The sequence below is a fragment of the Microtus oregoni genome, unplaced genomic scaffold (assembly GCF_018167655.1).
Source record: "Microtus oregoni isolate MIOR12 unplaced genomic scaffold, Mior012 000023F_ref0000262, whole genome shotgun sequence".
In the NCBI taxonomy this organism is placed as follows: Eukaryota; Metazoa; Chordata; class Mammalia; order Rodentia; family Cricetidae; genus Microtus; species Microtus oregoni.
In genome coordinates, this window is record NW_024543082.1 from 18,531,911 (window position 1) to 18,592,082 (window position 60,172).

Consider the following 60,172-nt stretch of genomic DNA (forward strand, 5'->3'; position numbering starts at 1 on the left):
ATTGTACAACCTACTCTAGAAGAATTAGAAGAAATGGACTCAAAAGTGAATTATATGAAAATAATAGAAGACCTTAAACAGGAGGTGAAAAACTGCCACAAACAATTAGAGATCACAAACAAAAAGGTAGAGGAAATAAATAAAGCGCTCAAAGATACACAAGAAAACCAAAAGAAACAAGAAAAAGCAATCAAACAGGTAAGGGAAGTGGTTCAAGACATGAAGAATGAAATGGAAGTAATGAAGAAAACACAAACCGAGGGAAGGATGGAGATGGAAAATCTGGGTAAACGAACAGGAAATACAGAGACAAGTACTACAAACAGATTACAAGAGATAGAAGAAAGAATTTCAGACACTGAAGATACCATGGAGAAAATAAGCACACTGATCAAAGAAAACAGCAAAGCCAACAAATTCTCATCACAAAACATTCAGGAAATCTGGGACACAATAAAAGACCAAACCTAAGAATAATTGGGATAGAAGAAGAAGAATAAGTACAGCTGAATGGTCCAGAAAATATATTTAATAAAATTATAGAAGAAAACTTTCCCAACCGAAAGAAGGAAATTCCTTTGAAGGTTCAAGAAGCATACAGAACACAGAATAGACTGGACCAAAAAAAAAAAATCTCCTCGCCATATAATAATCAAAACACAAAACATACAGAATAAAGAAAGAATATTAAGAGCTGCAAAGGAAAAAGGCCAAGTTACTTATAAAGGTAAACCTATCAGACTTACACCTTATTTCTCTATGGAAACAATGAAAGCCAGAAGGTCCTGAATAGTTGTACTGCAGAAACTAAGAGACCATGGATGCAAGCCCAGACTATTATACCCAGCCAAGCTTTCGTTCACTATAAATGGAGAAAACAAAATTTTCCAGGATAAAAACAAATTTAAACAATACGTAGCCACAAATCCAGCCTTACAGAAAGTAATAGAAGGAAAATCACTAACCAAGGAGTCCAACAATAACCACAATCACTCAAACATCTAGAGACCCTTCACCAGCACATCTCAAAGAAAGGAAACACACAAACTCTACTACTAAAAAAGTGACCGGAATTAACAACCACTGGTCATTAAAATCACTTAATTTCAATGGGCTCAACTCACCTATAAAAAGGCACAGGCTAAGAGATTGGATACGAAAACAGGATCCAGCATTCTGCTGTTTACAAGAAACACACCTCAACCACAAAGACAGGCACCTACTCAGAGTAAAGGGATGGGAAAAGGTTTATCAACCAAATGGACCTAAGAAACAGGCAGGTGTGACCAACTAATTTCTAACAAAGTTGACTTCAAACTCAAATCAATCAGAAGAGATGGAGAGGGACATTTTATACTCATAACAGGAACAATTCATCAGGATGAAGTCTCAATCCTGATTACCTATGCCCCTAATATAAAAGCACCCATGTACATAAAAGAAACATTACTAAAACTCAAGGCAGCCATCAAACCGCACCCACTAATAGTAGGAGACTTCAACACTCCTCTCTCACCAATAGACAGGTCAATCAGACAGAAACCTAACAGAGAAATAAGAGAATTAATGGAGGTAATGAATCAAATGGACTTAATAGACATCTATAGAACATTCCACCCAAATAGGAAAGAATAGACCTTCTTCTCTGCAGCTCATGGAACCTTCTCGAAAACTAACCACATACTGGGTGGGTAACAAAGCAAACTTCCACAGTTACAAAAAAATCTTCGTAACCTTCTGTGTTTTATCAGATCACCATGGATTAAAGTTAGAATTCAACAACAATGCTACCCTCAGAAAGCCTACAAACTCATGGAAACTGAACAGTCAACTACTGAACCATACCTGGATCAAGGAAGAAATAAAGAAAGAAATTAAAGTCTTCCTTGAATTCAATGAAAATAAAGAAACAACATACTCAAACTTATGGGACACTATGAAAGCAGTCCTGAGAGGAAAGTTCATAGCACTAAGTGCCCACTTAAAGAAAACAGAAAAAGCACACATTGGAGACTTAACAGCCCACCTGAAAGCTCTAGAAAAAAAGGAGACTCACCTAGGAGGAGTAGAAGACTGGAAATAATCAAACTGAGGGCTGAAATCAACAAAATAGAAACACAGAAAACAATCCAAAGAATCAATGAAACGAAAAGCTGGTTCCTGGAGAAAATCAACAAGATTGATAAACCCCTATCCAAACTAATCAAACGGCAGAGAGAGAATATGCAGAAATGAAAAGGGGGACATAACCACAGACACAGAGGAAATTCAGAGAATCGTTAGATCTTACTACAAATGCCTGTATGCCACAAAACTGGAAAATGTAAAAGAAATGGACACTTTTTTAGATAAATACCATATACCAAAGTTAAACCAGGACCAGGTGAACAATCTAAACAGACCTGTTAGTCTCAAAGAATTAGAAGCTGTTATCAAAAACCTCAATACCAAAAAGAGCCCAGGACCAGATAGTTTCAATGCGGAATTCTACCAGAACTTCCAAGAAGACCTAATACCAATGTATTTCACAATATAGAAACAGAAGAGTCATTGCCAAATTCCTTTTAGGAAGCAACAGTCACTCTGATACCAAACCCGCACAAAGACTAAACCAGGAAAGAGAATTACAGGCCAATCTCACTCATGAACATCGACGCAAAAATCCTCAACAAAATGCTGGCAAACCGAATCCAAGACCACATCCGAAAAATTATCCATCATGATCAAGTAGGCTTCATTCCTGAGATGCAGGGCTGGTTCAACATACGAAAATCTATCAATGTAATCTCTCATATAAATAAACTGAAAGAAAAAAACCATATGATCATTTCATTAGATGCTGAAAAAGCATTTGACAAAATCCAACATCCCTTTATGATAAAAGTATTGGAGTGATTATGGATACAAGGGTCATACCTAAATATAATAAAAGCAATATACAGCAAGCCGACAGCTAACATCGAATTAAACAGAGAGAAACTCAAAACCATCCCACTAAACTCAGGAACACGGCAAGGCTGTCCACTCTCGCCATACCTCTTCAATATAGTGCTTGAAGTTCTAGCAATAGCAATAAGACAACATAATGGGATCAAGGGGATGAGAATTGGAAAGGAAGAAGTTAAGCTTTCATTATTTGCAGATGATATGATAGTCTACATAAGCGACCCCCAAAACTCCACCAAAGAACTCCTAAAGCTGATAAACACCTTTAGTAATGTGGCAGGATACAAGATCAACTCCAAAAAATCGGTCGCCCTCTTATACACAAAGGATATGGAAGCAGAGAGGGAAATCAGAGAAGCTTCACCTTTCACGATAGCCACAAACAGCATAAAATATTTTGGGGTAACTCTAACCAAGGAAGTGAAAGATCTATTTGACAAGAACTTTAAGGCATTGAAAAAAGAAATTGAAGAGGATACCAGAAAATGGAAGGACCTCCCCTGCTCTTGGATTGGGAGGATCAACATAGTAAAAACGGCAATTTTACCAAAGGCAATTATTGATTCAATGCAATCCCCATCAAGGTCCCATCAAAATTCTTCACAGATCTTGAGAGGACAATAATCAACTTTATATGGAAAAACAGAAAACCCAGGATAGCCAAAACAATCCTATACAATAAAGGATCTTCTGGAGATATTACCATCCCTGACTTCAAACTCTATTACAGAGCTCCAGTAATGAAAACAGCTTGGTATTGGCATAAAAACAGAGAAGTCGACCAATGGAAGCATATAGAAGACCCGAATTTTAACCCACAAACCTATGAACACCTGATTTTCGATAAAGGAGCTAAAAGTATACAATGGAAGAAAGAAAGCATCTTTAACAAATGGTGCTGGCACAACTGGATGTCAACCTGTAGAAGAATGAAAATAGACCCATATCTATCACCATGCACAAAACTCAAGTCCAAATGGATTAAAGACCTCAATATCAGTCCGAACACACTGAACCTGACAGAAGAGAAAGTGGGGAGTACCCTATAACAGATGGGCACAGGAGATCGCTTCCTAGGTACAACCCCAACAGCACAGACATTAAGGGCAACATTGAATAAATGGGACCTACTAAAACTGAGAAGCTTCTGTAAAGCAAAGCACACTGTCACTAAGACAAAAAGGCAACCTACTGACTGGAAGAACATCTTTACCAACCCCGCAACAGACAAAGGTCTGATCTCCAAAATAAACAGAGAACTCAAGAAAATAGACTTTAAAATGCTAATTAACCCAATTAAAAAATGGGGCACTGAACTGAACAGAGAATTCTCAACAGAAGAAGTCCAAATGGCTAAAAGACACTTAAGGTCATGCTCAACCTCCTTAGCAATCAGGGAAATGCAAATCAAAACAACGTTGAGATATCATCTTACACCTGTCAGAATGGCTAAAATCAAAAACACCAATGATAGCCTTTGCTGGAGAGGCTGTGGAGGAAGGGGTACCCTCATCCATTGCTGGTGGGAATGCAAACTTGTGCAACCACTTTGGAAATCATTGTTTCGGTTTCTCAGGAAATTCGAGATCAACCTACCCCTGGACCCAGCAATACCACTCTTGGGAATATACCCAAGAGATGCCCTATCATATGACAAAAGCATTTGTTCAACTATGTTCATAGCAGTATTATTTGTAATAGCCAGATCCTGGAAACAACCTAGATGTCCTTCAATGGAAAAATGGATGAAGAAAGTGTGGAATATATACACAGTAGAGTACTACGCTGTGGTAAAAAACAATGACTTCTCGAATTTTGCATGCAAATGGATGGAAATAGAAAACACTATCCTGAGTGAGGTAACCCAGACCCAAAAAGATGAACATGGGATGTACTCACTCATAATTGGTTTCTAGCCATAAATAAGGGTCACGGAGTCTACAATTGGTGAACCTAAAGAAGCTAAATAAGAAGGTGATCCCAAGGAAAAACATATAGTTACCCTCTTGCCTATGGGAAGTAGACAAAATTGCCGGAGAGGAAAGTGGAATCTTGGGGGTGGGGTGGGGGTAAGGAGAGATGGGGAGAGAAAAGTGAGAAGGGGAGGATGGGGGAACTTGGGGAAACAGGATGATTGGGATAAAGGAAGGTAGGACAGGGGAGCACGGAAGCACAATTTTTAGTTAAGGGAGCCACCTTAGGGCTGGCACGAGACTTGAACCTAGAATGGCTCCCAGGAGCCCAAGGCGATGTCCCCAGTTAGTTCCATGGGCAGATGAGGATAGGGAACCTGAAATGACCCTATCCTATAGCAATACTGACGAATATCTTGCATATCACCATAGAACCTTCATCTGGTGATGGATGGAGATAGAGACAGAGACCCACACTGGAGCACTGGACTGAGCTCCCAAGGTCCCAATGAGGAGTGGAAGGAGGGAGAAGATGAGCAAGGAAGTCAGGACCACGAGGGGTGCACCCACCCACTGAGACAGTGGGGCTGATCTATTGGGAGCTCACCAAGGCCAGCTGGACTATGACTGAAAAAGCATGGGATAAAACCGGACTCTGAACATGGTGAACAATGAGGGATGATGAGAAGCCAAGGACAATGGCACGGGGTTTTGATCCTACTTCATGTTCTGGCTTGGTGGGAGCCTAGCCAGTTTGGATGTTCACCTTCCTAGACATGGACGGAGGGGGGAGGACCTTGGACTTTCTACAGGGCAGGGAACCCTGACTACTCTTTGGACTGGAGGGAGGGGGAGAGGAGTGGGGGAAGGGAGAGAAGAGTGGGAGGAGGGGGAGGGAAATGGGAGGCTGGAAGGAGGGGGAAACTTTTTTTTCCCTTTTCTCAATAAAAAAAAGAATTAATAAACAAACAAAAAAAACCTGTAATCACCAAACTCTGCAGGCTTGGGATTTCAAGGCCATTCTCAACTACCAGTATGCCCAGTGAGCACAGATGCAAAATTCAACACAATAGGAAGCTGAACTCAAATAATATATATTGTAGATTAGATAGATATGCAATTCATCCAAAGAATGCAAAGTTGTTTCAATAATCAAAGTAAAGTACTAAGTTTTTTAAAAGATCATTTCAGTAAACATAAGGGGAAAACTTCAATTTTCACAGTAACTCTCAGTCTGAGGGAATTTATACAAAGCTACAGCTGATGCTACAGAACTGGGAGCCTAATCTTTCTCAAAGAGCACAAAGGTAAGTCTGTTCTCTGTCACTCCTACTTGACAGTTCCTAGACAGTCCAGTATGAGAAAAGGGAAAGATTAGAAAAAAAGTAAAACTACTTGTGTGTGACAGTTTTCTATGAAGGAGGATTTGAAAGGACAAACAAATCACTAGAATATCTTAAAAGGCTTTTAATTTTTAATCATGTGTGTGGGAGGGAATGCAGGTGAGTGCACCTGCTCTGAAGGTCAGAAGAGGACAATGGATCCTTTGGAGCTGGAGTTACAGGCAGTTGTGAGCCACCTAGTGGTCGTACTAGGAACCAAACTCGGGTTCTCTGCAAAAGCAACAGTCTTAACTGCAGAGCCATGTCTCTGCCCATCTAAAAATCACTGTAATTTAGTACAGCTCCAACAAGAATACACAATCGGAAGTGTATCACAGTAAATTATATTCCACATATAAAGAATAAAATATTGGAATTAGAAATGACAAAAAGATATAATTATATCCAAATATATATAAACAAAAATGAAATCTCCCTTACTTGATCTTTGACTCAATGCACTTTCTATCAAAACCCCAGCAAGTCCATTGTATATACAGGTTCATACTAAATTGACACGTGAAGGAGAGGATCTAGAATTGCCAAAAACAACTGATTAAAATAAAAAGTTAGAAGTCTCACACTACTCAATTCCAAGATTTATTACAGAAAGTCAGACAGTATGGTAGAGGCCAGAATAAAAAATGAGCATAAACCCCTACAGTAATACCTGTTTCAAGGAAGAGCCATGGAAGAATGCTGAATTAATGGACAAATCTGTAACTAGAAACTGAGCATTTGTGGTAACTCAAAGTATCTTCCCTCAAAGCCTACTAGATGTGATGCACTTTTAACAAAGAACACATTATTTGAAACTCCTTTCTCCAGGTGCAATGGGAAGACCATAGCCTCTCCCCCAGTGAGCCCATAACCTCTGATATATATGTTATAGAAGTTCAGACTCACTTCTAGGGATGCAGAATAGAAAGAGTAAAACAAAAAGCACCTGGCAGACACCAAGAACTACCTGGTATAATGCAAAGGGCAGGCATGCTACTATTGTATTCTCCAAAATCCCTAATGGCAGACTAGTCACCAGAAAACAGTCTGAAACTGAGGATACTGAAAAAATTTCTACCATTAAGCTCTGAAGGTATCAAGATCGTGAAAACCAAAAAGATCTAAAACTTAAACACACACACTGCCACCTACTGGTTTCTGAGATAAACATGACTAGCTACTTACCCAGAACAGAAAAGAGAAGGAATTGAAGATATTTAATCTACTTTCTCATGAGAAGACTTAACCGGGAGAACACATGCCAATAACATCTAATAATACACAATTTACAATAAAGGTATATAAATGGATTAAAACTATAATACTCCAGTAAAATCCGTTCGAAAAATTAAGACTTAATTTGCAGAGGCTAGAGCAATATGAATGAAAAATGTCGCAATGAAACCTGGTTTTTATAGAAACTTTAAAAAGTTAAAAAGGAGAGTGGCTTACAGACTGTATGAGAAGATGGCATTCACCACCTTTAAATCTTGGCTCTATATCCTAACAAGCACCATATTACAACTATCAAGTCATTATCTTCATTATGAACTTTTCCTTTTAATAAGATATGGATGACTAGGGCTGGAGAGATGGCTCAGTGGTTAAGAGCATTGCCTGCTCTTCCAAAGGTCCTGAGTTCAATTCCCAGCCACCACATGGTGGCTCACAACCATCTGTAACGAGGTCTGGTGCCCTCCTCTTCTGGCCTGCAGGCATACACGCAGACAGAATATTGTATACATAATAAATAAATAAATATTTTAAAAAGATATGGATGACTATTTAAAAGGCATTGAGGTTTCATTTTTCTTTACAGTTGAGTAACATCCATTGTGTATATGTACACTTCTCATCCATTCATCAACTGGACTAGACTGATTCTACTTCCTAGCTATCATCAGAGAGCAACAGTGAACCTAGATGTGCAAGTATTTCTGCTACAGGATGTAAAATCCGCTGGTTTCCTTACCCAGGAGTGGTAAAGGTGGGTCACATGGCAGTTCTATTTTACGTTTTGTTGAGAAACCGACAAGCTGATTTCCACGGTGTCTGCCAGGTTCTTTTTGTTCTACTCTTTCTATTCTGCATCCTTAGAAGTGAGTCTGAACTTCTATAACATATATATCAGAGGTTATGGGCTCATTGGGGAGAGGCTATGGTCTTCCCGTTGCGCCTGGAGAAAGGAGTTTTATGCTTCCAACAATGTGTAGCCACTTTCCCCACACCAATGCTAATACTTGCTGTCATTTGCATTCCTGATCAAGCCATTCAGACTACGGTGAGCTGGAATTGTAGAGTGATTTTAATTTCCCTGACAGCCTAGATGTTGAACATTTTAAGTGTTTTCAAGCCATTTGTATTTGAGAACCTACTTTTAGGGGGGAAAAAAGGGCTTTATGTGCATGTATGTATATGTGTACACATTTACATGTGTGCTCGTAGAGAGCAGAAAACGGTGTCAGATCCTCTGGAGCTGAAGTTACACAAGGCTGTAAGCATCCAAATATGAGTGCTGGGAACCGAACTTGGGTCCTTCATGAGCTATCCAGCCTCACAAAGCCCACTTTTTAATTTGGTTGTTTCATCATGTTTATTTTAGTTCTTTGCACATTCTACAGACACTAACTGTTGGATGTATAGAAACTTTTCTTCCATTCCGTGTGCTGTGTCTTCACTCCAGGATGGTTTCCTTTGTTGTGCAGAAACCTTCTAAGTACATGAGATCCCTTGTCAGTTGTTGACCTTACATCCCACATCAGGCGAGTCCTATTAAGTACACACCTCTGCCTACAAGTTGAAGTGTTGAACTTGTTTGATCCTCTTAACAGTCTCAGAGTAAACAAAATCATCAAACTGGAAAAAAAAAACACACGGAAGCCAACCAGATCAGAAAGGCAGAAGTTGCAGTTCTATGTGAATGCCACCTTTGCGTCATCTTCATGTTTACCTTGGAGTACATGTGAAGGCCAAGTCATTACCAACAGACCATTGGAAGTGGAGACTGAGCAAAGGAACAATGCAGGTAACACGGAAGCAGAATGAGAATGCTGAGGGTGGAAAGGTCCAAACATGGAGGGGTGGGGAAGGCTTAGCCAAAATGAGCTATGAAAAAGCTATTTGGAAACCTATGATCTTAAATAACAAGTTCAAAAAGTAGAGGGGATAGAACACTGGTAGCATAAGAGAATGGGAGTAGGGATACTGAGTTAAAGGTTTAAGTGAGCATGGGAGCAGGGGCTAAGAGAAATCAGATGGTAGAAGATGAGTTTATCAAAATTAAGGAAGTATAAAAAAGCCTAATAGAAACACACTAGTTAGTAAGCTCAAAAATACAAAAATAGAGGGGAGTTTGGGCAGAGGTACCCTGCAAGGGTGGACAATACTGCTTTCAGAAGACATGAGTTGCTTAATGAAATTGAAGTGCCAGGCATAGGATACCTCCCTTACGAGTTTTTGGTGACAGAGGACTTGAGGCACCCAAAACAACTTGTTACTGCCATTGTTCCTGGTTGCCCACCATAACTCAATACTAAAACCCTATTTCTGAAGACACTGCCCACTTTGATGTCCATACATTGAGTAATTAATGCCAGACTGACCAGGAAACCTTCTCCCTGCTAGGTAGCTTTCATATTGTTGGCAGGAGCTCATATAGGTTACAGGAGTAGGAAAGGCAGCAGCAGACCTGCTACAGCACTAACCCGCTAGGAGGGTTACACCCACTGATGCTACAGTTCTACAGTGGCACTGGAGGGATAAACACCTGTTCTGATTGGATTTGAGGTCTGACATAATGACCTCATTAAAAAAAAAAAAGCCTGTAACTGAGAGAGATCATAGGTCTTAGGGAAGTACAATTTCTGGTGGTGTTTCACAAAATGGTCAAGTGGTTAAGCGTTCTTCTTAGTATTTATGCCTATACCCATAGAATTATTCTGCTCTCAACCTTGGTCAGAGAAACTTTTTACATTGGGCAGCAGTAAATGTAGCAAATAAGAGACTGTGAGTGGGTCAGTTGTAGATGAGTCATCTATACCAACCTCCCCCATTCAAGGCTCAGGAAACATCATGGAGGAGTAAGCAAAAGAATGTAAGAGCTCGGGGTGGGAGAGATGGCTTAGAGGGTACGGGCACTGGCTGCTCTCCAGAGGTCCTGAGTTCAATTCCCAGCACACGCATGGTGGCTCACAAGCATCTATAATGAGATCTGGCGCCCTCTTCTGAGATGTACATCCCTGAAGAATATTGTATGCATAATAAGTAAATCTTAAAAAGAAGAAACGAAAGAATGTAAGAGTTGGAAGATGCTAAGTAGAGTTGTGAAATGCTGTCATATAGACTTGACATGGCTGATGTCTTGACAACAGCTATCACTGCCCGCACAAGACCAGCACAAGATGAGGCCAGTCAAAACTCCAGCCAGAATAGGAAGGGGTGCCTAAGGTTACTGGCTGGTGAAGAAGGGTCACTTTTCTCTGGGGATATGGCCAATGACAGGTTGTCTGTGCCTCAGAGGGTAGCCCTATATCATTCAAATATGGTCAGTACTAATTGATTTGGGGGTTATAAATAAAAAAGATAATAATGAAGACATGAATTTGGGATGAAGACAAATTGATGGGTCATGAGAGAAGGGCAGGGAGTTGAAGGGTGGTATTGGAGGGTGGTCAGATCAAAATACACTGTATATGTGTACAAAATTTCACAAAAGCTTTTAAAGTTAAGGAGGATATTCTTGAATAATGAAACAAGATGAAAGTCAAGGTAAGTCACTCCACTTCACACAAACTGAGACAAAACAGAGATTGAGAGACATTGCAGAGGTTTAAGTAGAATGTTAAAACACAAAACAAAACAAAGAAGCCAAAGGTCTGGGTTCTTTTCTACAACTTAAAGTATGCTGTTCCAGAAAGATCTGCTTTTTAAACTCCTATGACCAGATCTATAAACTGACACAATACAACTAAAGATTCCTTCAGATCCCACTATGCTACTTGCATTTGTGTTAAGAAAAAATTTCTAAATCCTTAATAAAAAGTGATCTGGGGCCAGGCGGTGGTGGTGCATGCCTTTAATCCCAGCACTTAGGAGGCAGAGTGAGTTCAAGGCCAGCCTGGTCTGCAAGAGCTAATTCCAGGAGAAGCTCCAAAAGTCATAGAGAAACCCTGTCTTGAAAAACAAAAACAAAAAAAAAAAAGTGATCCGGATGAAGTCAGTTAATCAGGAAACAAGTAAAAGTTCTGAGCATGCTTCTTGGCATACAATTAGGACTTCATAAACATGAAATACAGAGCAGACGTGGGGAAATAGCAAGACAGGGAAAGGAGTACGAATGGAAAGGGAAGAACACACAGCCTGGTATGAATTACTTTCTAGAACCATTAGATGTTCAATATCATTCTGACTCTGCAATCGTCCTGATGGGAAATCCTATTACAACCTTTTGATAGAAAATAAAAACAACACTTCTTCACACTCATTTTTATTAAACAAATAAGGCTGGTAGTGAAACAGTTTTTATTTAATGCATAAACATATAAGTCCCTTTATTAGAGAAATTATACCTATTGGTAAATATGGTCAATGGTCACATCTATGTATTAATTCTTTAAAAATCAGAAGCAATAGTTAGGACACACCCTATGTCCTCTTCACTACATCGTGAAGTGTCTTGTGTAGTCATACTCTATTGTTGGAATGACAGCTTGTACAAATTTCAAAAAAATTAGAAGATACCTGAAGGTCTTTAGCTAAGGAAAATAAAATTTGTGGATAGTGCTGTTCTAAGTCCATAGTAATTATTTTATTAATTTATGTGAAAAATATAAAATCTTCTATTACACCTATTAAGGATACCTAGTCATGAAAATGTCTATCTACTTAACACAGGGGTTCTACAACTGACTGCTAAGTCATCTACTCCAACATCTGAATTTGAAATTTCTTAATAAGAAGTTCAGACATGTCAACTTGCTTCAGTATTTATAAAGACAATGTCTGTGTTTAAAACTCGTGTTTATAAAACTCATTCACTTACCTTGCACTTTTATTGCTGGTAAATTTTCTAGAATTTATGCGAACTTAAAATGAAACAAGTGTACAAACACTGTAGCAAATGAAAAATAAAGTAGAGGCAAACACTTCATAAGGGACTCTGAAGCTACCACATAATGAGCGATATTGTACTATTTTCGTTTCATAAAATGCTGACTTTTTTCTTCTATTGAGCCTAGAAACATCGAGCTTACTTAATTTTCAATAGGAAACAAAATTACTCTATTATGAATCACCTAGAGTACTCCTACCTACCTAGCCTTCCACATAGAGATGAATGTGAAAGGTAATGTACAGCAAGAACCCAGAAGTCTTGTTGAACTAAAAGCTCCTGGTGTTTCTTGCAGTATCATATCAACCCAAAGTTCCTCTATGCACATGTTTTATTAATAATACAGAGGTCATCATAGCTTTAATACACGAGTAACCCTGTTTCTCACTGAATGGTATAAATCATACAATTCAATGCACACCTATGTCCAAATCAATTCAGGCCATTTGGCATGTTAATCACTGACTGTGAGTGCTCTGATGAGTCCGATATGGACACAAACATCTCAGGATATGACAAGGTGCTCAGACATTAATACTAATTTACTCCTCCTACCTACCCTGGAGAACTAAGTAGGAAAGCCAGAATAAGATGCTTTTCCACAAGAGAAAATGTATAGGTTGTACTTTTAATTAACCTGTCTAACTTGAATTCTTTGCTTTAGGGAGGCCTCAGGTTGACATAACCTTAACCTTACCGTCACCTGATGGGAACACACATTTGTGTGTTAACCTTAGCCACCTGATGGGAGTACACGTTTGTGTTAAACATTACATCTTTAAAAAGGCAGATTGAACTGGCCTGCAAGTGTAGGGTCTAGTCACTGAGTGTGAACTACTTTTCATACTATGACATAACCCAGATAGATTAGATTTTCACTAGGACTTCCTTACACAAGGAGCTAAAACAAATTATAGATTCTATCATGAAAGTTACACTAAATTTCCAAAATGAACAAACAAAAATCCTTAGGAACCACCGGATGGTGGTAGTGCACACCTTTAATCCTAGCACTCAGGAGGCAGAGGTAGGCAGATCTCTGTAAGTTTGAGGCCACTCTCATCTACAGAGCAAGTTCTAGGACAGGCTCCAAAGCTACAGATACCCTATCTCAAAAAAAAAAAAAAAAAATCTGTAAAAGCTATTTGCCACCAATCCTATATACAGGTAAGGATACATATGAACGCCAAGCTCTCCCCCACCTTCTGCAACTGTCTCAATAATTTTCTTCATCACTTCAGCATGCCTGAAATCAAACAACAAATCTTATTAGCATGGGTCAACTCTATCAAAATAGATTTTATTTATAAACAACCCCCCAAAAATCCTATGGTAATTTCTCATGGTTTAATTTTTAATATAAAATAATTATATTATAAAATTACATTGCTCAGCCATAAAGACTCTCTCACTGGAGTGGATAGCCATTACTAAAAGTTATAATCACAATAAACACAACAGCATCAGTCAGCTTTCTGATAATGGAGGCAGAAAAACCACAGGGCAAACCCTGCCAGATGGTAAATGTGAAGATACAGTTGTTTATTCTGGAAACATAAATATCAGGGTATGCAAATCAACAAAAGAAAAAGCCAAGAGGGTCTTGTGACTGTAAATGTTTGTTATTACTGCTGTGTAAGCTTGTGTGAGGTTGAATATGAGTATGTGCATGCCAGTGTGCATGAGAGGTCATAGGAAGATTTCCAGGAAGATCTCCTTCCCTAACAGGATTCAGGCTTGTGTAGCAAGAGCTTTTACCCACACTAGGCCTCTTAAATCTCACCAGCCTCTTAAATGTTTAAATATTTATTTAGCTTAGGCAAAAAAATTGTAACTGAAAGGTTCAATAAAAGCTAAGAATCAGAGCCAAGTTTATATCTTTCCTTTGTATTAATGGGCATTATCTGATTCTACTTAATGAGAAAATTTTGAATTTATATGAAGATTTTGTCCTGTTAATTTGATATATAAACTAAAAAAATCAATATACAAAGCAAACAGCTTTTCAAACTTTCCTAATTTATACAATACTATTTAAGCTCTTACAAACAACCCTTCACCCACAGAAAAAGTTTCTTAGAAAACAAGAATATATGGACTAGCACAGTCCAAGGCAGCCCCTGGAAAAGCCTAAAAATGTCCCCATTTCTTGTTAGGATCTCAGATTTTTAATGTTTATTTCATCCTCCCTTATCATAATTATGTTTTACTAGAATGTTTAATGCAGTTATCAAGTACTTATCTCTTCTCAACAGAGTAAAACTTATGCCACAGATGGACATTCAATTAGCACCTATTAAAACAACAAACTGGGGCTGGAGAGATGGCTCAGTGGTTAAGAGCATTGACTGCTCTTCCAAAGGTCCTGAGTTCAATTCCCAGCAACCACATGGTGGCCCACAACCATCTGCAAAGAGGTCTGGCGCCCTCTTCTGGCCTTCAGGCATACACACAGACAGAATATTGTATACATAATAAATAAATATTTAAAAAAATCAAACTGTGAAAAGAACAAACAGATTGACTCTTAGAAATGAAAACCTTTAGATAATTTAAAGTTAAAAGTAGGCCACCTGGTGCTTATGATAGGCTGTGTTCTCACTACACAGAAAAAAAGGCAGAGTCTATCTACCTAATACAATTAACCCAAGTCCTGTGCATGGGGATATAAATGGAGAAACACAAGAAAAACAAACATAGAATAGCAACAATGAAATCCCACAATCAATGGATCCTAATGAATTACTTTTTACAGAAATATTATAATTCTTTATATAAATAAGCTGGAAAAGTAAAGCAGGCCTTCCATGAGGTAAAAAGGTCAACAAAAAGTTTGTGTTAAATAAGTGGACACCATCAACAGTTTCTGGCTTTGGTATTGGGCTAGAATTTGCAAACCTCCTGCCCCAGCCTCCCAAATCAAAGTGCTGGAATTACAAGTGTAGACCACCATGTTTGTCTAAATGCATTTTTTTTCTCAAAAGTTATAATCTAATTTTTCAATGGATTATCAGCATTCTCATGGGTATTTTTCAATGAATCATGACTATTACTTGTTAAAAATTATTAATCCAAAGAAATAAGCATGTTGCTTTTTAGCAAGGGAAATTCAAAACCAATCATGCATCTAGGTCAGTTTCACTTTACTTGGCCTTATGAAAACACACTGACAGATAAAAATTGCTAAGGTACAAAGTTCACCTGACTTGGGAATGCTAAAGAAAAGATCCTAAGTGAAGAATAAAGGCGTGTAGAGACTCATCTCCTCCCGCTAACCAACAAGAGGAGATAAGGAGGCCACCCAGAGAAGAACCAAGTTAGCCTTACAGACCACATGGTGAAAAGACACACTCACAACATGTATATCATGTCTGAAAGATGAGCATTGAGTCCACAGTACAGCTGCCCGAGCTACTGACTAAAAGGAGACAGATCAACAGATCTATAACTGAACAAAGAAAACTAAAATTAAGTTCTGAATACAATATTTAAAATAAGTCAGTAATGTTCATCTTCCTTCCTCTTGGATACTACACTAAGTACAAGGAGAACATTTCTAAAGATAAAAGAGATTTTGCTTATAAAGTAAAATTTTCTGTTACTGATGTTTAAAGATCCCCAAATAAAAGACTTGTGAAGTTTACATGTGCAGACGACACACATTCTCTCTCTTTCCCCATACACAGATATACACCCAGACCTGCACGGGTGAACTGAACACATAGGAGGTGGTGGAAGATGAGGATGGTTTTCAATGGTCACTGTTTTCTTCACATGATCTTGACTGATGTCTTCATACATGTGCTCAACTGTTAAAGGCTGTCGTTGCTGAAAGCATAAGAAATGCTCTGAAACCACTACTCAAGCTTTTAGCCTGCACCTGTTTATTACCCCATAGCACTTATAATTTACAATTTCAGATTTAGAATTAGCAGAATGTTGGAGAAAGGATTCTGAACATTCAGGCTCTGTAATAGGAGCCATCACTTAATGCTACAAAGATGCTACAAACAGGGAAGATTACAGATGTCAAAACATTTTAAAATTGTAAGAATTTATCCCTTAAGTCCATTTCTTTTTTTTCCCTTTTGACAGTCATAAAATGACAAATGAATTGGCCTTATTTCAATTATTCTTTAATTCAATATTAGCAAAATAAAAAGTGTAAGGGAAATACTATATAACACAATAATTTTGTAAATGTTTCCATATTCTACAGATGTAAAATCCTGACAAAACATGAGGAACTCTACAGAGTTCAACTTCTCACCCTTTAATGGGATAAGCTTAGAGCAAGGGTCAGGAGTCAGTACACAACACATTATTTGTATTCAGTACTTAGTACTGTCACACTGAATAGTTTATTCTAAATGTAAATCAAGTTCATTGTCAAAAAACTGTAGAACAAATGACTTCAAAAATTTGAAAGATGATATATATTCATGGATCTAATAAGGAAATTGGAGTAAATCCACCATTTTAAACATCTACTTTAAATTTCTTTCTATTTTTACCTCATCATAGCCGAACAACCATAGCCGTGGTGTCTGGTAATATTTGTCATAAGTGATGTACAGGTCATAAGTTCTCGTTTGCAGAATAGCATCTTCCCCTCCAGCATCAGCTTTGGCTTTACAAGCTTCCACTACTTTCCTTGTGTCCAGGGTAGCCTGTTACACAACAGTGAGAAAAATTTAGAGCCATTAAATTATTTTGAAAGACTTATCAATATTAAAAACACTAACTCCAAGTTTATTCATAAAAGTCATCTTAAAAATTTACAAACCTCATCTGTTTCCAACAATCCACTCTCTTCATATTCTTATATGAAAAAGGAAAAGGAAGAAAAATGTTAACTGAGTTAAACTTAATGTTTCAAGACTTAATCTTTTCAGGTTGACATATTATTAGCAAAGTGGCACAAGGTGTTTTTCTCCTTGAAATTTAATAGACAGATTTGGTCTCACTAAAGAACTTAGAACCTCAGGATAAGATTGTCTATTCTTACCAAATCATGGACTTTCACTGGCTCACTTAAAGTACTTTATAGACCCTCTGCTCCTGTGTGAACATCTATTTATCACATCTATTCACATCAATAACAGGGTCAACTTCACTGTCTTTCTGCAATGATGAATAGAAAGCTCTTAAAACTGAACCCAAACAGGTCTTTCCTCCCTTGCTTCTGCCAAGCATCAAAGTGATGAGAAAGGAACTAATATACTGTTTTGTTAGAATGGTCGGTTTGATCCTTTGTAAGAATAATTAACCAAAATACCCCCTCCTTGTTCTTTTAAATTCATGGTATCTTTTCTCACACACACACACACACTTCTTAGTCTGTATAATGTTACTTATAAAGTATGTCTTCAAGTCTATTTGGTATTAGATAACTGATTGGTATGATCTTCCCAGGAAAAAGACTATTTTTCCTATTATCAGTATTCCTTAGTTGTCTCTATAGCTTTGTGCAAGGGCCTCATGATCTTTCCCCATCCACTTTAGCATGTCTAATGTTGTCCTTGTTCAGCTCATATTGGGCAGTTGTGTTAGTGAGACTTTAATGGATATATCTTCTGACATTACTAGAAAACACAATCTCACAGCGAACTCCCCAATCCTTTGGCTCTTACAGTCTTTCCACTCCCTTTGGTAGTGTTTCCTGAATATTAGATGTGGGAGTTGTTTTGCAGATGATGATACTTATCTGGTAACCTGGAAGTTATTTCACAATCAAAAGAACAAAAGGGGATTCTACATTGCTTCAAAATCCCCATTAAGATTCATCCCGGCATGATACACACCTGCAATCCCAGCACTCACAAGGCTAAAGGCAGTAGGATCATGAATCTTAGGCCAGCCTGAACTACATAAGGAGATTCTGCTTTAAAAACAACAAAAACACTATCTTTCCAAGTATAAAAACACAGGACTGCAGTCCTAATTCTTAGAAGACTAAGGTCGGAAGAATTTCTTGAGCCCAGGTGTTTTAAACCACGCTAAGACAATTATCTACTGCATCCTCCAGAATTAGATTTATGACTAAGAGTCAGTAGAAATAATGTTCTCAAAATCATGTTCTGAGTAAAATAGAAGAACCTAAGATCTAAGTTTTACCCCAATCTGATAAAATTTAAATAAAGAAAAATATTCACTAGGCTCTTAAATGATAAACAGAATAAAATTCTTTTTTATTTAAATTACATCATTTTAATGGCTTTTAGATACCATATTATTCATTTCCCTTTTATTCTTTTTATTGTTTTTATTGAGCTATATATTTTTCTCCACTCCCATCTCTTCTTCTCCCCTCCCTTTCTACCCTCTCCCATGGTCCACATGCTCCCAATTTACTCAGGAGATCTTGTCTTTTTCTACTTCCCATGTAGATTAGATCCATGTATGTCTCTCTTAGGGTCCTCATTATTGTTTAGGTTCTCTGTGACTGTGAACTGTAGGCTGGTTTTTCTTTGCTTTATGTCTAAAAGCCACTTATGAGTGAGTACATTTGATATTTGCCTTTCTGGATCGGGGTTATCTTACTCAATATGATGTTTTCAAACAACCTTTCTCAAGACCCAGCAATACCACTTTTGGGTATATACCCAAAAGATGCTCAATCGTACCACAAGGACATGTGCTTAACTATGTTCATAGCAGCATTGGTTGTCATAGCCAGAACCTGGAAACAACCTTAATGCCCCTCGACCGAAGAGTGGATAAGGAAAATGTGGTACATTTACACAATAGAATACTAAACAGCAGAAAAATATAATGACATCTTGAAAAATAATGACATCGTGAAATTTGCAGATAGAAGAGAATTCTTAATCCATGTGAATTATAACTATTCCAGAATCAACAATCTAATGGAATTGAAGCAATTGTAAAATATTGGTACCTTCCATGTCTGCAGCTTCCCCTTCATCTTCCTCTTCTTCCTCATCGCATAGTGCTGAGCAGTCTTGGAGTTTTATACTATCCTTTGAAATTATATTTAATTTGAAGTATATTTAAGTTATTCAAGTATATATTCATTACTTCAAACATTAAATACATTTAACATAAAGTTGTTATTAGCAATATTCATTTATTTCCTTCACAAACATTAATGGAAAGCATGTTACATACACAGCCTTGGTCTTAGCACTGGAGATAGAAAAGTAAAGAAAATAGACTGTCTCCTCCCTCTGTCCGACTATGTATGCTTTTTTGTGAATAGTTTTACAACTGTGGATCACTTAGTGACAAGAACACATTCTAAGAAATGCACTGTTACACGATTTCACCAATGTAGGATCAAAGTGTAACTAAGTAGGCCATGACATTACTAGAAGATACCATTTTATAGGACCTCCAGCGAAATTGTGGTCATCTTCAGAAACATGTATACTGAACACTGAGCACAATAGTAAGTAAGCAATGTAAAATTATGTATCATCTAATCAGGTAGTTTATGCCTCCAAGAAATTCACTTACGAGTGACAATGGCCAAGCCATAAATAATTCACTGGAAGCACAGGCTAAGTGCTATGATTGAGAAGTAGCAGAAGCCATTATAATAAGCAGTAAAGTTACCTTAGGTAACCACTTAAGTCATTGCCAACTGAATTCACTCCAATAGTACATACATTTTTAGACATTTGTGTGTGCACATGGGTATGGAAGGCAGAGGACAAATTTTAGGAGTCGGTTCTCTCCTCCCACTATATGAGTTCTGAGGACTAAATTCAGGTCATTAGACCTCCTGGTAAGCATCTTTACCTACTGAGTCATCTCACAGGCCCCAAACAGTACATCTATGGGTATCTAGTTCATCAGCATTATAAAACTAGTTGTACATTATATTAACCTGCCTGTTGTCAATTTAAGGAAAAACTACAAAGTTAAAATGAAGTATAAACCATTATTATATTCTAATTTACTAACAATATCTTAGCTGAGTTAATCAAAAGTTATCAACCATCACAACTGTAACATTATTTTCATTCAATGTATTAATATTGTCTAAGAAAGAATAATGCTAATGAGAGGCTATTTAGGCTTAATTAGGACTAGATTAATAAAATCAAATGTATCCCTATTGCATGTAGAATGTAAACCAGAGAAGACTGTCAGTACTCAGGTAATGATTTAGTGAATCAGTGTGTCTGACATTGACACAACAGAATAGATACGAACAATCAACACTTGGGTTCAAATGAAGAATATTCTAAGGACTATATTGCAAAAATAAGAAAGAGAAAAGTTCTAAATAGTTATAAATTACAGAAATCATATACCTAGTAAAAAAAAAATAGTACACTGCTTCGTCCTTTAGTGGCTTAAAACTGCTACTTGGGAAGCTACAGCCGGCAGAATTCAAGTTCAAAGTTTCTCTGGGCTACACAGAAAGCTGTAGGCCAACATGAGTGACACAGTGAAACCTGTCAACACAGAGAGTCCAGAGAGGGGTCACTCGGTGGCAGAGCACTTGCCTGGTACTTGGAAGGCAAAGATTCCATCTTCAATTTCCAGTACAAAATAAATAAAAATGCCAGCCACATTACATTCCTATCTGCCACTACAAATTTGAAGTAGATACAATAATAGCAAAAATAAAGATATTCTGAAGCAACAAAATCACTTCTGAAATTTGTTCTCAGTCAGACTGCCAAAAACTAGAAATTCAAAAGGATAAATTTACAAGCTAATGAACCATTACTTCAAAATAAATGAAAATAACAAAGCATATTTTACTTTCTATCCTTTAAATCCAGTTAACAACTCCCAAAAAATAAAATGACCAAAACACACATTTAAAAAAAATGCCTTAGTTACTTCTGTACGGAATAATTGCTAAAAACACTGGGACATGGTTGCTCCAGCCAAATATTATACCTCTGAGAGATTTGACTATTCAAAAACTGGGAAAAGGTATGTTCAACACAGTAACACACGTATTAAAACTATAACACAAAGAAAATTTATACAATCACTACATAAGGATAAAACCGAAGTTAATGAAGCATTGTATATTTTTTCAATTTGTTATATAAAAATATGAAGACAGATGCAGGCATTCCGAGAAAAGAGCTAATACACCAAAGTGAATGAAAACAGACTAGCATAAAATCTTGACCCACTACACTTACATCTATTTTCGCCCAAACTTAAATGATAAAATGACATTATTCAAAATGTCACCATTTTGGTTGATAGTAAAGGACACATATAACCCCTAAAAACAAAATTTAAGAAGTTACTACCAGTAATTAAAAATCAGAATAATAAAATTGCTTAAACAACAAAATGTAATACTAATATAAAATTAACTCCTGTGAATCAGCAAAGGTACCGCTCACAAATGCTCCACTTAACCAGCTACTGTTCCATGTACTTAAACAAGTAGTTTATTGAATTTGTAATAGTTATGAGCCTGATGGCCTGAATTTCATCCCTGGGGCTCACTCACACGATGGAAGGAGAGAACCAAACACCCCATGTTATCCAACATATTTCCACATGCTTGCTGTGACACACACAGACACATGCACACACACACACACACACTCAAAATAAATAAATATAATTTTAAAAAAGGTCACATATAGGAAAAACTAGGTCACTGACTTTAGAAATGTTAAGCAATACCTTGCTTTCCAGAGTAATCTCCTTAACTGCTTCATTAACTCCTGTAATGCCTGTTTAGAATTCAACAGAAACAAAATAACAAAGTTGCAAACATCCCATTTACTTTAATAAAACAACGTAAAACATTTTACTTAAATTCTCACAACTCTGAAGTAGGCATATATTAACAGAATGTTTACAAATAAATTTTTATAAGTAATCCCAAAGGTACCTCAAAAACACCTAAAAAAAGCTAAAAAAATTCTGATTTGATAGTTTACTTATATTACCATGACTTGCCCTATTCAATAACCCATTTGTGGTTGTTCATTTGAAAGTTTACCACAACACATACCAAGATCAAAAGATTATATGACTTATATTTACATTTTAATTAGACCTTCACCAAAATCAGGATTTGGTTATTATCTATTTGCTTCAAATATCTTGGACATCTGAATGTAATAAGAATGTAATAAGACCACATCTAACTCTTATGGATATTTTTACTTTACTAACTTATTTCCACATCTTATTAATCCTTACAAAATCCACCTATAAAGCAGAGTAAAACTTCCTCCCTATGAAGAAATGAAGTTGACAGACAGGTTAAAATGAGCTGCTTAAGGTTCACAGCAGTTAGGAGAAAGCTGGGATAAAAGTCTATCCAAAGAGACCTTGGTTACTTATTCTCACTCTATTCACTGGGCACCTCCTCAGAACTCCCTTGTCATAGGAGGGCACAATGTAGGTAAGCAGCAACCCCACACCACCACCCTGCATACTATTCTAGTTCCAAGCACCTATCAGAGTACTCAAATGGACAGTTTAACCAGATGGTAAGTTCAGTAAAATTAGAGTACCTACAGTTACTACAGACCAAAATATCCTACATTCAAAATGCATTTAGCTCCTAAAAAGTACAGCATATTTTCTTAATCGAAACCTGGCATGCCGTCTTTAGCATTCCTAAACCAAAGGATAACAAGTTCACCTTCAAAAATGGAAGACAGCATGCTCCAGAGACCAGTACTACAAGTTTTTATTTCATAAAAGTTTGGCTATCATCCTACAATATATATGGTCAATCAAGACAATAAAACTCAAATGTCAGCCAATCAAACCAATAATAGAAGAGTATTTGCTAAACCCGGAATATCAAAACAAACCTCATCTATCTGCCAAAATACCATAATGTAGTAGTATAACATTAAACCCAACCCAAGGCACCAGCTTCTCTCTGCAATGGGAAACAGTCATGCAGAGATTCGTGATGGTCAAAGTGCTAAGACTATGTTACTAGTTAAGTGCCCAGCCCTGAACAGGATGTCTTTATTAACACCCCCAGGGATCAGGGAGCACCAAGGAAGTGGGAAAAAGAAAAGAAAATCTGGTGGACAGGAAGGAATGCTGACAATGCTGAACTCTGGACAGGATATGGACAATGCACTCATGAACTCACGGAGTCTGTAGTTATCTATATCAGACCTACGTAAGATTATGCCAGTTAATCTTACAGCATGGATGGGAGAGGTGCTCATGAGGTTCCACCCCAGGTAAGTACTACTGGTACTTGATGACTGCTTAGGGAGGTAGAATAAGGTCAGGCCATTGTTTGTTTGTTTGTTTGTTTGTTTTGGAGGAAGGTGCGCTGGTGGGTTCCCCAAGCTCTAGTGGATGGTTCCACATCCATGCATATGTGACCTACACTAATTCAATTCAGAAAAAAAGGAGGGGGGCAAAAAGGTGGCTTAGAGGTTAAGAGCACTGGTTGTTCTTCCAGAGGACCCTGGTTCTGTTCCCAGCACCCACATGGTAATAACTGTTTGAAACTCTTGCTCTACGGAATCCAATACCTTATTTTCTGGCCTCCCACTGACACTCCATTTCATGCACATGGTACAGCCATACATGCAGATAAGACACAAATACACATATAAATAAAAATAACAAGGACATGTGACTTTTTAAAAATGACATGAAGATGAGAAGGAAACATGTTGGGAGGGAGTTGAGGTGGGGAGTGGATATAGTGAGATACGCTACACATGATATGGGGTTGTCAAAAAGATCATTTAAAAATATTCTTAAAAGTATGGCACACAAAAAAGAAGGTTCAAATAATTCTGAACAAGGTTACATTCTAGCATTGTGATGTTTTATTCTGCCAACGTGTTTTAACAGCCAGGTGTCCAGTGGTTAGTATTGTAATAGCCAGATGTCTGGTCAAAAACTAGTTCAGAGGCTGTAGTAGAGGTACTTTTTAAAAAGAAACTATGAATAAATATTGAAACCAGTATAAATAAAGCAGATAATCCTTCAAAAAGTAGGTGGATTGTATCCAATCAACTAAAAGAGAAAGGAGGAAATAAAGGCCTACAGACTGCCTCAACATCAACCCTTTCTTGGTTATCCAGGCTGCTGGAGCATACCATACAAAATTCATTTGTCATATAAGCCAATACCTTAAAATAAATCTACTTATATTACAGTGTACCAGTGGTCCTGGAAGAACAGACACTAGAGAATTAAAATTTCCCCAAGAGATTCTATCCTGTGAAAGAACCTGGCTATAGAGAAAGAGTTAGCTCAGGCCTGACAGTTTATTTCATAGCTAAATCTACTTGATAGTTCTTGAATTTTGTTTTAATCTTTTCTATAAAATTATAGCATCACTAAAGAGATGGTAAGGAGACAGTCTCTCCAATACAGCCAAAACTGTAAATAAACCCATTCCTATATCCCGTGGCTTTCCTCTAAATGCCAAAGACCTCCGCTGTCTCTTGTCATACTTATCCTTATAGCAATGTCATTATACACCCTCTATTCCTTCTGTCCCTCTAAACAACTGATGAATACAGGGGCCAATAATAGAAAACAGCAACAATGAAACCTCAATTAGGCAAAACAAGGGAAACTGGCCTCAGTTGGGAGCATTGCCTTATCCTGAGATACAGCTTAAAGTTGTAATTCTACAAGTAGCTCTAATGAAGATTAGAATTTATGCATTAAATGAACCAAAAGATATTATAATAACAATACTTTTGTTATTTTCCATATAGAAAAATATGGATGATGTTACTTGTTCTGTATCCTTAATGAAACGTTTTTAGCTGTCAAACTTTTGCAGACTTTTGCCAACCCAAATGTACAAATACCTACTTAGCTTTGTGTATTATGATCCTATAAGTAAATTCTTTAAGTTTAGGATAGAGCTTCTGAAATAAAATACAACCAGAAAACAAAGTATCTTTCCAGAGGAAACCAAAATATATGTAATCATTCTAGTCAGTCAACAGTCAAGTTACTATCAATGAGGTACCTATATCTTCCAGCCATGAGAAAATTAATGAAGAGCATTGAAAATTCTTTGACAGAAGGCAGGGGGAGGGGCTAACTGGTTTAAGATGATGCTGAACCTATCACGTCCTCTAGGCTTTAAACAATAGATTCTGAGCAAACTTGTACGCACACTCAGTGCTTTTTATTAGACATATTTTCTCTTCTACATAGCAATAATGGAAAAAATAAATATTTCAAACTGCAATTAAGTAGCAGATACTACTTTTTCAAGGTGAAGTCTTTGGGGACAAACCTGTACCTTATATGCACTTTTTAAATTCTTAAAAATTTAAAATTATTTTAAAAACTTTAAATAATTTATATTAACTACATGTCATTCTGTACACTTCTCACCTGTGTTGTGATATGTGTCTACCCATCCCCCATCGCCATCATCCTCTTCAATGATAGCCTCCAATTCATCTGAATACTCCATCTGTTTACACCGTTTGTAACATGGAACTATTAAAAAAAAAAAGCCAAATAAGTATATAACCACTAATACAGAAAGAGATAGCTTCTGTCATTAAAAAAAATATACTACCAAGATATTAAGTGAACCTTCCCATTCCAATGAGACTGATACCTTAAGATTACACTCAGCCCACAGACACATAATTGTCTGACCCCATTAATCAGAAGTCAAGTAAAAGGTTCTCTGGTTTAAGCATCTCTATCTTCTTTTACCACGATCATTGTGGGGAACAGCTGGCCGAAGCCAGATGACAGTGCTTGGTTCCAGCTACTGAATATTTCACACTAACAGTTCTGATCTCAAAATATGCAAACACCACCTGTCATACTGAGAGGTGGTAGAGGTGACCTTGAAATACAAGGTTAAAGTAACTATCAATATGAATTTCATAATTCATATTTAAGTTCCAGCTATTTACAAAAGATAAATAGATTAAAATTCAATGAACTGTAAATTTTTATTTCCTAATATAGCACAGGTGCCAAAATTTTCACAGAGGTGTATCAATTAACAAGTACAATTATTTCATAAACCTATTAAACACGATGCTCAAGACACTGCTATTAATTTCCTGATTAAAAAACCAGGATATGAATTATCAATCTTAAAAATAAACATAAAAAAGAAACACCAAGGCCAGCTGGCCTAGGTCTGAAAAAGCATGGGATAAATCCGGACTAGCTGAACATAGCGGACAATGAGGAATACTGAGAATTCAAGAACAATCGCAGTGGGTTTTTGATCCTACTGCACGTACTGGCTTGGTGGGAGCCTAGGCAGTTCGGATGCTCACCTTATGAGACCTGGATAGAGGTGGGCAGTCCTTGGGCTTCCCACAGGTCAGGGAACCCTGATTGCTCTTCGAGCAGATGAGGGAGGGGGACTTGACCGGGGGGAGGGGGAGGGAAATGGGAAGCGGTTGCGGGGACGAGGCAGAAATCCTTAATAAATAAATAAATTAAAAAAAAAAAGAAATAACTGCTGGGATTTTTTTTGTTTGTTTGCTTTGTCATACTGTCTTATCAAACCCAGGGCTTTGAGCTGAGCAAGCCCTCTCCCAGAGAGCTGTATGCCAAATACTTGGCGTTTTTGTTTTGAAACAACAGAAAACATGGTCTCCTTCTATAGCTCAGGCTTACCTTGCACTTACTATGCAGCCCAGCTAGCTAGCTTTCTTCCACCCCTATGTGCACTCTAGGTGCAAGACAATGCTCATAGGCACAACGCCTGTAAAAACTGCTACTTACTACATATTATCTCCCTTCCCAGCGCAGGATAAATGAGAACAGAAGCCAATGCATTGTTACATGATTATTTTAAGACTATCACAGTCTTCTAATGTTTTAAAAATTAACTTCATAAATAAGATGACATCTACCATAGGAGTTTTTTTTTATGCCTGAGGGTACTTTGAATGGCACAATGAATGATAAAAATCTTTAATTTTGAACTTTTCTATGTCAAAGGTGGGATCAATTTCATTTCCATAAAAATACACAAAGATCAAAATCAAACAGCTAAATATATTTTGATTATGAAACCAACTTAAAAAAAACTAAGGGGTGTTGGGCAGTGGTGGTGCATGTCTTTAATCCCAGCACTAAGAAGGCAGAGGCAGGTGGATCTCTGTGAGTTTGAGACCAGCCTGGTCTGCAGAGAAAGCTCCGGGACATCCAGAGGCGTTATACAGAGAAACCCTGATTCAAAACACAACAACAAAAACAAAACGCTAAGGGGAATCTAAGTGTTTTCCAGGAAACCTCTTCTCCATATTTTGATAATTAGAACTTTTCTGTAAAAAGAACTAAAGAAAAGGGGATAAAATTCAACAGCAAAGTATCCTGGGGTAGAAACCAAAGCTCCATGACATTTTCATGTTTCCATTTGTGAGAAACTTCAAGTGTAACTTCAGCCACAAATTAGGATCAGTAACTGTGAGTGGGATTTTGTTGTTTCAATATACTGTGCAAACTTTACTAATGTATACAATGATATAATTCTTACCATTTTTGGTTACCAAAAATTGTTTCCCTGTTGGTAGATATGCCTTCACTTTCAATTCTTCCCCTGTAGCCCTTTAAAAACAGTGAAAAGCACCGGAATACAAAATATTTTAAAGTCAAATATGTAACAAGATATCACATGTAAATCTCAAGACTACAAAATCTGCATTTCTGTGGAAACTGTTTTAGGACTTGTTAAGGAAGTTTGCCATTAAGCAAGGGCATAGAAAACATATGCCAGCATGAGTGAAATATATTAGGAGATGCAGACAGAGAGGATTTGTATTTAATATTAGGGAAAATGGTAGAATAATAGAACTAGGAAACTATTGCACTTGGCTCTAAACAAAAAGAAAACGCAGCTCTTCCATAATCTACTCCATCATATAACCTCTCAGACTGTTAATATCGAAGTACTGCTCATTTTGACATTAGGGCTAGGAATGGAAAAGGCTGAATAATACTACATACAAAACAGACAATTAACAAGATCACTTGTCCCCTAGAAGCGGGGAGGGGTTGAAGAGGGTAAGGTGGTGTATGAAGGAAACTTCTACATGAAACCTATCGCTCTGTACAATGACTATACTCTAAAAATTTAAAGCCCTCCTCCCTACCAGTGTTTAAAGATGAGACTAAAAGATAAAAAATGTTTGAACCAAAGATGGTAATACTGAGAATACTAATACTTAAAAGCAAACAACAACAAAAATCCAGTTGCAGCGTGTAATTACAGGACTTTCAGCTCTAAAATGAGCTATTAATTATCAGTAAATTCTTCTAACACTAAAAGGCAGGGAATACTATTCCCACTCTATAGGTAAGAAAGTGAAGTTTAAAGGGGCCAGAGTGCTCACAGTCAGGAAGACAGGCTGGAGGAGCTAGGATCAAGTCAAGTGACTCCGGGACCCTTCTTCATCTCCTCCTCCTCTGACTTGGGACCAACTGCTTGCAATTCTGAGCTACTGTTACATCTCTCACTAACAATTTATTCAGTCTTCTGTGCACCATCTACTAGACCTGACCAGGACAGAGCAGGCATATGGTGCCTTCACAAGTATCAACACATAAACTTGAAGTTCTGTTGCTTTTTCAATCTTTTTTAATTTAAACTCTACAAATTTGAGAACGAGATAAAGTCAGGAATATCATTTGACAGCCTATATTCTTCTTCCAATAAGTTCAACTATCAGACTCAACATCAATGCCTGAAGTTCTGAGGGAAGAAGTTAAAATAAGATCATGATGGCATGGAAATATTTGCTTCTAGCAGTAAGTTATTATTCCTTGGCCCTAGCAATTCAAACAAATGTGTGGGCACTAGCATGAGGTGTGACTGAGTTCTCAGTATAATTATTTTAACAATCAAAATCCATAAAAATAAAGCTGACGTGATAGTTTAGCAGCTACAGGCACTTGCCACGAAGGCTGAGCATCTGAGTTCAATCTCTAGCACCCAGGGAATGGAAGGAGAGAACTGACTCCCGTACCTTGTTCCTGACCTTCACACGCTTGCTCTGGCATGCTATGCGCAAACACACAGTCGCTTATACAGTCATTTTATAAATCTATAAACATAGCAATCTTAACTACTAATACCTGTTAAAAGGTATTATCTATATATACTGCTCTGCACTGTGCTCTACACGTACGGCATCTAAACTATGTGGATAACTTAAGCCATCATTAAAAACTCTCAATAAGGAAATGTGGATCTATCATAGTAAAGTCTAAGAAAATTCCTCTAATCAAATAAGTGTTAGCTTATTTCTATACTTATTTGACTTGAAAAATATGAGGATATGTATATGTGTATAAATATACACCAGAAACTAACTGTAGCAAAAAATATTTAGAACACACACATGGACACATTGAATCAGAAAACATCTATGACAAAAACTTGCTTTTTAAAATTTAGAGCAGAAATACACACACATGCACATAATTAAATGAAGCTGATAATCTGGCATTTCTTGGTACATAAGAATTAATGCCCTGTAAGACACACAAAAATTGATAAAAGCCAGTGATGAAAGGAACTAAAACAGGTCACAAAATAATTTTCTACCTTTAGTTTAAAAACTATTTTGGGTAATTACATTATTTAGCCAAAAAGGAAACTGGTAGCAACTACAACATTGACATTCTAGAATCCAATAATTAGAACTATAATTGAAAAACATCTTTAACAAAAGGATATAACATATTAAAGCATATGCAAGAAAATAGTTGATTAGTTACAGATAACAGTGCCTAAACAAAACAGTTCAGCCAGTAGGGAGATAACATTTTACAACCCTCTCCCCATCCATCAGTACTTAAAAGTAATAAAACTGCATTTATTCTAAAGTATATTTGTATTAAATTACTTTAATATTTCAAAGTAATGTTAATGAAAACAATTAACTATAATTCATTATGGGCCTACTGAGCGGCAATACAAGCCTTTGGTGTTAGCTGACCTCTAAAGAGGGCAAATAACATTCACCTGTGACAGTAAAGTTTGGGTATTATAGCTTAAAGAATATAAACTCCAGAAAGTATCTCCATATGTCATTAAAATGTTCAAAAGCTGTTCACAGAATTAAACTCCTAAACATATTTTTTAGAACACCCACAAAATCAGACGTGGAGAGAACAAAGGAAACACGAGCAGAGAGAAGTGGATTTGAGCATGCCCATGCTTTGTGCTAACAGGCAAAGTAAAACAGATAACCAATCTTTACACAACATTACGTACCATTGCCACGTCGGACAGTGGTGGACTAAGTGATCTCCAGCTGCCACAAACTATTCAGGGTTTGCAAGGAATATGGAAAAAGCAGAAAAGAAACATGAATATCACTGAGTACAGGATGGCAAAATATCAAACCGATCACCCTGGATAACTCTGATATTTAATCAATTAAAACACAAATTTTAACAAAACCTGTTTTTATCAATTTATTTTCAATTAGGAAACTTAAAGTTTTAGGTCTATAAAAAACTCAAGTTAACTTTGGAAGAAAGAAGAACAATGTTATCTTTTTGTTTTGTTTCTCAAGACATGGTTCTCTGTGTAGCCCTGGCTATTCTGGAACTCACTCTGTAGACCAGGCTGGCCTATCATCTACCTCTGCCCCCAGTGCTGTGTCACCACACTCAGCAAACACTGTTATCTTTAATTCAATTTTCATAATCAAACCATATTTCAAAGATGATACAAAATCACTACAGGTAAGGCAATGAAGTTCAAAATCCATCTTGCAGTTCAATAAATAGTCTTGTTAAAGACTGAAAACGCAAAGAAAATGTTTAAATAAGTAAATAGATATAGGTCTATAATGTCAGTCTATTTCATTAAATCACAGTGGGAGTTTCTGCTTCCTCATATAATTACTTAATTTTTCTAGGACTGTTTTACAAGTATTTCATCTGGATGTAAGTCTTTGTGCCACATGCATTCCTGGTATCCACAAAAGTCAGAAAAAGGAATGAGAGTCCCTGTAACTGAAGTTAGAGATAGTTATAAGCCACTGTGTGGTTGCTGGAAATGGAACTCGGGTTTTCTGCATTAACAAGTGAACTTAATAAGTGAGGCGTCTCTTCAGTCCTCTATTGTTTTTTAAGAAACTTTTAGTTTTTGTGGTTCTGGGGATCAAACTTGGGGCATGCAAACTAAGCAAGCATTCTGTGGCTGAGCTATATGCCCCAGCACTAGACCAATACTGAAAGTTTTATTATACTCTTAAAAGAATTAAGGAGAAAAAACAATTATAGTAACAAACAATGGGGGGAAGTTTAAGTTCTGAACTAGCTATGAAGCATCTATAAAATCAGGCTTGGGTTCTGGCTGGTCCCCAGCACCTGAGCCACCAATTGTGGTGGCACACGCCTGTAACCCCAGCACTGGTGAGGTGGGAGAAGGAGGAAAGAGTTCAAGGCCGTCTTCAGCCACCTGGTGAGTTCCAGATTAGCCTAGAGTACGTGAGACCTGTCCAAAGAGTCCCGAGAGAGGGGTAGAGAAGATCAGGAGAAAAAGGGAAAACAGCTAATGGATTCCTTGAGCTTTCTGAGCAGGCTGAACGTTATTATAAGCTTTCGCTTTTCTTCACAAATAAAAATCACATCCAGGAAAAAGGAATTTAATATGTGAAGAATGGTCAGTTCTCATAAAAATAAAGAAACCTCCCTGAAGGGTACAAATCTTCCTTTTAAAAAAGAAAACAAGAGTCTGCTCAGCAGAACTACAATGTAACTGCAAGGCTGTCTATATCTTTCCCTTTGCTATGTCACACAGCTCTAACTGATAACTTTGAATCATTTATGGATTTATTACACAGTACGAAATAAGGATTTCTCAATATCTTTTGAAGAAATATATATATATATATATATATATATATATATATTCTACTTTCATTTGAGAGTAAAATTCAACCCAATAAGCATTCTAAAACTAGTCTACTCTAAAATGATATCTCACCAGCGTTAAGATATGGCAACTTTATTCCCAACACAAACTTTTTTCTTCTTTCATTTAATACTTTTTAAATTATTTAAACTGGTTAATTAATAATAGAAGCCAAAATAAAAACAATAGCTTCTTTCTACCTTCAGTTTTGAGCATCTGGGCATTTGAACACAACCAAGTATTACTTTTAGTTCTGTGGTTGCCAGGAATTAATTTATTGTCACCAAAGTAACAAGTTAAGAAAATGCAAGCCAAAGAAACTATTTAAAATGGAGATTCTTTAATTATATTGCCTTCAAGTCATAAGATATTAATTTTATCTAATGGACTCATGGTAGTAATTATTTAAAAATAACCAAACATTACGAAATAAAACTGAAAAAAGAAACCCACAGAATTGCACCAATAATTAGCACATGTGAATGTCTGTCCTAATTAGCAATAGTCATCATTACTTGCTTCAAAGAGTCAAGCAAAATAAATAACATGTTAGAGTTAAATTTCAAATTACCAATTGTTTACATCTTTCTTATAGTAAATATTCTCCTGCGATATTTTTCACTACATAATACAGATTAATACTGTGTCCAACAAGATCTAATCAATATTTGCACTTTAGCAAACAGTATTATTCCTAAACTGACCTTCAATTCATGTAACAATATTTAAGTTAGTTACACTAGCATTTGTTTTTCCCCAAAGGATACAGCAATAGATTTGGGCTGTCCTCTTTTGAAACATAAATACTTCCACATTTCTCAATGAAAACAAAAAGACAGCTAAGCCGGGCGGTGGTGGCGCACGCCTTTAATCCCAGCACTCGGGAGGCAGAGGCAGGCGGATCTCTGTGAGTTCGAGACCAGCCTGGTCTACAAGAGCTAGTTCCAGGACAGGCTCCAAAACCACAGAGAAACCCTGTCTCGAAAAAACCAAAAAAAAAGAAAAACAAACAAAAAGACAGCTAGCTAGAAACTGATGAATAAGAGCCCAAAAATTAGAAGAAACAAATTAACAACTCAATTCAGTATGCAGTATTTATCCTGATCAAATCATACCTTCCTATTGTCTCCCTTGGGCTCATTTAACTCAATCCTCTAATTATGTTCTATCTGAGCCTAAAATTACATGCTTTGTATCAAATTAAGCTAGATTTGCCTTAGATTCTTTTAAAGGAAACTCATCATGAGGTTATTAAGTTATTCATGTTAGGATGAATTTTTGTTTGAAAGTAGCTTAATTCTATAAAATGCATACAACAATGGGTTATTTTCACACAGCGAGATAAAGTCAAAGTGTGCAAATATAGCATATGCTTATCTCAGCTCCTGACTTCAGATAATTCAAAAGCCCTGGCTAGAAAATTCCTGTTTGGGAAGGAAATTAATGAGAGCCCTAAGAACAAAATGGACCTTGAATTGGCATTCAACATATTACACTGAAGACATCTAAGGCAAGTAGGTCCTTTCAAGAATGTCTAACCCAAACCCCTCATTTCACAGATGGGTAAGTATGAGGCCTAGAGGTAAACAGCTAACTGATTTGTCTAAATTTAGAGAAATTAGAGAAATGGTTCTAGAAAGCGGGTTCCCTAGGCTCTTTCCACACCGTCCCATGTTTTTATTAGGAATAAAGGCAGTTTCACAAACAAACAAATCAGAATGAGTGCATCAAGCCATTCTTAGGTCTCAGAATGAAGTGGACTAAAGAGTGTCACCATAACTAAAAACTGAAAGATCAATTAATTCTCTCATTTGAAGCATTTTAATTTATAGCCACACCCAGAGCCTCATCATATAACACAACTTATTTTATTATGGTTTTATCAAAACAAAGAATATGATTCTACTGCTAATGAATAATGTTTTTAGTAAATGTTGAAGATCAAGTGTAAATAAATCTGCTGCCTTTTTTTAAGAAGCAAGGGTAGTGCAACTGTAACTATTCATAAAGCTGAACTCTCTGGAATAGGTCTCTCTAGGGATAAACAACCTAAGCGAATGACAAATCATAATACAGATCTGGTGAACAAATAAAATGATTCCTCAAAACATTATTCTATGCAAAAAAGTTTGAAAAGTATAGCGAACAGGTAAAATCCCCATAGTTTCCCCATTACTTACCTTCAACACAATTAATTTAGCAAAGGGAAAACATGGTAAAATAAAATCAGTGTCTACTCTGCAAAAGTTGAGCTGAATGTCAGGAGAAAAAGCACTATCAAGGTTTCCAACACAATGTCATAAAATATACATTTGGTCTAAACAGAGCCAAGGCAGCCAATTCCAGGGCACATCCTCACACAGTGGTACAAATTAGTGAATACAACAGAAATTTCCATTCCCCTTCACGACCTGCATTTCCAGAATTCAACTACACAGAACTATGAGAAGCAGCAAAATGAAAAGATATTATACCTTATCTGCTCAGGAAAGTAGAAATCCTCTTAACCTAATTACTATAGTTACCTAAACATAATTTTCCTCAAAAAATTCAGGATGTTTTCTAAGAACGAGGAAAAGGCACTAGTATAATAGAATCGTAAAGACAAAGGCTTCAGGGTGTCTTCAATGCTCACCTCTTCTGGGGTGAGTACACCTGTCTCCTTAAATTTTGATTCCTAAAGAGAACAAAAAGAATAAAAATATTAGACCATCTTCACATTCAGTTAAAAAAAAAGTCATGATGGCAAAAAGCTGCCCCTCCTAGACAATGGAGAGTCCGCTATGAAACAAACAAAACACTGAAGCCTAAATGTGCTATGTAAAATAGCACTGGTCCTCGATTACAAAAATATATAGGTATAATGTAGATAAGTTACATGAAATTACTTGCTGTATAATTGATCAGTACTACAATAAAACAAGAGTGTTAAAAAGCGTACAAATATTTAGATTACAGTGACCCTGCACAGTGAACAAGTCATTCTGCAGCACATTAACACAGCCATGTTTTATTTAAACTGAGTAATATTAGAAATCTACAATAGGCCGGGCGATGGTAGTGCACTCGGGAGGCAGAGGCAGGTGGATCTCTGTGAGTTCGAGACCAGCCTGGTCTACAGAGCTAGTTCCAGGACAGGCTCCAAAGCCACAGAGAAACCCTGTCTTGAAAAATCAAAAAAAATAGAAATAGAAATCTACAATAGTAATCATTTAATATTTAATATTTTCCATTATTCTCATCTCCACCATAAGTTTTTTCTCTCTTTTTATTTTTTCTTCTTCTGGACTGAGTTTTGCTATGCAGGCCAGGCTGGTGTGTAACTCAGAATCCTCCTGCCTCACTGGACTTCTCGCCAATGCATCACTACCGCCATGTCCAGCCTCACTAAAATTTTAAAACAGTATCTTCTCCTCTAAAGCAAGAAGCTATTGACTAATTTTTATCCTACACTTTAACTTGTAAGATTTTGTGGTAGTCTACAAAAATAAAAAGATCCATTTGTGAATATTATTTATTCAACAAATTATTTATCACTATATACCAGTACTATTGGAAACAATGGGCTGCATGCCTGAAAAATAGATCAATTTCATCTTCACACCATAAAGAAAAAATAAGTTATGTAGGGGAAAGGTGGTATTAAAATAACTCCTCAGTTAGGGGCTCAACTTAGTAAACACCTCCAGAACCCACTGGGATTTTGACTGGCTTGATCATGCACAAGTAATCACAGCCACTCTGAGTGCAGCAGCCTTGTAACTGCAAAAGCAGTCCCCAGCCTCTGACAGTTGATGCCTGTTAGGGAAGATAAGGCCTGTTCAAGGTGTGGCCCCTGGAAGGCTGTCCATGCTCCAACTGTATAGGCAGCAGGACTGCTCAGAGGGTTAAAAATAAAAACGTAAGTTGGTAGAGTAATGCTGGGAGTGATCTGAGAGGAACTGGAAGAGGAAATGAGGGACAGATAATAACCAAATTTACTGTAAACATATATGAAATTCCCAAGGAATAAGTACAATACATATTATAAATAAATAAAGGAATAAAGAACAAAGAACCAAATTGTAAGGCTGTTGGGGAGGGGGGAGGGCCGGGCGATGGTGGCGCACGCCTTTAATCCCAGCACTCGGGAGGCAGAGGGAGGCGGATCTCTGTGAGTTCGAGGCCAGCCTGGTCTACAAGAGCTAGTTCCAGGACAGGAACCAAAAGCTACGGAGAAACCCTGTCTCGAAAAATTAAAAAAAAAAAAAAAAAAAAAGATCACTCTAAGGATTCTGGCTTTACTACACAGATGCCATCTAAACAAAGCATGCCTTCTCAAACTTCTACTTCCTAAGAAAGGGCCATCACCTCTTTCTAGATATTTCCTCCCCATCCCTTTACGTTCCCTCATCTAGAAGGAATCTAGAAGGACTGTCTCTGCAAACCAGGAGTAACAAGAAGAGGGTCATTAATTCTGCTTTCATGTATGCTAAAAACATTTGCCACATGTTGCCTTTGAACATGGTGACAAATGCCTTTTATCTCAGTACTTGGAAGGCAGAGGCAGGGGGATCTCTAAGAATTCAAGGTTAGCCTGGGCTACATAGTGACTTCCAGACCAGCTAAGTCTCCACAATGAGACCCAGTCTCAAAAAATACACAAAAATATATACTATACATACTGATTTTTTAACATTCCTTTCAGATTGGTGAAGAGAACAAATGATTCCTCAAAACAGTCCTACATCACAAACTCAATAAAATCCAAATGGTCTACAAAATAGTCATTTTATATTTAATGGAGAAGTGTTTTGCCCATCTTTCTCCCTTAGACTAAAAGCTGAATAAATGGTACACAATTAAAACACTGTTTACCAGGTAATACAACAGTCTGGAAACGTATTATAACATACAATAGAGGCATTTGATTTCCATGTCGAAATTGTCCTCAATTCCTAAATAGATGAATGATCTTAACTAAAACGACTTTCACAAAACAAAGCAAGAGTAACGCTTCTCATTTACAAGTATTGCAGCCTTTTCCGGCTTGATCCAAAGGGCTATCATTTTCAAAGGTGTCTTAGAAAAATAATATTGAAACAGTAAGATAAAGACCAAGCGTTCCATTTGTCAAGGAAAGAGATCGAAGAGCCTGCTCAGCCTGTCTGCCTATTTCTTGCCTGCCGTAAGATTAGTAAAATTCTTACAGAAAGCTAAATACTGAACGAAAGCAAAAACTAAGCAAATATCTGCCACTCATTAACTATTACTGCTCGTTTCTCACAAGGCAAAAGCAAGTTACAACAAAAAGATGGATCCCAGAAGTTGTAAGGAAACTTTGAAGGCAGCGCTGGAAATTTAGAAGTACAGCGTGTCATAACTCTCCCCCGAAAAGGTTCTACTGTGTCCAATCTATACGCAGACTTCCCGGTGGAACTGCTTGTCACAGGACCACACAAATCCAGGACTAATAATCAGCTGCGGCTACTTGAAAAGCTTGGGAAACCAGAAGTTTCGCCTAGTTCCGCTCAGAATTACTAACGTGTTACAATTTACTATGTTCCTCTGAAACGAAAAGAAGTTGGAAATCTAGATCCCCGGATAATCATAACTCCCTATGAAACTTGGAAGAAAAAGGAGGCATGCCGTTGGCCACCGAGCTGTCATCTTTTCAAAGGTTAACCCAGATACCTGTTTAAAAGACTGTGGAGGTCAGGATTCAGTGTTCTAGCTCTGCTCCACACCACCTCCTATAGCAGCCCAACGCACAGAGGAATGACCGGTGGAGACAGCAGGTACCCCGTCGCTCAAGTTCAAGCCGGGGAGCCAGCAAGCCTTGGGACCGGCCCAGAAGCCCAGGGCGAGGGACAGCACACGGCGGCGCGTCCCGCCCCTCCACCTTTTACACCAGCCTCACGCTGGGGACCGGGACTTGGGCGGCTGGTGCAGAGCAAGCCAGAGCCGCCCGGCTTACCTTGAGGACCGGCGTCAGGTACTCGGCCACTTCCAAAGCCTTTCCCTTCACCGTGTTGATCACATTCTGCATCCTGGGGCTGGAGCTGCAATGGGGCAGGGAGGGACAGTCGCGATCCGGGCCGGGGACTCAAAAACTGGCCCGGACGTGGCCGACTGGCATCGAGCCCCGCAGGCGGCACCCGCAGGGCCGGGGGGGAGGGGCGGCGGCGCGCGGAGGCCGGGCCCAGCTGTCACCTGGCCGCGGAGGCAGAGGCGCAGCCGGCCGAGCGAGAGGCGGGTGCGCGCGCAGCCCCCTGGCCTTTTTTTTTTTTCCCCTCCGAAGCCGCCTTTCGCCTCCCGGCTCCACTTCCACCCCTTCCGGCTTCCCCTTCCTCTTTTCTCTCTCTCCCGACAGCAGCGCCGCCACCTGGGCCTCACGTGACTCGAGTCGCCCCCGACACGTGACAACATTGGGGCCGCGGGGGCGGGACCCACGGCTCGCTCCTCACTCCGGCCCGCCCCCCGGAAGCACCGGAAAGAGTGCGCTTGCGCAATGGGCGCGGACGCCGCTCTTCCCGGCCGCCCGGGTCTCCGCTTTGGGTCCAGCCCAGGAGGCCGGCGGGAGGAGGGTTTCTGTCGCCTTTGTGCCCGGCTCCTACTCTCCCCATCAATGGGCCCTGAAAGCCTCCTGCTGCTACTACGGAGCTAGGCAGTCACTATCTCAGCTCTATGATGTCCGTTCCGCTAGAACCTTCCCTGAGCGCCTGAGGTAACCGCGCCCCGAGGGCAAGGCAGAGTGATGCTGGAGCGTGTGAGGGGCGAGGGTGCCGCCCGCCGCTCCTATTGCGCATGTGTGGGAGGGTTTCCCTGACAGCGAGGGAAGCCTGGCCACGGTAGAGGGGCGCTGACCCACTGGCCTTCTGCACGCTTGCGCCCAGCCGGTCCCTAGGGCCTTTGTCGGCGGTCCTCAACGGCTCCATGTGTCCATCCTACTTGTGTGCTTCGGGCAAGTATTTACCCTGCCTGGAGTTTCGTGTCCACCTGTCATAAAAGACTGACCAGTTAGGCTCGCTGACCTGAGGTTAGCTCTCCGTTCCTGTCTGGTTCAGAAAAAGTCAGTAGCCATGCTTCTGCTATTTGACTGTGGTCGTTACAGTAAAAGAACCGTTCCCACTGTGCTCTTTTTTTGCTCTGAAGGAAGAACTGAGAGTAACCCTCTCCCCGCCCCCCCCCCCAAAAAAAGAGGCGATTCCAAAATTCATTCCTTCTGGAGCAAAGTTATTACAAATAAACAACTTTCCTGAAGTCCCAAACTGTCCGTTACTCCCTTCCTAACTTATTTCCCTTCTGGACATCCTCTGTCTCGAGAATACCCCTTCCTTTAAGATTTTGTCATTATCAATCATTTCCTTTAAGTTCCCTCTGTCCCTTCAGCTTTCCTGGTTCTGATTTAGTCATGGCCGAACATCCGCCGGCTGCTTCTGCTCTGCGCAGTCTATAGTATTTGCCTTGTGCTTACTCCTTAGGTCTGCCAACAGGGTTGCTCATGAAGGTGTTATTGTTAAGACAACTAAAAAACAGTGGAATGGAAAGAAAATGCTTCCGGCGTCCTGGGTTAGGCCCATCTGCGCTGTACACAGTCCTCCTAGGCGGTATATTCGTTACTCTAAGTTCAAGTCGCATCTTACTGGTAAAATATTCTGCCAATGAAGGTGAGTTAAGATGTGGATTGTCTGTGGTATGAATAAATTATACATGATACCTTAAAAGTACTATGTTTTGTGAATGATAACGTGTGTTTTAAGTTTGTACCTTCACCTTAGCAATTGTTTTTTGACCCTGAATGAGATTTGGATCATTCAAGTGTAAAATAAAACACAGTGTATCATAACATCTGGTTATTAGTTCACCCAACAAGTATTTCTGGATCTTTAGCAAAATGTACAATTGTAGCTTATTTGGAAATAACTTGTTTAGTTTCTTGGCATCTGTGAGTCCATATAATTATTTTGTCAATGGAACAGTAAGAATTTAAAGTTTGGTACATGTACATTCAAGAAATATATTTTAATGTAAGGGTTTCTGCAAATATTTAATTTCACAAAACTGCACTAGTTACCCCTAACTATTGACAACTATAAAGTTGTGACATGACTTTTAGTGGTCTACTTGGAGAGCCTACATGTGAATGTAAGTTTTAACTTCAGTTAATATTTATCTTTCAGGTCCTACGTCGAGCTTTAATATCACTTTTCAGTTTCTTTCCTCGGAGGTCTGACAAAAATACCTGATTAAAGCAGGCTGAGGAAGAAAGGTTTCTTTTGACTTACGGTTTTGTAACCCCTGATTCTCTTTGTTACCCTCTCGGTACAGTTCCCACGTCACTGGCCACGGTACTGTGTGCGAGCTGGGCAAGGGCCTGGAGATTGAAAGAACACACAAGAGACCTGGGTCATTGGAAAGGAGATCAGCAGAATGTTGTTTATTTAACTTTGGGGAAATCCTTAAATACCTAGATGTTGCACAAGGAATTTCCCCTGGCAGGTGGGAAATTGCCACACCCAAGATGGAGTAAACAGTGCCCTACAGCTAACCACCAGGCAGGACAGAGGGAGCACAAAAACAATGTTTAGCTGGCTGACCAGAAACTGTCCTCAAGTAACCCCAGGTGCAGGGGCAGACCCTGGCCCTACACTGTTTGGAAGTACAGTTCGTCATGCCCTGGAGATCATAGCAGGAGAAGCTTGTAGAAGTTTTGTGGCATCCACAGGCACCTAACAAGAAGAGATAAGATATGCTTGGGGCTAAAGGGTTGCTCAGCAGTGAAGAATGCTGGCTGCTCTTTTTAGAGGATATAGCTCAGTTCCCAACATCCACATAGCAACTCGAAACTGACTGTGCCTGCAGTCCCAGAGAGTTGTAATGTTCTCCCCCACCCCAAATATCAATACTCTGCTAGCGACACTTCTACTCTATCCTTCTGCCATCTAGCTATAATCTTTCAAATAATTTCTTATTTTCCCAGACTCTAGAACATTAGCCCCAGCAATTTAGTGTAACATATGAAGCCCTCCACTGGTCTCCATAGTATACAGATGAACATGCAACCAAAACACCCATTCACATACTATGAAGGAAAAACACTTAAAAATATAAAAATAAAAAATAAAAGGTCACACTCAACTCAATTTCACATTATTTAGTCACAGACCCTAGCCTCAGGTTGCTCCTCCCACCTCAACTAATCTAATCTACATAATCTCTCATGGGCATGCTCAGAGGCTACTCTGATCTACATAGTCCCTCATGAGCATGCTCAGAGGCTACTCTGATCTACATAGTCCCTCATGGGCATGCTCAGAGGCTACTTTAATCTAGTAATTCCTCAGGGATGTGACCAAAGGCCCATTCCCTACCCACTTCCTTTCGGTTGATTGGTTTGTATGCCATGATAAAGATCATGAAAAGTATCTTTTGGGGGTAACAATGTGATTTAAGCCTATCATTGTACTGAGAAAAGGGAGGAGGTATTTGAACTAGGCTTTGAATAGTGAGCATATGTGAACAAACAAATACTTAAATTCAGGTGGATAGTTATTAAATGTCAGGTATAAGAAATTGACCAAAATCTGGTCTTTTGTCATAAGACATTTACTTTCTAAGACTATAACATAAGCACAATAAGGAATTATAATATAGTTTTCAAATGCTGTTATAGAGGCTGGTAGATTGTGCCTAGAAACAGAAAAGTAGTCAATTTGGCAAATGTTGAGTGTTCAAGAGAATCTGCAGAAAAGAGGGAGGAAGTATCCTGGAAAGAGAAGGTTAAGTTGGCGCCCACCTACCCCAGTGTCTGCAGAGTTGTAATATGACTAAGAGAAGTTACCAAATGTTTTCAAAGTGGGGGGGCAATGCATCCCTGAAAGTAGTAGTTAATAAGGTTTCTGTTTGTTCTTGTCCCTGTTTAGAAGGTAAGTTGTTGTTAAGCATTTAGAAGAGCTAGGTAATAACTAAGACCAGGGTGTTCTTGTCAAACCTTGTTCTCAATTCAGTTGCCCTATTACCAGGGCTGTACTTTATAATTCATTAATGGATGTGGGTGACCCACTGTTACTTCCTCTCAGCCCTAAATGTAGCCCAGTCCTTTGCCAGGCGGTTTTTTTCTTTCTACCCAATTTACCATATATGCCAGGAGCAGGGGTACCAAGCAGTGTTCCTGTGTACACTATGATGTGAACCAGGTTGGAAAATTCTGAGTTAAAGAAGTGCCATAGGCAAGATGTACCCTGATCTTTGTAAGGCAAGCAAGTCAGGATTAATGACTCATAGGCTGAGTACTAATTCAGCTGATAAACTCATAACTTTTGATGAGTCAGGTGCTGAATGCTAATTATTTGTTTAGAAGTCAGTCCCTGCCTCTTTCCCGTAGAGCTTCATTTGCCCTTGATCTAAACCTCCCAACTGTAGCTAATCAAAGATTGAGAAAAGCTGTACCAACCAGAAGACATTTAATATGAGTATTACGTTTGAATTTTAAATTTAAAAATTATTATTACATGTAAAAACATGCAGAATATTCTTAATAGTTTTAAATTTTTCTGTTGTATTTCAGATAACAAGTATGACTATCTCCCTACTACTGTGAATGTGTGCTCTGAGCTGATAAAGCTGATTCTCTGTCTACTTGTGTCACTCTGTGTTATAAGGAAAGGTAATTGTTAAGATATTATGTGTTTGTTAAATCACACTATCCAAAATCCATTGGACCTGGCACAACATTTGTATCGTTTAATCTAGTCCAAGCGTAAGTATGGTTTATGGATAGGGAAAGAGGATCAAAGAAAATGTTATGCAGAGTTGTATTAGAAGGAGGGGAGCTTGATTTTCCATTTTGTTTCCCAATGTCCTGCCCATTGTTCTACCTCATCACTTGTCCCTGGAATGTTTTACTCACTGGGTTTTTACTAATTTTCCATCTAAGCTTCTTGGGCTTTGATGCTATCTTTTTCCTTTCTTCTCATAGGAGGTAAACAGAGCGTTAAAGTGCTTGCACAGGAAGTTCTTCATGTCAAACCTTTTCAGTCTCTGATGCCTATCTAGAAGAGTACGTTTTGTGATTTCATGAAACTCATGCATTGCTTGAAGGGCTTGAATTTAAACTGCCCCTTTTCTTTCTTTCTTTACATGTTATCTCTATTGCAGCGTGTCTTCCTAAGTCTTTGGATGCCTGGAGCTGGAATATTAACTAAAATCAGGATTAGTAAAAGTTAAGGATCTCATATAAATTTTCACCTATTACTTCCCTTCTCTGATCACACGTTGAGGGAGAGTGAAAGCTTAAAGGTTTCATTGTTCTTTTCTACTTACTCTCACCTGTTCTCTTAGTGGTTCATGCAGAGAAGTAAACACACGTCTGTCTGGAGTTACCTTAATAAGTGATACTTCGGCTCTGAGTTAGTTGGAGGTATGATTCTGTTTTGCCTAGGGTCTGCCTGCTGTGGCTGTGTGTCCCACCTTGACACACAGGTGGGAAATGAAAGAGATACTAATATGCCATAGTATTTTTTGCTTCTGTAGGCTTATAATTATTTAGCAATTTAATAAAGCCCATATTATCAAATTGTACTAATAGTCAAGATTTCAGTGAAAACATAAGCATTCTCAATAAAGATGATTGGCTTATTGCTGTGTATGATTCATATATTCTTTCTTCAGACGATCATCAAAGTAGACATTTGAGATGTATTTCCTGGAAGGAATTCTCAAATTTCATGAAGTGGTCCATTCCTGCCTTTCTCTACTTCCTGGATAATTTGATTGTCTACTATGTCCTCTCCTATCTTCAGCCTGTAAGTAAAACTGTAACAGAGGAAGTGCCGTTGAGAAGACACAAAGAGATGAGTCCCCAAACTGATCTTCTTATTTTCCAGTGGCCTTCCTGACAGTTTTCTAGAACCATCTGGTCTGTGCCAGATCTTCACATTGCTAATGATTCCTATGCTGGCTACTGGGGAGAGTTGCTCCTAGGCATTCAGAAACCACCCTGATTTGTATAAATGATCAAGTTACTACTAGTTTGAGCTATCTTATGACCATTCAAGACCTCCACTCAGATTTCTAGTATTAATTCAAAAAATAGTACAGTTGATGGGCTTCTCTTTGTTCTGCCTGCTTTCATGTAGTTTATTTGCTTACTATCAGTATGTATTACACACATACTTACTATGACTTTTTCTTATTTTTTATTACATTTATGTATGTATTTGTGCATGTATATTTGTACATATATACCATAGCTCAAAAGTGGAGGTCAGAGAACAACTTGTGGATATTGGTTCTCTCCTTCCACTGTATGGTCCCAAGATCAAACTCAGGACATTGGACTTGGCTGTAAGCACCTTCACCCACTGAGCCATTGTGTTGGCCCCTTTTTACGTTACTCTTATCTACAGTTTCATTAAGAGTGTGGAGCTATATAAATTCAACTGATAATACTAGAAATTCACCTCTGGTGCTTCTTTTGTATCAATTTAGAAATGCATTGGTAATCACAATTAAAGCCTGTCTTCTGTTTGGGAAGACGCACGCCTTTAATCCTAGTACTCTGGAGGCAGAGGCAGACCTCGTCTTCATGGTGAGGACAGCCAGGACTATGTAGAGAGACCCTCACTCAAAAAAAAGAAAGAAAGAAAATTTGTTTTCTACCTTTACCTGTAGTCCAATTGAGTTCTATTGCCTCCCTCCCCCAATATTTTTTTAGGATGGGGGTTTTTGCCCATGTTGTATTTTAAGTTTTTAAAAAATAATAAAATTAAACACTTTAATTATAAATAGTATTTTTATTGGCACTGATCCTTTATGTGAAACCTTCCAGATCTGCTTTAGAACTGGATGAAAGGAGGGAGCAATAGAACATAGTAGGAATCAAGAGCTTGGCACTTTCTCACCTGCGGTAGTCTGCGTAACTGGGAAGGCCCTGTCTGTTCTCGGTTTCAATTATTCTGCCTATAAAAATAGAAGGAAAAATGCTAAACCAGCTCAAAGGCAGGTGCTTATGCCAACTGAACACCTGAGTTCCTGTTTGCTTTCAGATTTGTAATGATCGTTAAGTATTCAGTTCATATAACATGCCTTCTCCTAAATTCTATCTACTTTTTCAGATAATTCCTATCACAACATTATGATTATTTACATTTGATAATATTACTTATATTTTTGGGAAACCCCCAGACTAGCTGTGCATTTATGTCCTTTTCTACTTGCCCAGTATTAAGCAAAATTGCAAGTTCCAGCACTCGGGAGGCAGAGGCAGGCGGATCTCTGTGAGTTCGAGACCAGCCTGGTCTACAAGAGCTAGTTCCAGGACAGGCTCCAAAACCACAGAGAAACCCTGTCTCGAAAAACCAAAAAGAAAAAAAAAAATTGCAAGTTCCTTATTCTTCTTCCCTATTTATTGGTTGGGCCTTCCTGATCCGCTGCAACCACAAATATTGTGAAACTGATTATATCATTAATTCTATGTATTTCTTGCCTAATTCCACTTAAGGAATGTAAATAGAAGGTAAAGAGAAGTTGTAGGACAAAGAATTATGATTAGATTGATTTTCTAGTATCACCATGGGAAGTGAGTTCAGAGTTAGTTATGTGTGTTTATGCTGCTCTTAGTGTGATCTCTCGGGACCTCTTTCCTCATCATGCCTTCCTCTGCTCTTAACCTGAAGCTCACAAGCATTTGTATATAGTGAGGTACACTGAGAAAATCCTACAGATCTGGCATCTCTAACATCTTGAGATCTCCAAGGCAATCCAGGCTTCAACTTCACAGCTTCATGCAATGGTCTGTCTAACTAGGCCTCCATTCAGGGACACCTCTGACACATGCCTCGCTGCAGTGGTTTTCATTAGGCATGGTTAACTCTAAACCCAGAGCCACGAGGCAGAAGCTACCAAGGTCCGCTGCTTCCTGGGACTGGAACATAGGCTCCTCGTTCAATTAGATCTTTACCCACTTTCTACCCTTCACTGCCTAAGCTTTCTTGTCCTGAAATTTGCTCGGTAGACAAGACAGGCCTCAAACTCAGAGATTCACTAGCCTTTGCCTGTGCCCCATCACACCCAGTTCTAAGCTTTTCTTTAGTTCCTTTTCACGTGTTGAAACTTAGTTGGGTGGGATCTTGCCCTGGGGTCACCACTCCCTTTATTTCATTTCTCAATTGCTTTATCTCATTGAACATACAACTTAGCTCCATTATATTTTCTGGTGCCCCTTTTCTCCTCAAATAGTTTTCCTTGCTCAGTTTGCTCCTTTTTATTGTACATCTTCCATAGAGTTAACACTAGTAACCACAAAACAGTCTATACTAAACTGTTTGGAGATTTCCTCTGACAATGGAATTATTCCAAAAGTCATCACTTTAGCCTCAGGCAGACTCTTCAGTCAAGGGCAGAAAGCAGCCACTTTCTTTGCCAACATATCACAAGAACAATTTCTAGGCAACATACTAAAATCCTCCTCTGAAACCTTTGATCCAGCCCCAGACTGTTCACCAAATCACACTCAGCTCCACTGTCTTCCATGCTCCTACTGGTATGGTCCATTAAGCAGTGCTTAAAGCATTCTGCTGCTTTCATAACCCAAAGTACCAAAGTCCAAATTCCTCCAGACAAACACATGGTCAGGCCTATCACAACAATACCAGTCCCTAGTACCAGCTTCTGTCTTAGTTAGGGTTTCTATTGCTGTGAAAAGACACCACAACCATGGCAGCTCTTATAAAGGAAATGTCTAATTGGGGTGACTAGCTCACAGAGGTTGAGTCCACTATGGTAATATTATGTAATAGGTAATATTATGATGATAATAGGGAGCATGACCACATGTAGGCAGACATAATGCTGGAGTAGTAGCTGAGAGTCTTACATATTGCAGGCAACAGGAAGTTGACTGAGATACTGGGCAGTGTTCTGAGCATAGGAAACCTCAAAGCCTGCACCCATGGTGACACACTTCCTCCAGCAAGGCCATACCCACTCCAATAAAGCCATTCCTCCTAATAGTAACACTGTCTATGAAACTATGGGGATCAGTTTAAACTACCACACCATATAAATAGGCCTAACATGTACCCTTCTCTGCCCATAAAGCCAATATTGAATATAAGGGGGCTGTGATAAGGTTGGTAAGGTGCTTGTCTCATGTGTATAAACTCTTGTTTGGATCCAGAGCCACACACAAAAATAATACTTTTTAAGAAGTCTATAAAGTGCTTTGATAGCTTTAAGGATAACAGAATGTGTGTTTCATAAGCATGGTAACTTATTTCTAAGCCTAAACCTTTAGAATTTGTATTTCTTGATATCTGCATGGAGGTCGTTTATGCAGGTGTGAACTGCATATAAAGCAAAACTTAAACATATTGTCAAATCCTAACAATAACTTGATCATATCTGCCTAAAGTTAACAAGCAATAAAAATGGAATTTAATCCCCCAGTGAAACAGCTGCGCTAATAACCCTCTGCTTTTGACTAAAAGGCTTTTTGTGTCAGGTGAACTAGCAGGCTGGGAGGTTCTGAGGTCAGGCCTTTGCTTGGACTGTAATTCTATCTTCTTTCTTTCTAGGCCATGGCTGTTATCTTCTCGAATTTTAGCATCATAACGACAGCTCTTCTATTCAGGATAGTGCTGAGGTAAGTAATTCACTGTGGAAGCGTGTATCATCCTTTAAAATGGGCCAGTCCGCCTTTAGATGATTTACCCAGAATTCTGAGCCCTTAGACCCTCTAGGCCAAGATTTTATTTCTAATTAGCCTTATATATAAGATACCTTGTTTATCCAATGTGGAATGCAGCTCTAGTGGCTGTTTAAATCCTCTGCTAACAGGTATATGAAATATCTTGAACTTTTCAAAAGTAAGATATTTGATTACTTTTTGTTGTTATTTTAATTTTTAATGTTTTTTTAATTGCTAGTTCTGTGACAATATTTTCTTTTGTAACCCAGAATAGGCTTGAATGCATAATTCCCCTGCTTCAACCTCCCAAGTGCTAGTATTACTAGCCACACCCAGTCTACCAGGGGCTACACTCTTAAGGAATACTAATTCTCCCTTTCCTTGCAGTTACCAGTTACTAACAGTCCTTTATGGGACTTTGTTCTTGTCTGCCCATTCCGTGCTGGAATTTCTTCTGGTTTGAGCTTGCATAGGTTTGTGTATGCTACCACAATGGCTATGAGTTCATCATATGTGCAATTGCCCTACTGTGCCCAGAAAACACTACTTCTTTGAAATTATTTACTCTCTCTGGCCCTTACATTCTTTCTGCCACCTCCTCCCCTGTCAGCCCTAAGCCTTGGGAGGTAGGGTATGATACAAGTGTCACATATAGAGTGAGAATTCAACAGACAATCTCTTATTCTCTGAGCTTTGACCGCTTGTGAGTCTTTGTGTTAATCACCACTTATCTAATAGGAGTTAAGAGATACAATAATCTCTGGTATAATAATATGTCATTTGGAGTCAGCTTAGTAATGTGCCCATTTAGCAGAACAGTAGTAGCAGGTTCTCCACTAGGGCCTCTGGCATGTCTAGCCACAGGTTCTTGGCATGGAATAGTGCCAAGTATGTATTTCAACTTGTGGAATGGGCCTTAAATCCAGTCTGAAAAGGTTGGTTACCCCTGTGACATTATGCCACCATTTTATCAGTGAGTATGTGTTGCCAGGCTGATGGCTACTGTATTTTCCAGGTTTCGCAGTTGAGTAAGGGTGATGGTGACTTTCTCTGATAACATGCAGGACACCTCCGAGCACTGTGAAAGCTAGCCAGTGTAAAGCTTGCATAGCAGTCAGGAACAAGCACAGAGCCTTGAGAGAGGATGAAGGGGCCTCAAGGAAGAAAAGAAAGAACACAGGGTTAAAGATGAATAATAGAACAGGAAGGGTTAAGTGGTGTGGAGAATTGGAGGACCTGTTAGAGGAGTGGGATAAGAAACACCAAAGACCTTTCAAGAAAGTCTTATGGAAACTACTATAGAGGCTTCCTAAAATATAGAACTATAGACAAATATATGTGAGTCTAGATAGGGTTACTTTACATTGTGGCAGTACCCCCGCTAGACACTCAGTGCTATCAAAAAGGCAAGCCAGGAATAGCTTGAGCTGTTGGCCAGTGATAACCTTCCCTCTCATTGATTTTTTTTGTCAGCTTGATACAGCTGGAGTTATCTTGGAAGAGAAACTTCCATTTGGGAAAATACCTCAATCATAGTCAATTATTTGGGTTCATTTTCTTACTTAATGATTAATTAATATGGGAGTGGGCGGCTCCCTGCCTCCTGCCAGCAATGCTACTTCTTAGCAGGTGGTCCTGGATAGTAGAAAAAAGCAGGCTAAGCAAGTCTTGGAGAACAAGCCAGTAAGCAGTATCCATGGTCTCTCTCTAGTTCCTGTCTCTAGTTTCCTGTCTTGCTGGAGTTCCTGCCTAGGCTTCCCTCAGTAAGGAACTGTGATTCTGTAAGCCCAAATAAAACTTTTCCTCCCCAAGTTGCTTTTGGTTACAGTGTTTATCATAGCATAGAATGTAAATAACGACATTGCCAGTGTTCTTGATTACCCTCCAGAACTTGCAGCAAGACTATTGCTGAATACACCATGTACTTTTACTCATAGAACATGAAGAAGTCAACTGGTACTCACCAGGAAACTTTGTATTTTTTCTACAGAACCCTATGAAACCTAATAATTTCTAGTGTGTGTGTGTGTGTGTGTGTGTGTGTGTGTGTGTGTGTGGTGTGCTATAGCACTTGTGGAGATCAGAGGACAACTCAGGAATTGTCTCCTTCTGCTATGAGATTCCATAATCAACTCAGGTTGTCAGGCTTGTATAACAAGTCCTTTTACCAACTGAGCCATCCCACTACCCAGATTTATTCTGTTGAAGTGTAACCACTAGTTCACGGTGGAAACTGATGACAGACATGCCTCAAAGCCCCCCCTCACTGGTTTGTTCTTACCTTTGCATAATTATGTAGTTGTGTTTGCTTGACTCTGGGAAATAACACTACTTGGAGATTAAGATTTTAGGGAAAAGAATAAAACCGACCAGTAATATTTTATCTCTAACTGTAAGATTCCTCCACTTTTGTCAAAGAAGAAGTTGTAAGAAAAGATCATTAAAAAATTCCAAAGTCAGCAGGGTGTATTAGCACATGCCTTTAATCTCAGTATTTGGTAGGTGGAGGGAGGCAGACCTCTGTGTTTGAGACCAGCCTGGTCTACAGAACAAGCTCCAGGACAGCCAGAGCTACATGGAGAACCCCTGATCCCCCGCCAAAAAAAACCCTAAGTGTTGGGGTCCTAGAAGTTATAAAGACAATACTGTTGGAACCAGCAGAAAAATAAATATTACTCAGTAATACAATCATTTTCTCCAAAAATATTTATTTAACAAATCTTTACGATTTTGCATCATAATTCTGCATCCCTGGAAACTCACTCAGTGCTACTCAGAAATGTGTTTTGTGTAATTTTCTTGAGAAAGCATCACCAAATGCATATGATACATGATAGAACTGCTTTTACCTGACACAATTTAACCAAATTTCTCACTTAATATGTAAGCTAATAATGGTAAATTATGCATAGTTACCCCTAAGAATCCACAGGATTGGTTCCAGAATGACAAAAATTATGTTCAAGTTCCTTAAATGCTGTAGTGTCCCCATGTAACCCCACATTTTCCCAAGTGTTTTAGATTGCATATGCTGACTAAAATAATGTAAATGTTGTAGAAATAGTTTTAATTACTTATCGTGCAATCTAAAATTTTTTCTATTTTATATTGCTTAGGAATAATAAAGTCTGCACATGATCTATCTTTTTCAGATATTTTCCATATTTATGACTCAATATTTCATATTTATGACTCTGGATATAGAACTCAGATCACTAGAAATACAGTAGTTCCCCTTATAGATGAGGAATATGTCAGTACCCTAATTGGATTCTTGAATAGTGGTGAACACTGCATATTGCTGTTTTTTTTTCTCTATACATGCACACATACTCTTTTCATTTTTGAACTAAAAACTTAACCGTGCATATCACTATAACTTTTATAGTTTGAAACATAACAGCAAAATTAGGAAAGGTTTCATTTTTCTTGAACTTCATGGACAGATTTTTGTTTTCTCAAGTGATCACAGCAACCTTAGCATATTTTCTTCTTTTCCTTGTTAAGTTGAAAATTTTTTACTTAGAGGAAACACTTTATAGCTTTTTTGAAAGTTAAACTGTCAGTATCACACACTCCCTTTGCACTTTGGGGCAAGCATTGTGATATCTCATCAGTCCATCAGAGCGGACAAGTGTTGAGTGACTGACAGGAAGGTTCCACACAGCATAGACACAAGGGGTATGAGGTGATTCACATAGAGCAGCAGTTGTCAGCCTAAGAGTCACAACCCCCTTGAAGTCAAATGACCCTTTCCCAGGGGTTTATATTACAGATCATAACAGTAGCAAAATTACAGTTATGAAATAGCTACAGATGTTTTTTGGTTGGGGTTCACTACAACATGAGGAACTGCATTAAGGAGTTGCAGGATTAGGAAAATTGAGGACCACTGACATGGAGGATACGCAAACAGAGCAGGAGATTCTGTCATGCTCCTCACACAGTGGACAATTTAACTTTGGGTTGACAAGATGGCTCAGTGGATTAAAGTAATTGTCATAAAGACCGATGGACTGAGTTCAGTCCTCAGGATCCACATGGTGGAAGGAGAGAACCATTTCTGCAAGTTGTACTCTGACCTTCACATGTGCTTATAGGCATACACACACATGCATGTGCACACACATATACACACACACAAGTAAATGAAGTAAAAGAAAGATTTTAAACAAAACAAATGATCTTTTCATAATTTATCATTTATGTGAGTGTTAAACTACATTAGACACCAATGAGGTCACTTTGTAAAAACACAATCTAAAACAAATAATTTTCATGGGAGAAGCAGCCCTCAGCCATCCAATGACACTCTGAACATCAGCCACTGGTCTTTGAACTAAGTATATTGACAAGTAGACTAACAGTACATAGCTTCACAACTTTACTCTCAGGTAAAGCAAGCAAGGAAAGCTTAATTGGGCTTCATAAACAAAATACTACCCAAGTGTAAGTTTTACTTTTCCTTATTATCCAGTACTTGGCTCTGTGGTGACTTATTAGGCCATTCACCCAGAAGCCAATGTCCTCAAAAATCTCATGTGTCATGAAGTCCTTAGAGAATGGTCTAGTATCCCTTGTGAAATTTTATCGATAGCAATTACTAAAGCTAATCCATACTGCTTTTTCTGATTCTTTGAAACTGAGGTAATGTCCTCTGTCAGAATTTAGAGTTTATCACAATAAAAATCACTGTGATAGAGCCATGGAAGACAGGAAGCTGGTCTGCACCTGCATGTCCAAAGCTAATCTGTAAACCTGTAGGAAGAGAAGTTAAGAGGCATTTTGAAAGTGAATAGAGAGGTCAGGTTTGAGACACAGGCCAAACAAGTTTACACTCTGCTTGAATTGTATGAAATGCTAGCAATCGGTTGTAGTTTATTAAATCAAGTATTCAAGTTTCTAAATTTTCAATAGAACAGTGGGAAAGACCGGGTGAACAAAATCTTGTGGTAAAATCTTGCTTCCTTTCCCTTTGGATAGGCGGCATCTGAACTGGATACAGTGGGCTTCCCTCCTGATTCTGTTTTTGTCTATCATCGCCCTAACTGCCAGTACCAAAACTTCACAGAATGACTTGGCGGGACATGGATTTCATCACGATGCCTTCTTCACGCCATCCAATTCCTGCCTTCATTTCAGAAGAGAATGCTCCCAAAGGGACAATTGTACAGCCAATGAGTGGGCCTTCAGTGAAGTCAAGTGGAACACCACAGCCAGAGTTTTTAGTCACATCCGTTTGGGCTTGGGCCACATTCTGATTATAGTTCAGTGTTTTATTTCTTCAATGGCCAATATCTATAATGAGAAGATCCTGAAGGAGGGGACACAGCTCACCGAGAGCATCTTCATACAGAATAGCAAGCTTTATTTCTTTGGCATTGTTTTTAATGGGATGACCCTGATTCTTCAAAGCAGTAACCGTGATCAGATTCAGAACTGTGGTTTTTTTTATGGCCACAATACATTTTCAGTAGCCCTTATTTTTGTAACTGCTTTCCAGGGCCTTTCAGTGGCTTTTATCTTGAAATTCTTAGATAACATGTTCCATGTCTTGATGGCCCAGGTGACAACTGTCATCATCACAACAGTGTCTGTCCTGGTCTTTGATTTCAGGCCCTCCCTGGATTTTTTCCTAGAAGCCCCAACCGTCCTTCTTGCCATATTTATTTATAATGCTAGTAAGCCTCAAAATCTAGAATGTGTGCCTAGGCAAGAAAGGATCCGAGATCTAGGTGGCAATCTTTGGGAGCGTTCCAGTGGGGTAAGTTGGTGAAATTACACTTGCTTATTATTAAATTTAAAACATTTATTCAAGAAAGAAAATTGATATCATTTTATCATAAAAGTGCATTAGATATGTATGACTTATAGAAGTCATACACTGGACTTCTGGAGCTGGCAAGGGCTGTGAAACCATAGTGCCTCAAGGACTTTGTGTGTTAACTATATAATTGTATCACATAGAACCGCAACCCATTCCTTGTCTCATCCTGTCTCCCCTGCATTTATGGTTAGAGAGTGAGTTAACCAGCTTACAGACAGTAGGTAAAAGGATAGTAATGGTGCTGTGTGGTCTGACTTCTGGTTCCTTGCTTTTCCCACTACGCAGTGGCTGGGGAAATAATCTTTTACATTGATAAATCATGTGAACTAGAAAAGCTGGTACCTTAATCCTCCCTGTAATTATAAAAATGGTTTTTAACAAGGACTTTGTCCTACAAGAGTATATTCAAATAAATCATACACTATTATGAATTTATAATTTTTATTAACAAATCATGAAAATCTGTCACTAGGTTCATAGAAAACCTCCAGGTATTGTATCTCTGGGTTATTGCTACAACAAATTTTAAGATTAAAAGAAAATAATAGATCATATGTCCCAAACCCCTGAGTCAGCAAGAGTACACATGCACACTCGGGAAGTCCTCTGTTCTGTCTAGTAGACTGGTAATGACTTGCTTGTCTTCATTTTTAGGGAAAATAAAATCCTATTAGTTACCAAGAATGCTTTGTGTCTTTCACCATCCTTTGGTCACTTTCCTGCCCGGCCAGCAGGTGGTGCCCTTGGCCTGAATTGAATGCACTTCACTTTTAATACTGTTTAGATTTATATAATTATACATGTATGAGTGTTTTGTTTGCATGTGTGTACACCATTTGTGTACCTCAGACTTAAGAAGAAGATGTCAGATCCCTCAGGAGCTGGAGTTGCAGGCGATTGTCCATGTGGACGCTGGGAACATGGACAATAAGTTCTGTAAGAGCAATAAGTGCTCTTAACCACTGAGCTGTCTCTCCAGTCTTCCCGCTTTACTTTCTGATTATCTCATGTGCTTCTAACTGTAGCGTTTTAATGTCAATTATTTGACCAGATTATATTCACAGTTATCTTTGATTTATGTATTTATTAAGACATTCCTTTAGTAATTGTTGAAAGTGAAACATTTCTAATTCAACTAATTATTTTTTACGTTTCATTTTAGGATGGAGAGGAGCTGGAAAGGCTTACCAAAACCAAGAGTGATGACTCAGATGACGACAATTTGTAATCGTCCCTTGTCTATTCATGGTTGACGGCTCCCACAAACTATGTTTGAGCATTTTCAACATTTGTGGCAATTGTCTTTTCTGATAAACTGATGATGTTTGAAAACATAATACTCTTTACATGTATCTAGCCACTGCATAAACCACTCTGTCTAAGACTTAGAGCAGCCACAGGGTGGCAGGTTTCTGAGCCATGAACACAGGACTGTGAATACCCAGTGCTTGATGAGCAGGACACTTCAGCAGATTGTGTTCCTCATCCTCCAGGTTCCAGAAATCATGTTAACTAGACCTGACAGATGCTAGTGGAGACCCTGTGCCAGACACTAGGGTACTAGTCATGTAGCTTATTGTTTGCTGCGGTCTCCTCTATCTCTCTTTCCATCTCTCTACCTCTCTCTCCCTCCTTTTCTTACCTCTCTTCTACTCTCCCTCATCCCACCTTCCCTCCCCTCTTATTGTTATAAATATTGTCTATGTTGTCCCTCAGATTTCAAGGTCTTAGCAATAGTCATTTTGCTTTTATTAAAGCAATAAGACTCTAAAAATTTGGGCTGATAGACCTAAGTATCTGGCTCTGCCATAGAATTTACATAATAACATCCTTTGTGACATTTTTTAAGCTATTCTGAAATAAAATATCAAAGTTTAGAGTTTTTTTAGAACTCATGAGAAATGTTATTCTTATCTTTTTTAAGCTTTATTTATGTGAATGTTGGTCAACAGGTTATCATATTACCTCTTGTCTTTTAAATCACCTAAGCCATTGTGATTTTTTGTTTTGTTTTGTTTTTATTCCATTTTCCTCAGTTTGTACATTTACAAAATCTTGGCATCATTTACATTTTGATGTTGAGTTATTCTGTTGAGAATTAAGTTGTTTTACTTTTGGGTTACTAATTGGACCTTGTAACGGTTAGCTATCTTTGTATAATACCCTGTCCTAAAAGTCAAGGCCCTGGCTTTAGGACTCCTTTATAAGAATCCTTTTGTAAAAACAATAATGACTTTTAATGACAGAGTAGTGTTTCTCTAGCAGAGGGCCAGTAATCATTAAGTCAGCCCTAACCATAGTTCATACTTAGAAGTGCATGGTAGCTTTCAAGAGATGTTTGCATGCAGCCAGTTGACTCCTCACTGACAGTAATTTAAAAGTTAGAGTGATTTGTCCCAGGCCCTACAGCTAGGTTATGATGGAAACAAGCTTCAAGCCTGTATGTTTACAAAGTCCTGCTGTAAATGTGAATTACCATGCAGTTTGCACTTTCTGTCAAATTTCCATGTATTTATGTATAAGAAGTTACTATTGTTAAAATCCACCTGTGTACCCAAAATAATATAACTGGCAATAATTGCTAAAACTTTTTAATTTAAATAATTACCAAACTTGTATCTTGTGTCTGTCCTGTGTGGTGAGATGTGAAGTGCTTTTATATTTAAAAAAAAAAAAAAATGGAGCAAGGCAAAAACTCAAGCAACTTAAAACTTTGTCTTTCACTAAACCTTGTCTAAAGAATGGTTAAATTCTCTGCCTTGTCGTAGGTATTCTCACCAGAGTTCCATAAAATGGGAAGATTGTATCCACCAAGGTGACAGATTTTATAGATAATGAAAGTAAAATAAAATAGAGCAGGACCTCTCTTAAGGAGCAAGAGCATGTAAATCATCTCAGTGAGTGGGTGAAACTATGCAGGTGTCACCTGCAGGACATAGTGATACAGGTGTCAATGTCTGAGGTGTGTTGCAGTTTAATTTTTCATATTCACAGTTACTTTTTACATGCTAACTTTTTGGGAGACAGTCATTGTTCCCCATCAGCCTGAGCTGGAGCTAAAAAAATGTCAGGTAGACACACTGCAGTCCTTGAGGGCATCACTGTTTTCAGAAGGACAGAAGAAGGTGAGAGGTCCAGAAACCATTTGCCATGTACTATTGGAGTCAGGGGATTGTATGACCTGGAAAGAACAATTGTCACACAAAAAGAAATAGACATGGTTCCAACTCCAGGAACTAAATGGTGGTTAGGTTATAGAGTGACCCTTTCATGCACATGGGATAAAGCTCCCAACAAATGGTAGATCTCAACAGTGATGAAGAAAGCAAGAATGCAGATGCTGGCTGTACAAGGAAAGGTGGGTTAGACCTAGATCCCAAATCCTTGCCTAGCTGCTTCTTGTCCCATAGGTTTTCAAGATGTATTTACAGAGTGGCCCTGTCGGGGCATAATTGCCCATCCTTAGAGCCGAGGCTTGTTTTTGTTCTGCCTCTGAATCCCTGTGTGGAAGCCCAGTTGTTTGTGATAAGAACTAGATATGGTAGCTTTGTAACTGCTAGTGTTGTTATAACCCTTTCTGTGTAAGCCAACTGGCTAGATGCGCCCAGGACCTCCTTGGTACATTTTCCCTTTACCTTTATTTATGAACTCTTAACATTCCAAGCAAAGACGGTTAAACATAGTGGGTAAGATGGTGATTTTTCCCTTGCTAAAGCCTAGATCAGAATTCTTGAAAGTGAGTAAATTAAATTTCCACTTTTAATGAAGAAATGATTTGATAGAAATCTCAGCATGAATTTTTACTCTATTAAAGAGTGCATCCAAACAATGTGAAATACTAACTTATTTTTTCTAAATAGTCTCCAGTAGCCTAGGCTAGCCTTGAATTTTCATTTTAGACTATACTGGACTTAGAGCAGTTGTGGTTTGAAAGAAAATGACCCCCAAAGGAAGTGTTGTGGGACAATGGTCTTTTATCCTGTCACTTGTATTGTTTTTAATAAAATGCTGATTGGCTAGTAGGCAGGAATTATAGGTGGAGTGACCAGGCAGGAAGTAGAGACAGGGTGATGAGAACAAAAGAATTCTGAGAAGAGGAAAGAGCTCAGTCTGTACTCCCAGCTGCAAAGGAAGCAAGATGAGAATGCCTCACCAATAAAGGTACCAAGCCACATGGCTAACACAGACAAGAATTATAGGCTAATGGAAGTTGTAAGAGTTAATAAGAAGCCCAAACTAATAGGCCAACCAGTTTTATAGTTAATGTAGACCTCTGTGTGTTTCTTTGGGACTGAACGACTGTGAGACTGGGCGGGACAGAAATCACAGTCAACAGTGGCTGGCCTCTCTGCTTCTCTGATCCTTCAGCTTTCACCCCTAATATCTGACTCTGAGATTTTATTATTAAGACAATTAGAATTCGTGTTGCATTATCTTCTACAACCTACTTTCTCATTTATAGTTTGGATTAGTTTTGTTTTTATTGCTTGAGACTTGGGTTTTATTTGTTTGTTTTCTTGTTGTTGATTCCTATATATTCTAGATATTAAAGCTTGCACAGGTGAATAAATAGCTAACAAATGTTCTTCCCAGTCACTCTTGATTCTCTCCTTTGCTGTGCATGACTTATTTTGTTATAATCCCATAACATAAGATTGGTTTGGTTTCTTTTATTTTTTGTTTCTGTTTTTTGTGCTTTTTAGCTCTTATTTTTTAAAAAAAAAAACTCTATGCTTTTATTAGAGTTTTGAAGTGTTTCATTTTCTAATAGTTTCAAAGCTTTAGATAAAACTCAATATTTCATCATTATAAAACTTAGGTATAGAATAAATTAGATATAGAGGGAATATACATCAGAATAATAAAAGGCACACATACCCATCTATGTGCACTCACATACATGTGACATCACATTAAGTAGGGAAAACAAGAAAGCATTTCCTCACATCAAAAATAGCATTCAGATGTCTACTTTTAATGCTTGTATGCAGTATTATACTGTATGAAGTTGCGTCACTGTGATTGCCTTAATAAAGAGCTGAATGGCCCATAGCTAAGCAGGAAGAGGTTATACAGGCCTTCTGGGGACAGGTTTCAGGGAAGAAAAAGGGGAGTTGCTAGCTGGGCACAGATGGAGCAAGACATGCAGGAGAGGAAGTAAAAGCCACAAATCATATGGCAGCATATAGATTAATAGAAATGGGTTAAGTTATAAGAGCTAGTGGGACAAGCCTAAGCTATAGGTCAAACTTTCATAATTAATATTAAGTCCCTGTGTCATTTTTTGTGAGATGGTAGCCCAAAGAAAATCTGTCTACAAGTCCATCTTGGCAGGGCAGGACAGTGGCAAGCATGACATCAGCTGTATAAAGCTAAAAGCTTTCATCTTCAACCATAAGTGTGAAGCAGACAGGGAACTGAAAAAGGGTAAAAAGTATAATTCAAAGCCCATCCCCAGTGACATATGTCCTCCAGCAAGGCTCCACTAATGCAAGAACCAAAGTGCTGGATGACTACAAGGAACCTTTCCCAAACAGTGCCACCAACTGGGCACTATGTGTTCAAACATCCAAGCCTGTGGGGGGAAATTGTCATTCCAACCATCACTGTAGGGAAGAGGAGACAGATCTTGGGGTCTTATTCTGCTTCTTTCTTGAGTCTTTTAAAGTTTTCTTTGTATAAGTCTTTCATTTCCTTTTTAGAGTTTATTCCATGATATTTAATTGAGGAAGAGAGTTGTCATGAATGGGATGGTTTTGACATTTCTTTTTCATCTGTTTGGTGTTTAGAAAGGCTACTGATCTGAAATGTTAATTTTATAACCCTCCTCTTTGCTGAAAATGTTTGTGAGCCTTAGCTTTTTCTTGATGGAGTCTTTGGCTTTTCTCATGTAAATTTCATGTCTCCTGCAAATTAGGATACAATGACATCTTCCTTTCCTATCTGTCTCCCTTGTATTTCTTTCTCTTGTCTCACTGTTCTATCTGGGACTTAAAACATAGCACAGAAAGGGAGACAAGAAGAGAGTTCTGCTGAACATGACTGTGTAGCCAGTGTTAGTTTAAACTTCTTGGGTCTGACTCTCCCTGAGTAGTTTATTTTATGTATATTTAAGCACAGCACTATTTGGTGGAAACTTATTTTGGTGATAATTAATTTAATCCTATGTGCACAACAAAGTATACAAAAATCTGTTTGGAGAACTAAGTGTGCTAAATACTTTGCATGACTCCCTAGACATGACTATCTAGACATGACTACCTAGAAATGACTATGTAGACATAACTACCTAGGCATGACTCTCTAGACATGACTACCTAGGCATGACTCTCTAGACATGACTACCTAGGCATGACTACCTAGAAATGGCTTGCAAACTCCACAAAGATAATTTCTACAGATTGATGGGAAAAACAAGTTTATGATAAAGGTCTAGGGGAGGATCCCATGTCTGAAGAGTCAGACAGCACAAAGGACATCAGGCTATTAAATATGTT

At 38.4% G+C, this 60,172-nt stretch overlaps 2 protein-coding genes across 7 annotated transcripts; one reads left to right on the plus strand and one right to left on the minus strand.

Moving 5' to 3' along the window:
* Positions 1–11,742: 11,742 nt before the first annotated feature.
* Atg3 (autophagy related 3) lies at positions 11,743–38,687 on the minus strand. The gene is made up of 12 exons (XM_041672956.1): positions 38,135–38,687; positions 34,814–34,855; positions 30,526–30,575; positions 27,784–27,854; positions 25,659–25,766; positions 21,984–22,033; positions 19,252–19,333; positions 17,137–17,171; positions 16,865–17,020; positions 16,051–16,178; positions 13,528–13,596; positions 11,743–11,980 (listed from the first exon to the last, which is right to left on the minus strand). The coding sequence occupies exons 1-12, from the start codon at positions 38,204–38,206 to the stop codon at positions 11,899–11,901; spliced, it is 945 nt and encodes a 314-aa protein (XP_041528890.1). The 5' UTR covers positions 38,207–38,687; the 3' UTR covers positions 11,743–11,898.
* A 5-nt stretch (positions 38,688–38,692) lies between these two features.
* Positions 38,693–56,293, plus strand: Slc35a5 (solute carrier family 35 member A5). 6 transcript variants are annotated; one of them, XM_041672954.1, is made up of 8 exons: positions 39,691–39,827; positions 40,341–40,429; positions 42,728–42,826; positions 43,139–43,219; positions 43,831–43,964; positions 47,736–47,803; positions 52,832–53,612; positions 54,838–56,293. In XM_041672954.1, exons 5-8 carry the CDS (start codon positions 43,887–43,889, stop codon positions 54,901–54,903), a joined length of 993 nt encoding a protein of 330 aa, XP_041528888.1. In that variant the 5' UTR covers positions 39,691–39,827; positions 40,341–40,429; positions 42,728–42,826; positions 43,139–43,219; positions 43,831–43,886; the 3' UTR covers positions 54,904–56,293. The 6 variants fall into 6 exon arrangements, with proteins under 6 accessions (XP_041528885.1, XP_041528884.1, XP_041528888.1 ...); XM_041672951.1 differs by lacking the exons at positions 40,341–40,429; positions 43,139–43,219 and adding an exon at positions 38,693–38,884 and having other exon boundaries at positions 39,642–39,827; XM_041672950.1 differs by lacking the exons at positions 40,341–40,429; positions 43,139–43,219 and adding an exon at positions 38,893–39,121 and having other exon boundaries at positions 39,642–39,827.
* The last annotated feature ends 3,879 nt before the right edge of the window (positions 56,294–60,172 follow it).

Excerpts from the sequence above, each read along its gene's own strand:
- Atg3 (XM_041672956.1), bottom strand. The coding sequence starts at position 38,206 with ATGCAGAATGTGATCAACACGGTGAAGGGAAAGGCTTTGGAAGTGGCC. Across the intron at positions 34,856-38,134 it reads ACCTGACGCCGGTCCTCAAG|GAATCAAAATTTAAGGAGAC; the intron begins GTAAGCCGGGCG and ends TGTTCTCTTTAG. Across the intron at positions 27,855-30,525 it reads CACTGTCCGACGTGGCAATG|GGCTACAGGGGAAGAATTGA; the intron begins GTACGTAATGTT and ends CTGTTTTTAAAG.
- Slc35a5 (XM_041672950.1), top strand. The coding sequence starts at position 39,094 with ATGTGTCCATCCTACTTGTGTGCTTCGG. Across the intron at positions 39,122-39,641 it reads ATCCTACTTGTGTGCTTCGG|GTCTGCCAACAGGGTTGCTC; the intron begins GCAAGTATTTAC and ends CTTACTCCTTAG. Across the intron at positions 42,827-43,830 it reads ACTCTGTGTTATAAGGAAAG|ACGATCATCAAAGTAGACAT; the intron begins GTAATTGTTAAG and ends TTCTTTCTTCAG.